Genomic DNA, 72,089 nt, shown 5'->3' with positions numbered 1-72,089 from the left:
CTTATGCATGTTGTTATACTTTCTTGAAGATTCATTAGGTGTTTTCTGACATTTTGATCTCACAAATCAAACACTCTTTGATGGAAATCTATAATCAAAGAAAAAAAATACAAAGCACAAGTAACTAGTTCACTTATCTTATATGATATGTTTGTTTATTTAAAATTTCTTTATTTCTTTCTATTTCAGGTGCTTCAACTGAGATATAGAGATAGTAGAGAGATTTTGGTGCTTCAATTACAACAAATATAGAAGGAACTTATACCAAATATCAATATCAGGTTTGAACTCCCTATTATATTTTTTCACTATCCATTCAAATCAATTACTCAATAACAAGCATCATAGACATATCTATTTTTCTAAATTGAATTTTCTTTAAAAGAAAGTGAGTTAAATATGTATAGTTTTATTTCACTCTATCATCATGAATATGTAAATTGCAAATATTACTAATAGTGCACTAGCTAGTCAATACACTAGTAAATTATCACAATTATAGTCAAATAGTATACAAAAATCATTCAAACTTTATTTCTTAAATTTGTACGTGTTGAGCATATATGTTTATAAATATATATATAATAAAATGTCAATTATTACTGCTAGGTAGTCTCTATGAACATATATGCCTTAAAGGTGAAGACACTTCTATGGGTTTCTTAGTTCTCTATGATTAGAACAGATCAGAAAAAAAAAATTAAAACCAAAATCTAGCCTACCCAAGAACAGAACAAGAAAAAAAAAACCAAGCTTTACCTGTGTGAAGCCGTCGTTGGGGCTCATCATGAAGCTGTGTTGCTGGGGCTCATCAGAGGGTGAAAAGCATAGTCACTGAGCACTGGTTCGTGGTTGTGGTTGAAGAGGACATTGCTGGACTTGAGATTTCCATGGGGGAGGTCGTAGTTTGAGAACTTTGTATAGAGGAATCCAAATCCCCTGTCGATTCCTTGGATTATCTTTAGATGAGTATATTAATAAATTAATGATTATGTGAAAGAATATGATTTTATGTTTGTGTGTGTATATGTGGATATTTCTCTTATCGTGCATAAAAGCTGCTTTTAGAAATGTACTCGTAGACTAACAGTTTCTCCTCTCTCCACAGAACCGCCTCATCTCGACGTCAAATGCCACAGACAGCCCAAATGACATGACGACCTTATACGCTGACCCTAACCCGCCATTACCAAGCACCTCCGCCGCAACCTTCATCAAATCCGACAGCCCGAAAGTACCCTTTTCATCTCACCATTATCAAATCAGTCATGGACCCACTCTTCCCATCTTGCGAACCTCCACCACCACCTTTCTTGGAATCACTACCCTTTCGGCTGGATGATTCTGAGTTCCTTCGGTTAGAACTGGGTACGTGAACTTCGAATGAGAGAGATAGAGAGAGCTAGAGTGAGAGGGAGACAAGAATACGAGAGAGAGGGGAAAAATAATGGGGTCTGGGGTTTAATTTCAAATAAGAGAGAGAGAGAGAGAGATTAGAGTGAGAGGGAGCTAGGGATTTGTGAGTATAGGGGAACATGAAGAAGAAAATGAAATGGGGCTTTTCTTTTCATGTTTACTATATTTTTTTCTTTTTTCCTAAAACTATTTATTGGCTATTGAAGCCATGAGAAAGGGTGAGAGAGAGGGATTACGGAGAAGAATAAACAAACCAAATAATATTAAATTAAAATTTTAAAAAAATTCAGGCATCGAGAATGCACCCACTCGATAGTGGGATGGGTACCATCATTTAAAAAAAAAAGAATCCCGGATTTCCAGGGAAAAAATTGGCAGCTACCCAAAAAGGCAATGTTTTTCGGGATTCGTGCATTTAAACCCTAAAACAAAAAATCTATTTCTTAAGCTACACGAAACCTTTGACCAAAAAACCCCCCTTACTAGAAAAACTCCATTTTTACAATAATTTTTTCAGTCTAAATCGTGATTTTAAGCATGTCAAAACTATTCAAATCAGAAAACTTGCCTAATGCAAGAAAGGAGCCATAAAAATTTGGCAAAAAACCAGAGGTATCCTCACAGATAGAAGAAACACGTAAAATAGCCATATATATATATAACAAAGAGACCAAGAGATTACATTCTCCTCTTCCCTTGTTAATTCCAAGAGAAGTGTGAAATAAATGGTTATGTGATACCTACAACAACGAGGACCTTAGTTAATGTATGGGCAATTGGAAGAGACCCTAATTATTGGACTGAAGCTGAGTCTTTTATACCAGAAAGATTCATTGATAGCTCTATTGACTCTAAGGGCAATTAATTTTGAGTATATCCCATTTGGTGCTGAAGAGAAGAATATGTGCAGGCATGGCATTTGGACTCATAAATGTTGAATATCCCCTTGCTTTGTTGCTGTATCATTTTGATTGGAAACTCCCTAATGGAATGAGACATAAAGATTTGGACATGAATGAATCTTTTGGTGCAACACTCAAAAGGTGCAAAAGCCAGTATACTATGTCAGAAAAAGGTTACTGGGGGCAGAATCGAGATACCCTTTAATGGAGAAGTTGGCTCTCAGCCTAATCCACTCATCTCGAAAGCTCCGACCTTTCTTCCAAGCGCACCCCATCCATGTGCTGACCAACCGACCACTACGACATGTACTATCCAAGCCAGAAGCCTCGAGCCGATAACTAAAATGGGCTGTTGAGCTCGGGAAATTTGAGATCACTTATCATCTGAGGACAACCATAAGAGGACAGGCCTAGAAGACTTCATAGTGGAATGCACTGGAGTGACCGACGACGAGGTTATAGCCCCAGCCCGCAAGCTGTGGAAACTTTATGTCGATGTGTCTTCCAACGAAAATGGACCGGGGGTAGGAATAATACTGAGCACCCTAACTGGGAGTCGATTTCACTCCGCTTTGAGATTTGACTTCGAAGCGTCAAATAACAAGGCTGAATACGAAGCTCTACTGGCAGGACTTTGAATAGCCAAAGAACTCAAGGCTGAGGCGACATTGTTGCAGTGACTCTCAGTTGGTGGTCAACCAAATCATAGGGGAACATTAGGCTCATGGGACAAGAATGGCTGCATATCTAGAAAAAGCAAAAGCAGCAGTCGAACATTTCAAATTTTACACGATAGAGCAGGTTCCCCGAGAGCAAAATTCGAATGCAGAAGCCCTAGCCAGACTCGCCACATCCACCGAGGTCGACGAGTTGAATGTTGTGCCAATAAAACATCTATTGACACCCAATATCAGCGAGCCTGAGCAGGAGGATGTCTGCATGATTAACTCCGAGCCAACCTGGATGACCCCGATAGTTGAGTATCTTGAAACTGACATTCTCCCAGCAGATCGGACAAAGGCTCGGAAACTGATGTATCAGATTCTCATGTACACTATTGTGGAAGGAAGGCTATATTGAAGAGGATACTCTATGCCATTACTCTAGTGTGTGACTCCACCCGAGGCTAAGAAGATCATAGAAGAGATTCATGAAGGATTCTGTGGGGACCACACTGGGGGGCATACCCTATCTAAGAAAATTATACGGCAAGGGTACTTCTGGCCTTCCATCAAAGCAGACTCATTTGATTACGTCAAAAGGTGCGATAAGTGTCAATGGTTTGCCACAATCCCTTGAGCTCCACCGTCCGAACTAACTATGATGGTCTCCCCATGGCCATTTGCGATCTAGGGAATCGACCTCTTAGGCTCGTTGCCAACTGGAAAGGGCGGAGTAAAGTACGTGATAGTCGTGGTAGATTACTTTACGAAGTGGACTGAGGCCGAACCTCTAGCAACAATTACCTCGAAGTCTTGGACTTCATGGTAAAAAACATCATTTGCCGATATAGGATGCCAAGGAAGATAGTGTCCAATATCGGTACTCAATTTGACAGTGACCAGTTTACCAACTTTTGTGAGAAAAATGGGATAATAAAAAGTTTCTCCTCTGTGGCCCATCCCCAAGCGAATGGCCAAGTCGAGGCTGTGAATAAAACCCTGAAGAGTTCTATGAAGAAAAAACTAGAAGAAGCTAAGGGAAAATAGCTCGAAGAATTGCCCCAAGTCTTGTGGGCATATCGAACCACAGCTCGTGCTTCAACAGGACATATCCCTTTTTCTCTAGCATATGGATGCGAGGATATGCTGCCAATCGAGGTAGAAATACCCACCATTCGTACCCACGCTTATGATCAAGCCTCGAACCAATCCCAGCTCGAAGTAAGTCTGGACCTGATTGAAGAAAACAGGATGCGGCTCTACTAAACAATGATGCGTACCAACAGCAAACCACCTCGTATTTCAATAAAAGGGTTTGAGACAGAAAATTCGGTTTGGGAGATTTGGTGCTAAGGCGTGTGTTGTTGGCTACACAGGACCTGGCTGCTGGGGTGCTCAGGCCTAATTGGGAAGGACCTTATATGATTGAATCGGTTATCCGACCTGGCGTCTACAAATTGGCAAGATTGAACGGGGATTTGGTACCATGAGCATGGAATGGCAAACATCTGCGACCTTACTATCAATAGTGTAGGAATGATGTCACCTGTAACCGTGCTTGTTTATCTTTACTATGCTTCTGTAAATAAATTGTTCAACCCCGACTAAAATCATTTTCGTTTCAATATGTTGTATTTTTTGCAAACTCTCTTAATATAATAACCTATGGTCACACTCATAGGATATTAAGGGGGCATTAGTGGAATATATACCGTCAGCTTGAAAAAATAAAATAGCATATACGAAGAGAATAAAAAGTGTTTGGATATAACCAAATACGTGAGCTAAGATAGGTTGGACATAACCAAATTATTAAATAATAAGTGTTTGGATATAACCAGATACGTGATCTAAGAATAAAAGTGTTTGGATATAACCCAATACGCGAGCTATGATAGTTTGGACATAACCAAGTTATTAAGTGTTATCCAGATTTCCGGATAGCGTTTAGATTGATGTCCTCGGGGAAGCAGAATTACCAATGTCTTTCACGGTAGGTGACTAGAGCTCGCGGATGGACAGAAAGGCTTCGCCTCTCCCGTTTAGTGTCCGGGTTACTCTTTCAAGCAAACACGACACGGAGGCTCGTCGACCCTCTCGGACTCCCGAAGGGGTATCCTTCAGGGAAGCTCCTTCCAGGAGAAGCTCTTCAAGTAGTCTTCGCGGAAACAGTTCCGTGCCTCGCACGGAACTAAATCAAGCGGTCGAGTCATGGAGGAGGCATATTTGGAATGATATCCACCTGACACAGGATCCCGCCTGACACGCCCGACAGGTCAAAGCCGCACACATCCCAGCACGCCTAAGGGTACCTTTTCGCCTACTGTTCCGCTGACAACTTGGAAAAGACGGCTGACTTTGTGTGTTCCCCATACTTTCATGTAAATATACCCACATAGAGTTTTGTAGCCATGCTACTACAGTAATTGTATTCCCTATTTATGGCTGGAGTAATTAAGACTCATGGACGTAGAGAAAAACCCTAATCCAAAACCCTAGCTATAAAGACCCCTTCATTTTACAAGAAGAGGGACGACCAACAGATCACATAGCAAAAAACTCTACAAAAATCTCTCTAGCTTCATCTTCTTCAAGAGAACCCGAGAGAAACACTGTGAGTGTGTGAAGTTCTTGTACACCAGCCATCTTACTGTAGTCCTTTCCAAGTATAATAACATCGACTCGTGGACTAGGGCTTGTTAACGCCTGAACCACGTAAAAACACTGTTTGTTTAGTTACATTTCAGCACTTCTACAGTTCTTATCTTTTTATTATTCTGTTTGTATTCGTTTCCGAAAAACTCGGTAAACATTTTGGTGCTTTCATTGAGAGCTGTAGGAAGTTGTTAGTCAGCTCTTTTTCTGTGTACGTTTTTTGTATTCACTTCGTGCTAAAGAGATGGTGACTACGAGAAAATCCGCGGTTGACAAAAATGCTAGGGTCAACCCCGATACTGTGATGGAAGATGCGGTGCAAAACGAACCCTTGGACTACCAAGGTGAAGACCCGACATCTCGCCAGGATCGGGTCAGTACCGAAGATACGACATACTTAGAAGACGAAGAAGAGTATGTCCAAGACGGTTATTACAAGGACGGCTGCTACTATGAGAAGGACCCAGAGCTGGTCCAAGTAGCCGAAGAACTGGAGGTCACCAAAGCCAAGCTTGCTGAGCAGGAGCGCCTCTCCGAAAAAATGCAGCGCATGATGGAGCGCCTCCAAAGCAAGTTCGGAGACTTAGGCGACTCGGACGAGGACGCCTCGGTTTTAGGTGGTGCTGATGCCGCTATGCCGGATCCAGCCGCTGCTGGACCATCCAAAGCCGCCCCTACCAAGGGCAAAGAAAAAGTTGGAGAGCCTGTACGCGCTGACGCCCCTGCACCTCCTAAAGGCGTGAATCACCAGGCCGACTGCCCCCCCCCCCCCCCCCGCGCGCAGAAGGTCTCTGGCGCTCCTAAGCCCAGACGTCCTTCAGCCCCAAGGGGGCACTCCGTGCCTAAAGGGCCCGGTGCTAAGGCACCCAGGCCTAGGGGAAGGAACAACCGCCCCAGTGATTCCGTCAACCAGGACGGTCGGGCTGCGAACTCGCACTCCGAAGATAGTTGGTCCACGGTGGACCTAAGAATAAGGTTGGAGGCCAAGTATGAAAAGGACAAAGGAGAAAAGGCCCGGCCTCGCGGAGATGACCTCCGAAATCATATTAATGACAAGCTCCGGGGACGTGACCTCCCGGAGAGTGATAGGAAGAGGCTCGAGGAACAGATTGCTGCCTTGACCAAGCTGGTTCGGAAGCAAAGTGGGGCCCTGTCAGACTCTGAGGAGGAAGACCCGGAACCATGTATTCGGAGGATCGCGGAAACGTCCCTCCCGGATAACTTCAAGATGCCTCACATAGAATTATATGATGGGAGAACAGACCCGCGTACCCACCTAGCTAAATACAACAAAATGATGCAAGTGGCGCGTGTCAGTGAGGACGCCAAATGCATGTGCTTCTCACTCACCCTTACCAAGTCCGCGGAGGACTGGTGGAAAAGATTAGCTCCCGGATCAATCCACAGTTGGAAGGAGCTACAGTCCGCATTCAGGAGGCAGTTCATTGCTGCCCGCGACCACGACATGGAGGTTGGTTCCTTAACCAACATCAGGCAGCAACCCAATGAGAACCTCAAAGCTTTCATTCAGAGAATGATGGAAGCTGCTGCAAAGACCAAGGTCAGCGATGACATGAAGCTGATCGCCCTTCAATCGGGCCTTACTGTCGGCTCCCTGCTATGGGGGGAAATGCAAAGGAGACGGGCAGAAACGTTGTCCGAATTCATGTCAAAAGCTCAGGGAATCATCAACCTTGAGGATGCCTACCAACAGGCCTTTGGAGTTCCCCCGGCTCCAACGCCTTCCGTGACTGCGCTGAGCTTGGCTTCGCAAGCTCCCGCACCAACCCTCACGCTTCCAGGAGCCCAATTCACTCCAAGTGTGTATGGGCCTTCCGCGTCTGCTCGGACGCCGAGTCAAACCCATTTCTCTGGGTACGGAGCTGTACAAACAGGATGTAGTATCGCTCCTGGCATGCCGCAGCCGCAAGCGGAAGGCCCAGAACGAAATTTGAGCCAATCGCGGAGCAAACGAAGCGAAAGAAACTCCAACCGGGGAGACCATTCAAAGAAACCCCGGAAGGATTATGAGCCCAAGTTCACGGAATATACCAGTTTGATAGACTCGCGAGAGAATGTCTATCGGGCGACCTGTTATATGGTCAACTACAGGAAGCCCCCGAAAGTATCTTACGGAGGAAGGCGTCCGCGAGACTCCAATAAGAGGTGTGAGTTCCACGGAGACGTGGGGCACACCACGAACTAGTGCCTTCAGCTGAAGGATGAGATCGAGTCCCTGGCAAGAGCGGGACACCTTGGTCAGTGGGTGAGGATACCCATTATCTATCCCGGACAGGGGGTAGTTCACGGAGCTGCATATTCCCCGGGACAGAGGGGGACCGCTAGCGCTCCTGGAGCCGGTCACCCCCAAGCTCCTGGGTCTCAGTTCCCAGCGCTTCCTGCTCCAACCGCTCCGGCACCCATTGCCTTGTTGGCTCCAGGACCAGGCAACCCATATCCGCCCGGCCTTGCTCCGCCACCCGTTGACGGACACGTAGCCACCATTTCCGGAGGACCGCACCTTGCCGGAAGCACCCGCAACTCCCAGAAGAGGTACTTGAGGGAGTTAGAACACACTGGGGAGATGTGCGCCTTGGTTCAATCACCTGCTCAACGTCCCCGAATGATGGACCTTCCCATCACCTTCACGGAGGACGATGCTCGACATGTGCACTTCCCCCACAACGATCCCCTCGTGGTGGAAGCCCAAATTGCCAATAAGAAGGTCTCACGGATCTTGGTCGACAACGGAAGCTCCGTAAACATCTTCTTCAAAGCGGCCTTCCATGCGATCGGATTAACCGAGACAGACCTGACCCCATGCCCCATCCAGCTTCAAGGGTTCAATGGGGATGCACTCATGCCATTAGGCAAAATTCAACTTCCAGTCACCCTCAGGGGAGAAAGCGACGCTTGTGCCTTCAAGCACAGTACATTCGTGGTGGTCGACTGCCCCACGGCGTATAATGCCATCCTAGGCCGACCGGTCCTAATAGATTGTGGGGCCATAACCTCGATACGCCACTTATGCTTGAAGTTTCCATGCGACGATGGGTGTATCGGCACTCTTCGAGGAGACCAGCGAAGTGCACGAAGCTGTTATAACGTCTCCGTCCGATCCGTCTACACGGTCCAGGAGACGGTTGCTGCCATTCCTTTGGCGGAAGAATTGCCAGAAACTGGGGGTGCTCAAGAGGCATACTTTGATGAACTCGACCCAAGAGTGGGAATCGAGAAAGCAATAGAGCCGATGGAGGAAGTCGAAGAAGTGATCCTCAACCCGGGAGATCCCACCAAAGTCATTCAGGTAGGGAAAAACCTGCCGTCGGCCATTCGAGATAAGATCGTGGCCACTGAGAAGAATAATTAGGATATCCTGGCATGGTGCCACGCTGATATGACAGGGATTAATCCTAATTTTGCGTGCCACGCACTCAACATAGACCCATCTGCAACTCCAATTCGCCAAAAGAGGAGGTCGTTAGACCCAGTGAGGGCCGAAGCCGTCAAAGCTGAGGTGGACAAGCTGATGTCCATAGGCTTTCTCCAGGAGTCACACTATCCCGTGTGGTTGGCCAACCCAGTTCTGGTCCCGAAACCCGATGGGTCCTGGAGAATGTGCATTGACTTCACGGACCTAAACAAAGCCTGCCCGAAAGATTGTTTCCCTCTTCCGCGAATCGATCAGATGGTAGACGCTACTTCCGGGTACGAACTCTTATCCTTCATGGATGCGTACTCCGGATACAACCAGATCAAGATACATGTCGCGGACCAAGAACACACCTGCTTCCTCACGGACAAGGGTGTCTACTGTTACGTGGTCATGCCTTTCGGTTTGAAGAATGCTGGGGCGACGTACCAGCGTCTAGTAAACAGGATGTTCAAGGAACAACTGGGGAGGAACATGGAGGTGTACGTGGACGACATGTTGGTAAAATCCAAGACCTCCGGGGACCACAGTGACGACCTTGAGGAAGCTTTCGCCGTGATCCGAAAGTACGGAATGAAACTGAATCCAAAGAAATGTACTTTCGGGGTCTCGTCTGGGAAGTTCCTCGGTTTCATTGTCAGCTCCCGCGGAGTGGAAGCCAACCCTGAGAAAATAAAGGCGTTCATAGATATGCCTTCCCCCCGGAAGCATAAGGATGTCCAGAGCGTTACCGGAAGGATAGCTGCTCTTAGCCGCTTCGTATCCAAGGCCACTGACAAGTGTATCCCCTTCTTCAATGTGTTGCGAGGAAACAAGAAGTTCGAGTGGACCCCCGAATGCGAAGCAGCCTTCCAACACCTCAAAGAACATTTAACCCGGGCTCCCATTCTGTCCAAACCTGTCGAAGGAGAGGCATTGTTCTTATACTTAGCTGTGACAGAGCACGCAGTGAGTGCCGCTCTTGTCCGGGAAGATGGCCGTATCCAGCTCCCTGTGTATTACGTAAGCAAGAGGTTACTGGACGCCGAGTCCAGGTATTCAATGATCAAAAAACTCTCCCTCTGCTTGCTAATTGCTTCGCGGAAGCTAAGGCCATATTTCCAGGCGCACACCATCAAAGTACTCACCAACCACCCTCTCCGACAAGTCTTGCAGAAGCCCGAGTCTTCTGGCAGATTGCTTAAGTGGGCCATGGAACTGAGCCAGTTCGACGTCCACTACCAACCACGTGTTTCCATAAAAGGTCAAGCTCTTGCGGACTTTATTGTGGAATGCTCGGGAATGAATGACCTCCCGGAAGATCCTGTCCCGGAACTTCCCACATGGAAGGTCTATGTAGACGGAGCCTCAAATGAAAAAGGAGCTGGAGCAGGGGTCATCCTAATATCTCCCCAAGGGCATCAGCTCCAGAGCGCCATTCGTTTCGCGTTCCCAGCATCCAACAACGAGGCAGAACACGAAGCCATGTTAGCTGGATTACGACTGGCCAGAGAAGTCGGAGCCCAAAAAATCGAAGTATACAGCGACTCCCTACTTGTGGTAAACCAAATATCCGGGGAATACCAGACGAAAGGCGAAAGAATGGCTGCCTACGTGTCTCTCTCCCGCGACCTACTGCAGCATTTCAAAGGCTACCAAATCCGCCAGGTCCCCCGGGACCAGAACTCACTCGCGGACACGCTGGCCAAGCTTGCAACGGACCCGGAGATTGAACAGTATGGCCTAGTCCCCATCGGGCACTTAGAAGCCCCCAGTACTGAGACACGAAGGATAAACGCCATCATCGACCATTCCCACTCCTGGATAGGACCCATCCTCAGATTTCTCACCACCGGAGAGCTCCCCACTGATAAAGCTGACGCAAGGAAGCTCCAATATCAAGCTCCCCGATACGTGGTTATGGATGGAAAGCTTTACCGCAGGGGGTTGTCCATACCCTTCCTTAGGTGTGTCGCCGGAACCAAAGTCAGCGCCATCATCCATGAGGTTCACAGAGGCTTCTGTGGCGATCATACCTCCGGGCTGAGCCTCTCCAAAAAGATCCTTCGACAAGGATACTTCTGGCCCACCATGAAGAAGGATTGTGTGCATTATGTCAGGAAATGTGAGCAGTGCCAGAGGTACGCCAAGGTTCCGCGAGCGCCGCCTACAGAAATTACCTTAATGACCAGCCCCTGGCCGTTCGCCGTTTGGGGCATTGACCTAGTGGGTTCCCTCCCAACTGGAAAGGGTGGAGTGAAGTATGCCATAGTCGCGGTAGACTACTTCACCAAATGGGCTGAAGCTGAACCTATGAACACGGTCACATCTAAAAAAGCACTGGACTTTTTCATCAGGAATATAGTGTGTCGTTTTGGGCTTCCACGAAAAATTGTGTCCGACAACGGGAAGCAATTTGACAGTGAACACTTCACGAACTTCTGTGCTTCGCATGGAATTATCAAAAGCTTTTCCGCAGTCGCCAGACCCCAGGCTAATGGGCAAGTGGAGGCTGTAAACAAAATATTAAAGACCACGTTGAAGAAAAAACTCCAAGCCTGCAAGGCTCACTGGCCGGAAGAACTTCCGCGAGTACTTTGGGCCTATCACACAACAGAGAGAACTTCGACGGGGCACACGCCTTATTCCATGACCTTCGGTTGCGAGGCCGTCCTCCCAGTAGAAACTATGATCCCCTCTCACAGGCAGGACACCTACGACCCTACCCGGAACCACGCCCTTCTCCAGGAGTCCCTGGACATGATCGAAGAGCTCCGGGAGCAGTCGCAGGTCCAACTAAAAATGTACCAAGGCAAGATAGCCCGACACTTTAACACGAGAGTCAAGAGCCGTACATTCGAAGTTGGGGATCTTGTCCTACGGAGAGTATTTCCTGCTACGCAGGATCCGGGAGTGGGAGTCCTCGGACCCAACTGGGAAGGCCCCTATGAAGTCCAAGAAAAAGTGGGTCATGGGACGTATCACTTAAAGAGACTCGACGGATCTAAAGTCCCGCGCGCCTGGAACGCGGAGCACCTCCGCCGTTACTACCAGTAGGCCCCGGACCATCTAGTCGGAAGTCCTTGGTGAAATTAGCAAAAGTGAAAAATGTGGAAATAATCCTCCCTGTTGTAAAACACACGCCTAGCAGGCTAATTTAATGAAACATGGAGAGATTCACTCCGCTTTTACTGCACTTTTTATCCCTGTGTTCAAAGCTGCGTTTTAACAAGTGACCACGCGGTCCGGAGACGTCCGGACCCCACGCTCACTTGGGGGGTATACATGGCTAAGGCATAGCCATACGCCCCTTGAACAAAACGTACACAGAACACCACTTATGTGCTAGCATTGTGTTTGAAAATTTTAAATTGTTTGAAATGTTTAAATTGTTAAGCTTAGGTTTATTTGTTGCCATGAACATGCTTGCATTACGTGTCATATGTGCATTATGTGCTTATGTGAAAATTTCCATTGAAATGCCTGCCATTATATATCATGAAAATTATCTCCTGTGTAGCCCAGCGATGAACAGGACTGGGGGTTGAGGCATGTTCATAGAGCTACGCTGAAACACCCCCAACTCCCTGACAAGTCCTTTGCAGAATGCTCCGCGATCGCTGTAGAGTTTTGCTTCGCAAGATCCAACTCCGGGTCCCGCAAGGCGAAAGATGGCAAGATCCGCGATCGCTGTAGAGCTTTGCTTCGCAAGCTCCAGCTCCGGGTCCCACAAGGCGAAAGATGGCAAGATCCGCGACCGTTGTAAGCCTTGCTTCGCAGGCTCCAGCTCCGGATCTCACAAAATAATGCATGGCGAGCTCCTCGACCATTGCAAGTTTCAGCTCCAGGAGCAGACATGGTCGATCCCCCCCTCACAGCAGGCCTTGCTTCGCAAAGCCCCTGCTCCGGGATCACACCTGGTGGGCGTGGCGATTTCCCCGACAGCAACGAGCCTTGCCTCGCAGGGCTGCATGCCAGGTCCCTGAAGTCAGCCACCATGAGGTTCGCAACAACAGTTAGTTTTACTTCGCAAAGATCTAACCTTAAGTCTAGCGACGCTCACCAAAAGAACTCCCGTTCCAAGCCATGGAACGGCTCACCTTAGCAATCCCAGCGAACAGTATAACTACAAGTCCCGGGATTGGCTATTTGCCTTAGGAAAGCTAAAATACGGTGAAAGGAGTCTGGCCGTTGGAACCAGGAAACCTTCGTAACCTAGAAACTACGTGGGAAAAGACATCAGCCGTTAGAGCCCCAAGTGGGATGTACATAGGTTCTGGCCGTTGGAACCAAAACCTCATGCGCCCCTACAACAGTTTCTACCGTATAAAAGTCTACCCTAAACGCAAAGTTAAATAAAGAACTCGGCAGAAAAGAAAGGAAAATGCTATAAGTATGGCAAATATGTCTGCAATGAAAAACTCAAATGAAAAATAATTAAAGATAAAACCCCTTCAAGCATTGGGGGTAGCTGCAGCTTCCACGACCGCGGCCTCAGGGGCATCGGCTTCAACTGAGGCTGGCGGAGTCGGCTCATTGGAAGGCAGAACTTTGTCACGGGAAGGTTCAGAGGTCCCCGCCTCTCCGGGATCTCCCGCCTCAGGGGCTCCAACACGTTTGTCAATGTTGTAAGTTTGGACGTACGCCTCTGGGCCTTGATCCCACACGAGTAGCTTCTCCCTCATGGCATCGACATCCTCTCCTAGATAGCCTAGTACCTCCGGGTTCACTTTCCAGAGTTGATGCATGAGGACCACATGCGATATATTAATCGTCCTGTTCAGTATCACCTCAGCATCCTCCTTCTCCTTCAAGCGCTCCGCCTCGGAGGTTGCCAGCTGTGCCTCCGCGACAGCTAATTGAGCCCTTACTTTGTCCATCTCGGCCTTGGAGGCATCCCGCTCCCCCTTAAGAGAATCAATCTCCTTGCGCTGCTCCCTATTTTGGTTCAGCACGGATTGCTTCTCGGTCACATGCCCCCTGGCAGTGAATTGCAAGGCCCCGATCTCTTTATCCTTCTCGGCGAGCCCCAACTGCAGCATAGACACGAGATCCCTGCTCCTCTTATGGAGTTGCTCCTCCTCGTGCAGCTTACTCTGAAGAGTGGAATATTCCTATTGTTGCTTAAGGAGAAGATCATTTTTTGATTGCAAGCGGGCTTCCAAGGTATCCTTCTCCACCTTGGCTTGGGATAGCTCTTCCCGGAGCTTGGAGTTTTCGGCCTTCATCCCATCCGACCGCTGTCTAAACTCATTCTCTGCCTTGGCCCGATACTCTTGATATTTGGCAAGATATTTCTTGTCCGCCTCTTCCTCAGCCGTGCGCCGGGCCTGATCAATCTTCTCCGAAGCCTCCAAGGCCTGTTGGGTCAGTTTCTGCTTCTCCGCCTCCAAGGCCTGGCGAGCCAGCTGGCTCTCCTCCAGCTGAACCAGAACTGCACCCACCTCCCGGAATGAGCGTTCCGTGATCATAGAGGCCTGCAAGGAAAGACAACAGAATGAGTTAAGCCGGACCAAAAGACAGACGATCCCAAAACACAACAACTGACGGCTTACCCCGGACAATTGCTGCTTCACGGCATGTGTCAGCAACATCGGATCCTTACTGCTACTGATGGCCCATTTCTCAGAATTGAGCTCGCACAAGCTCAGGGCCATGTCCTCCATCATCTCCACTCCGAACGACGCCAATGCACGTCCAAGCCTAGGCACCAGCCTCTTCTCCAAGGCTGGGCCATCCAAAACCGCTCCAGCCGGGTGAAGAGACCTCACCCCCTCGGCCAACTCAGCTCTCTTCACGGTAGACAAGTTGTCTGCCCTTCCCTGGGTAATGGCCTTCTCAGCCTCCAACCGTCTCTTCAAAAAATTATCGGCCCGTCTTACACCCTCCAGGAGGGCAGCGGGGAAACGGGTTGGTTTCTGCGGGAAGTGGAACTTTAGGCCAGGCAGAGGAAGGTTTGTTGGCTGAGAAGAAGGAGACCCCGAAACGGTAGACTCCCTTTGGGCTGGAGGAGGAGGCAGATGGGGTATTAAGGCCCCGGTCTGTTGCTTTTGCTGCTGCGGCAGCGGAAGTAATTGCCCTTGTTGCTGCTGCTGGTTTGGATGTTGTTGTTGCTGCCGCTGTGGCGTTGGTGATTGTCTCTGTTGTTCTTGTTGCTGCTGTTGTTGTAGTTGTGGTTACTGTCGTTGCTGTTGTTGTTGCCTTCGACCAGGAGAAGAGTGTCTAAGGCGTTTCTTCTTAGCGCCCTCAGCATCTTCTCCGGGACGCTTGCTCACCCCAGTTGTCTTCACGGGGAACACAAGCCCTTCCCCGTCGCTGCTGCTACTCGAGACCATCATAGTCTCGGAAGGCCCGTCGGCAGGGGACTTCTCTACCCTCGGAGACGCTTGCGCCTCGCCACTTGTCTTCTTGGGGGAGGCAGCTTTACCTCCCCTACCAGCCTTGGTCTTCCGTCCTTTCCCCGTGGACGGGTCTTGGCTGGTGGCAGCCTTCTTAATGAGCAAAGTAACCCTCCCCAACATCTTGGCTTCTGGATACTCTGCAAGAAACGTACAAAGCAAGGTTAACGAACCAACAATCAATGAGAAAGAAGATAAGCGGAAGACAAGACAATCAACAACATAAAAGCACAAGCAAGCCCGCCAGCAGGGAACAAGAAACAAGAAAAAGAAAAGTTTGAAAGGGACGACCATGCACGAGAAACGTGGATGGCCTTCCCCGAGTAAAACAAAACACCGCTTCCTGTTCCAGGAAGCTCCCGTACTCCTTGAAGTTCGGGAATGACATGCTGAGGGAAGAAGGGTCAACCATGATGACACCTTCTGGCAGACTACCGTCACTCAGACACCCGAGGAGCTCATCTACCCTATCGCAATATCTGTCAAAGGGTATCCTACGCGGATCTAGCCTAAGGAAGCGGGGATCGAACCCCATCTGAGAGGTCCGGGAAACCTCAGACAGGCTGGGGGTGTGGATCAATCGAAAACTAGTCTTACCTCTCCCGGAGGTACTAGCCCCCGGAGCCCCTTCGTTAGGGTAAGCCGCGGCGTTGCGGGCCTCGATCTCCTCTTCCTCCGGCTGGAGGTCGGGGAACCTCTCCGCCCAACTAGGAGATAAAGTATTCTCGTCCCGGGCTGCTTGGTTGATCACCTTGGACAGCTCCAGGGCAATCTGCTCCCGGATGTCGGCAGACACTTGACTTTGCCCCCTGCCACTCACTGGCTCGATGTTTTGGAAAGAGGCGAGTAGCCCATACTCCCTCAAAGATTTGAAGGTCACAAGTCCCTCCACTTTCAACTCTTCCTCAGAAAGCCCTTCGTAGAACTTGGACCTCCTTATCATCTCCGCACAGCGAGGTGTCCGCAGAACGACTTCTGCAAAATTCAAATACAAGCATTAGAGATCCTCCCAAAGGGCAAATCAAACGCAAAGAAACAAAGTTGAAAAGGAGAGGAAGGAGCACTTACCAGGGATTTTGAAGTCCAAAGATAGGGCTGGCACCCTCTTCAGCGGGAAGCCAGTCATAAGGAACCAGTACTCCCGGAGGTCTGGAACCCTCGCGGTATGACAGGTGGGGCACATCACGTCCGGGTGCCTCTCCAGCTTGTAAAACCCCACCTTGTCTGAATGACCCCTCATAGGCTGAGACTTCAACCCGTAGAAGTACAGCACCTCCTCGGGGGTAGGAGCTTCCAATTTCCGGGACTTGCAAAAGATGAACCACCCCGCTAGGAGCTTGTAGCTGGGAGGAATCAACAGGAAGGGGGCAATCCCCGCCTTCACACAGAAATTGGCAAAGTAACTTCTTAGGGGCAAGTGCGCCCCACACACTATGTGTGCCCAGCTCCAGGCACCAAAGCCCTCGTGACTCTGGCTAGCCGACTCGCCCAGCACCGACAGACGGTGCCACATCAGACCTGGGATGTTCTTCAGGCCTGCCTCGGAGGAATACAGCTCCAGCATGCCATAATTCCTGAAAAGGTTCGGCTTCTGGTCCATCTCCCAGATTGATCTATTGGAAGTCGGTGGGCTGGCCACGACCACTTTTGCCTTTCCTTTCCCCTTTGCGCCAGCGACAGGGGAACCCTTCTCTTGGGCAGAATCAGCCTCCACGACAGCGAGGAGTTGTTCCTTTGAGATGTTCGTCACTGGACAAAAGAAAGAAAGAAGAAAACACTCTAAGCAGTCAGCACCCTTGTCATACCCTAGTGGTATCAAAGGCGTCGGGGAGACCCTCCCCGAAAACTGCTTGGAGAGGCTCCCACCGAGCTTGCCGAGGGGTTGGCACCATGCCACCCGAAGGGCAGCAAGGAACCAGACTCAGACTCCGAGCCTAAGCCCACAAAAAGAAGTATTTTTCCAGAGAAAGACACCCTAAAGGCGTTCATGCTTATGCCCTAAAACAGCAAACCAGAACAACGCGAGCAAAACAAGGAACGACTTTCCAAACGCAAATCGTCAAAGCATGCAAAAAAGGCTACTTATCGACTCACATCAATCACATGCCTACCAAAGCCCTATTCACGCATGCACATAAGCGATAATGGCAGAAACCCCAACTCTAACAACTACCAACAACCTAAGGTTTGGGAGGAAAGAGCAAAGTAGAAATACTTACTGATATTCGGGTAGTTGGAGGTTGAAGGAGTAACCGGATCACTGCACAGCACAATCGCGAGAAGTAAAAGCTGCAAAGACGAACGGCGATTCAAACCCTGAACTTCGGCGAATAAGCCCACTGCCAAACCAAAAGAAAAGTTTCTAGATCCCTTACCAAAAGAGGTGGCAAGGAATGAAAGCTTGGAAGCCTGAGAGTTCGAAGGTTTGAAAATCTGAAAATCCGAAAGATAGAGAATTTGAAAGCGTAAAGAGGAAGAAAGGTCCGTTCCCTCGTTTTTATAGCAGGGAAGAAGTCGTTTCGAATTCCTCAAATGGACGGTCCCGATCTTCCCATTCCGTGTGCATCAGATCCAACGGCTGGAGATGAAGCGACGATCCTATTGATGACTCCTCGGATGGGAATAAAGTATTTATTTCCCATCATTATACCACCTCGGGCCCGGAGTACCATTAAAAACCGTCAAATCATTACTCAGATGACTGACGCACGCATACTCAACCAGTCGCCTCACGCACACGTCTTGGTCGCAGAACCATTCCCAGCATGACGCGTGGTCCTTGCCGCACTTGAGTACTTGAGTTCAAACAGAAGAAATTCCCTTTCTTTTTCATACTAACACTCAGGCGGGAAAAAGGAACCCTTCTGGGAACACAGAAGGTAGCCCCTCGCCTAATCTAAGAAACCGAAATACCCGGAGGACTGTACAAGCTCCCGGATCTCTCAAAGCTCCGTGACCTTGGGGGGTAAATGTTATCCAGATTTCCGGATAGCGTTTAGATTGATGTCCTCGGGGAAGCAGAATTACCAATGTCTTTCACGGTAGGTGACCAGAGCTCGCGGATGGACAGAAAGGCTTCGCCTCTCCCGTTTAGTGTCCGGGTTACTCTTTCAAGCAAACACGACACGGAGGCTCGTCGAACCTCTCGGACTCCCGAAGGGGTATCCTTCAGGGAAGCTCCTTCCAGGAGAAGCTCTTCAAGTAGTCTTCGCGGAAACAGTTCCGTGCCTCTCACAGAACTAAATCAAGCGGTCGAGTCATGGAGGAGGCATATTTGGAATGATATCCACCTGACACAGGATCCCGCCTGACACGCCCGACAGGTCAAATCCGCACACATCCCAGCACGCCTAAGGGTACCTTTTCGCCTACTGTTCCGCTGACAACTTGGAAAAGACGGCTGACTTTGTGTGTTCCCCATACTTTCATGTAAATATACCCACATAGAGTTTTGTAGCCATGCTACTACAGTAATTGTATTCCCTATTTATGGCTGGAGTAATTAAGACTCATGGACGTAGAGAAAAACCCTAATCCAAAACCCTAGCTATAAAGACCCCTTCATTTTACAAGAAGAGGGACGGCCAACAGATCACATAGCAAAAAACTCTACAAAAATCTCTCTAGCTTCATCTTCTTCAAGAGAACCCGAGAGAAACACTGTGAGTGTGTGAAGTTCTTGTACACCAGCCATCTTACTGTAGTCCTTTCCAAGTATAATAACATCGACTCGTGGACTAGGGCTTGTTAACGCCTGAACCACGTAAAAACACTGTTTGTTTAGTTACATTTCAGCACTTCTACAGTTCTTATCTTTTTATTATTCTGTTTGTATTCGTTTCGAAAAACTCGGTAAACATTAAGAATAAAAGTGTTTGGATACAAACAAATACGCGAGCTAAGATAGTTTGGACATAACCAAGTTATTAAGCATAAAAGTGTTTGCATATAACCAAATACGCGAACTAAAATAGTTTGGACATAACCAAGTTATTAAGAATGAAAATGTTTGGATATAACCAAATGCACGAGGCAAAGTAATTTGAATAGATCAAAAATATTTGTGTGGATTACAAACTAAAAACACGACCTAAATAGTTTTGGAACGAACCAGCTAAAACTAATCGACAGAAAGTTGGAATATAAATAAACCTACTTCAAGTTAAGTTGAGATCAAGGCTGGAGTATCTTGTAAAAAGATAATTTCAATCTCATAACTTTGGGGGGCTACCCGAGGACGAGGAAAAGTAACTAGAAAAGCAGGATATAACTAAACCACCTATATTACACGCCATATAAGTACTTTCGAGTGCATGGTAAAAGTAAGTTCCGACCTTGACAAGTAACGAGATCGGACACGGATACGTCGAGTAAACTGTGCATGAATGCATTGAAGCTTGAGCTCAAAATCCACCACGTGTTTGTATGAATAAATAGACATAAGGACACTTTAATATAAATTGCTTGAAATATTTCAACTCAAGAAATATAAAGCAAAAATATTAAGGTAAACTCAAATTCGGTATTATAAACATCATAAAACACAAAATAGCTCTTTCACGAGCTATAAATTGTCTTAGCCCCAGGGGCATAAAAACAAAAGATAAAAAATGATTACAAAAGGTTCAAAGGGACACAGCTCCAGGTCAAGATTTAGGAGGAAGGAGCACCCTCCTTAGCCTTCTCAGCATCCTCCTTAGCCCTCTCTACCTCATCCCGAGCAGCCTCCTCCGCTTCGAGCTGAGCCTGCCATTTGGACACGAGTCCATCTTCAAAAAAGCCTAGGAAGCTGGTATCGAGATCGGCATTACTGGCCCAGATCCTGTACATGGCCAGGTCGACTGCCTGATCCTTCTACTCCTTGAACTCCGCAAGAAGATGAGCCTTTTCACCTTCCATTATCTCGAAGGTGGCCTTTTTCTCCTCCTCAAGCTTGGCATTGATCTTCTCAAGCTCCTCAAGCCTGACGTTCACCTTCTCGAGCTCGGCTATCCTGGCCTTCTTCTGCTCGGCTTTAGCCTCGATCTTTGCCTTTGCGGCCTTGAACTCGTCAGCAAGCTTAAGTTGAAGATTCTTCGACTCTTGGGCATAAGACATGCTCGAGTGGACCTCATAGTTCAACTTATAGTTAAGCTGAGAAACGGTAGCAAGAGACTGAAACACAAACAAATCTAGTTAGAACACATGCTAAGCATAATTACAACAAATGGTAAAGTGAGAGAAATTACCGCAGCAGCGAGCTCGATAGTCTTGTCATAAAGGGTGTTGCAGTCACGAGCATTGTTCAAAAATTGCCACTGCGGAGCCTCGAAGCTGTTGATGCTCTGGCCTACCCGAGACAAGATGTCCCAGCCAAGTGTAGCTCAATGAGTCCCAACGGCGTTGTTGACGACATACTCATCAACATGAGTAGAAATCGACAACAGGCGCTCTTTCGACACTGGTTTCTTCGGAGGAGGGCCGAGCGTTGGGCGGACCATGATAATAGGAGGCACAGGGGGGACATCTATGGTGGAAGCTTCGACCTGGGAAACAGGATCCATGGCCGAGTTCGTAACAGTGGGAGCTGGAGGAGGAGTAGTAGTTTTCTCAATCTACTTAAGGACCTTGGCGAGCCAATCTGACTTCCGCGCGAGCCTCTCGGGCGCTTACTCCTCTGAGCCCCCTCGCCACTAGAGAGCACGGTGTCAAGATCAGAGTCTATAGCACCTGCACAATTGCTCCACATTATAAGAAATTCCCAAACACAAAAAAGTTAGCACAATGCAGACAAGCAAGGAATAAAAGGCAAGTAAAGAGGAACCTAACTGGAACTCTCCCCCGAGCTTGTGCTCGGTGACCACTTAATTCCTCCATCTTCAGAAGAGGCAGGGGGAGTCCCTTCCCTATATGTGGAAGTCAACCTCAAAAGGGCCCTATAATCATTTGTCCCGTATTGAATGACTATTCTGTCCCATACCTCGTTCAAACTATACATAGTATCATATTTTCCTATCCAACTATCGAACCTATGTACTCTCTCATCTACCCAGGACCATACATAAAAGTGGTCCTTATCATGTTCACACAAGACTAATCTGTCGGGCTTATGCTTAAGTAGCGAGGGAGACCATAAGTCCGAGCTAAGGATGACTGTACCTCTGTCACTCGAGCTCGAGGCCTCGTCATTGGCCTTGTTCCCTGATTGTGGACTCATGCGATGTCAAGCTGGGGATCGATTGTGGCTTAGAACTGTGCCTCGGAGGAAGGCTGCCAGTTGGGAGAAGCACAAACTCCCACTTGGTATATTTCTTGATGGTCCAATTGTTTGTGGACTGCTCCTTTTCTAGGAGACCACAAGCTCGAAGCCTATCTTCATGAATAAGATAGGAAAGGGAATGCCTACCGTAAGGGAATTGGAGCAAGGCTTCCTTGTGCTCCTTCGTCTTATCGGTGGGAGTAGGTCAACGATAATTGGTTGAAGAAATAAACGTATCATGAGTCATTCGAGCCTAGGCAAAAAATTCGAGCACAAAAATAAGAGATTTTTTATACTTACGGATTCGTCTAAACAGATAGTATCTGGAAGGAGCCAAGCCTTCTGTCCAAAAGAAAGCTTTCCTGAAATCGGGGGGATGGTTGGGTAAATCCTCAAAGATTTTCTTCTCCTTGGGATAGCTCGAAAGGTAGTAGAAGTCGTCCCCTCCCCAAGCTCGGGAGGGATTACTTTTCAAGAAAAAGACATACAGAATCTCCTTTGGTGAAGGTCCTTCCCACTTTAGCTCGTCGTAAAGCGACCTCAGGGCTGAAAAAACCCTAAAAGAGTTGGTGTTGAGATGGAAAGGAGAAAGTCCGACAAAATCTAAGAAGTCCTTGAAAAAGGACTTTAAGGGCAATAAGGCCCCTGCCTTCATGTGCTCCTGGCTCTAAGCCGCATATTTCAAATTTTTGTCGGGATTACCATCTCCTGAGGCGCGGCAGCTTTGCTCGTGAGAGGTCGGGGCTCGACACTTCAGCGAGCCCAATAGTCCAATATTGTGGAGGGCCAAGATATCAGAGATTTTCCCCAGTGAAGAAATAGAGCTCCAGCAGTGCTCGACCACAAAAAATTCCCTCTTAGAGGTGGGAATGGAGGTTGGCTGTGAGGTAGAAGGGGGATTTGATGGTTCTCCCATCAGTGAAAATTAGAGATCGCCTGGCTTGAAGGAGACTATCACTTTAAGAGTGGTATCAATGGGGATTGGTCTAGGCTCGGGGTCTGGATCTGGATAGATGGACACCCTAAGTCTCTTCCTTTTTCTTTCTTCGACCTCGTCGATTTGACGTCAAAAGTTAGCTCGAGTGTCCTCTTGCTCACGCCTTAGTTCGTACTCCTGAATCAAGCGCTGATTCCGAGTAAAAGGTGACTCTGGGCTCGGTGTTGCCAGTGAGTAAGGAATCGCAAGTTTTGACCCCCACCTCTTTTCCAAATTCTGCGACATCTAGCAAGAGAGAAAAAGGGTGAGGGTCAGACGGACAAGAAGATTAATAGCAAAAATCAAGATAGCCTGAGCTCAAATGCTCGAGACTATGGAACGAGCTCGGTCATAAGAGCGAGATTAGGCTCAGAGCGTGTATTCCACGTAAAGGAGAAAATTGGATTTATTTTTTAGAATCCCTGATTTTCAGGGAAAAATGTTGGCGGTTACCCAAAAAGTGAAATTTTTGGGAAACGTGCAACTTGAAAACCCTAATCTTGTACCCAGTTTCTTGGTCTACACGATATGATAGTTGGAAATCAAGATAACCCAATGAAATGCAATAAACTGGGCTTGAAAAATCGTAACATAAAAGCCTAAAAACTCCACGGTATTGATTGAAGCATTCTAGTATAAGACTGGTAAATGTGCCTAAATGCTACTGCAACAAAAAACATGCATGGAAAAACAAAGCATATACATGAACATATGGGGATAAAAAAATAAACACTTACACAATGAAGATGGTGGAAACAGAGAAGTGGACGACTGGAGGAGCGGTTGCAAGAATGATCTCACGGAGTCGAAAAGGCCAAGGTTGTTTTGTCTTCTTGGTTTAGAGAACATGCAAAGAGGAAAAAAAAAGATTTTTTCGGCTTTAGTTTTTTCTCTCTCTAAAACTTGAAACATAAAAATGAAGAGGAAGGGGATGACACAGTATATATGCGTCTCAAGAGAAGGTTAAGGGTCGAGCTAATCTGGGCCTTTGGCTGGATTTGGTATTTGATCCAATGGTTAGGTGCGAATGTAGCAGTGGCGGCAAAGGCTGACGGGAAAGGACGAGGTGTGTTGAAAGCATACTCAAGTACTTTGATCTTCCAATACCCACCTGACGCGTGTCCACACTTGAGTACAAAGGATGGCATAGTTTCCAAGGAGGGCAGTTCAAATGTTTCCTTCTCATGGGATTCGAATTGATACTTTTGAGGGGGCAAAATGTTACACCCAGATTTCGAGATAAGGAGTCATGACCTACAAAAGTTGGGCTCGTCAGGTGTGAGCTCGAAGTATGCATGGTCATCATATGATCTTTCAGTTAGACCGCTCCGCTGTAATTACCAACCTCGAAAGCTCGAGGGTGTTTAGCCTCGGATATGCTTTGAGCTCGTAATGGCATGACAGTTGAATATATTTTTCACCAATTTCCATCAGGCGGTACAGCTCGAGCTCAGGAAATACAAGCTCGGATGTGGCAGCTTCGTCGGCATCCATTTGTCCTGAGCATAGCACGAAGTTGGGTGGCGAGCTCGTGATTAACCCATGATCTTGACAGACTCAATGCTAATTGTCGATCTCGATGATTTGATGATTCATCTTAAATAACCCATTACGTGTGAATGTGTTTATTGTTATGCAATCTCCTAATATAAGGGATACCATTTAATATGTTATCCATTCCCGATCTTCATGGGACGTTTTAGTGTATGTAGGAGATAATGCATTTAATATCATTATTTTAATTGATATTCAGAATATCTTCCCGAAATATGTGAGAATGAATTCTAAATCCTTCTCTATAAATAGAGAAGGAATCACCACTTGTAAAGGATGAATTTCTGATTTCTAAAGGAGAAGCTCTAGGCAATTCATCTTTGAAAGAATTTCCAGAAACTCCAAGTCTTAATTACATAGACTCGTGGACTAGGCAGAATTAACTGTTGAACCACGTAAAAATTCTCTTGTTTCTCTTCATAATTCATTTGCTTCATTGTTTAACTATTTAATTGCTCTACGATTTAAATTGACGAAAAATGGCGTCAACAATTTATTTAATGCATAATCTAAGTTCTTATCTTCAAATATACGATTTTCTCCTCCTTTCTCTCCAACTATAGGAGCTCTCTTCAAATCCAAATTAGGACAAAGACCATTCAGGACTATCCACCGTTCTCTTGACTGCAACTATAGCACCGAAGCTGATGCCATTTTCGTCATTGCCCAATGTTCTCAACAAGCTTAGCAAGATTATGTTTTTACACAATACTAAGGAGCCTAGCACTGATGCACAATACAAAGGGCCTCCTTCACTTCACTTTCTCAGTCAATATTGTTGTGAGCTTTTCATCTCTTTCAAATTTCAACTTTTATTTTCTTTAAGGGTGCCATAGTTTTTCATTTTGGGTATCTAGTCATCTATTTTTTTAGTCTACAATATGTTGCTGTTAAGTTGCTCACATCTTTGCAAACATCTCCATTATACAATTGAGTTTATATTTTTTAAGACTCTGACAGTATATGAGGATTTGGATGTGTATTCTATTATACTTAACTAAGTTTAACTATTGATACGAGATATTCATTAGTTTTTTTTCCTGAAAAAGAAATTTTCAATGGTTTGGATTATATATGAAACTTGTTTTGGATTATAAAAGGATCCCACAACATTTTTAAAGCACGTGTCTCTATATTATCTATAAAATTAATATATGAGTTTTCAAGTTGTCATGAGTTGCATTGGGTTGCTTTAGGCTAGATAGGATTGCATCGGACTTGCATTCAAGGTTATATGAGGTTGCATTCGGTTGCATGGCTTGCATTTGAAGTTGCAATAGGTTTCTTGTATCTACGGTTTTTATGGGTTGCATGAGGATGAAATTATCATATGAGTTTTTAATGTTGTTTTTGGTTGCATAGTGTTGCACTGGGCTTGCGTTTAAGGTTGCATGTGTTTGTATCTGAGGTTGTAGCGGGTTCCATTGAGCTTGAATTTGAGGTTGCAGTGGGTTGCATAAAGATGAAATTCGCAATTAATTTTTTAAATTTTGATATAGTTTTCATCGAGTTGCAATTGAGGTCGTAATGAGTTGCATAAGGATGAAATTAGCATATGTGTTTTTTTAAGTTGTCATGAGTTGCATGTGATTGCATATGAATTCTCGAATTGGGAATACTAGGTTATATAGGGTTGCATTGTGGTTGCATGGGCTTGTTGAAATGTACGCAACCTCTTCAACAAATGTTGCAACCACTATTGAAAATTTTACAACATCTGCAGAACCTATGAAACATGAGGTGTAACATTTGAAACATCAAGTGCAATCTCTTTGGAAATTTGTAAATGGGGTTGCATTGACTAGCATTTAAGGTTTCATTTGGGTTGCATGGGCTTGCATGTGTTGCAATGTTGTTCTTTGGGTTGCATGAGATTGCAGTATTGCATAAGAATGAAATTAAAGTGTAGTTTTTATGTTACCATGTGTTGCATAGGGTTGTAGTGAGTTGCATAACTTGTGTTTGAAGTTGCAGTGAGTTTCATTAGGCTGACATGTAAGGTTGTAGTGAGTTGCATTTGAAATATCATTTGGGTTGCTCTAGATTGCATTTGAAATTGCATTGGACTTACATTTAAAGTTGTAGTGGGTTGCATTTGAAATTGCATTGGGTTGCATGTGTTGCTTTATAGGTTCTATGGGGTTACAATGAGTGACATTTGAGATTGTGGTGAGCTTCATTGTATTACATGATCCCTTACATTGGACATTGCAATGGGTTGTTTTAGATTACAATAGATTACAGGCTTGCATCTGAGGTTGGAGTGAATTACATGAGTAACATAAGAATGAAATTTGCAAATTAGTTTTTTTTAAATTGCTTTAGCTGACATTTAAGGTTGCAGTGAATTGCATAAGTGTCATAAGAATGAAATTTGCAAATTAGTCACTAAAAAAATGCAAATTACTTTTTAAAGTTTCTACAATACCAAATGAATAAATATCTCTAATTATCACATCTTTATTATTATTCTAACACCTAATTGCACGGCAATATTGAGATATTAATTAATACTCATTTCTTACAAAAGTACAAACCATAAATAATATATGTATCTCTTTGGTTATATAAAACCAATCCTTATGTTCAATACTTATTAAGATGTAAACTTTGTGCACTTTATTATAATTGGCATCAAGAATTTGAGAGATTTTAAAGTTATCCAATTCATTATAATACAAATTCTTCTTTTTTGCTTTGTTTTAATACTATTATGATTATTATTATATTAATTTATATATAATTTTACTAAGATAAAAACAACCACTCAAATCTGATGACTCGTCTCTTTAAGCTTAATTAATTTAGTATAACAACTACACTTTTCCTCTTTAGTTCACTTGAGTTTGTGTCTATCTTGAAAGAATATTAAATAAATAAGTAAAAGTTAAGATAACAACATAATATAGTCTGACTCAAATATCTTTATGTGGAAGAATATAGAAAAAAAAAATTAATAGATTACATAGTAAAAAATTTGAAAGAGATAAAAAAAATGAGCTAAATTCATTGTACACTTGCGGGAAAGAATATTAAATAAATAGGTAAAAGTTAAGATAACAAAATAATAATCTGACTCAAATACCTGTATGAGGAAGAATATAGAAAAAAAATTAATAGATTACATAGTAAAAAATTTGAAAGAGATAAAAAAAAAATGAGTTAAACATGTATTCATTGTACACCCATTTAACAAAATTAATATTTTACCATGCTGGAGAGAAAAATAAAAGAAGAAATCGTAAAAATAAAATTAACAAATATATAAACCGTACTTTTAAATAAATTTTATTAAAAATGAAAAGAAAAAAAAGGTTAATGTAATAATGAAAAGAAAGTGTAAATTATGGTATATACGGTAAATTTTCTATTATTTATCATGTAAATGGGATAAAAAAATCATTTATTATATTGAATGTACTCTTTATAGTTTTTTTTTTAATGATACACATATAGAATGAAAATAGACAAATAAAAAAAACATAATTTTCCACACAATTTTTTTTATTAAGTTTGTCTGCTTTTATTTATTTTTTTGTCAAATTATAGGAAAAATTATATTTTATTAATTAAAATTTTAAAACCACAATACTTACTTTTATATATTAAATTAAAAAAATATATATCTAAAAATAATTTATAAAAAAACATATATAAAATTAAAGTTGTCAATACTACAAAAGGACCTTTAAAAAAACCTGGAACGAGCCATAACTAAATAATTTTGTCTAAATATAACTAATAATAATAGTTCCTGAAGAATATGTCGTGAATGAGGGCTCCAAGAATACAAAAAAGAAAAGAGAACAACTTCAAAAAAAAAAAAAAAAAAAACTTCCAACACAAAGCAGTCTTAATTTAGACAAAGTTATTTAGTTATGCATGCTATAATTTTTTTTAAAAGGGTTTACAACTTTAATTTTATATATGTTGACAAATTTTATTTTATGTATCTTTTTTCATTCTATAAGTTTATTACTAAATAATATATATAAAGAGCATATATTCAATAAATGATTATTTATTTTTACCACATTTACATAATAAATAATGTATTTAGTATTTGGTATATAAACAAGTGGGAATCACTTTTTGTATATTATGGGATTTTTGTGATATTTTACAATAATAATTATTTAAAAATAGTAAATTAAATTAAATTAAATGTAAATTCACTTTTAGAATAATTTAAATTAATTATATAATATAATTTACTGTTAATTAACAACAAATTTTTTTTTTTATAAAAACTAGCAAGAAACATAAATTTAAAATTCAGGTATAATATTAAATATATAATATATAATCTATTGTTGTCACTTTTAAATTCAAAACATAAAACAAACATAAATTTAAACAAAAATAAATAAATTATTTATTTAAAATTTATATGATATTAATATAAATTTAATAAAAAATAATTAATAAATTTTATAAATAAAAGTAACCAAACATACATATTACACATTGTTTATATCTAGTTTATATATATTCATTATTATTTGATAAGAAGTCCAAGCCCCTGAGAAAGAACTATTTTTTATTTATTAATTTTTAATGACATACACAACACTACGTACTTATTTTGACCACAAACTTGAGTTGGACAAATTAATAATGTAAGCAAAATAATTAATTAAAAATATGACATGATGCATGGTGTACATGACACATATTATTGGAGAAGTTTCTTTATTACAGAGTACATAGACACAACTACTCCTTAGTGATTAATAATAGTATTTTGTGAGTCCAATTATAAGTTTAATATTTAGTTAAAACTCGTCGACGATATTCTCCTATAGCCCATATTGGAAAGATATTACGATATGATGCGAAGTTTAACACCCCATTCTTCATATATATTCCAGTTACTTCCTGCAATCAAATATGATTTATAATATATTTACCAAATTAAACATACTACCGAATACAGCTTACTTGAAAAATCACTTTGTGAGGTAACTAAATATAGGATAATTCTGTGTGATTTTTTTTTATGACTGTGTATATTGTAGATATTTAGAGCATTCTGCAAATTTTCAGAAAATTCCGAATAGTTTACAGTACCAAAAATTAGGTTCAAACATATTATTTTCCACACACATAAAAAAAAATAGTCACGCGTGCAATAATATGTTTGAACTTAGTTTTCGGTACTGTAAACTATTCGGAATTTTCTGAAAATTTGCAGATGCTCTAAATAGCTACAATATACACGATCATAAAAAAAAATCGCGCCGAAAACTTTCATAGGTCAAGAATACTGAGAGCCCCACCGGTAGAGCTTAAAGTAAAGCCCCTACAGGAGAATTCCCCAATAAATATATAGGGAGAAACAACTATAAGAACTTCAAAAAGAGCCTTATCCTAGGTGGGCGCTTGTGTATTTCCGACCAGTGAATAATTTTCGATTTAATTTTTTTTTATGACCGTATATTTTTTAGTTATTTAGCACATTTTTAGAAAATTTCAAATAATTTACAGTACCGAAAATTAAGTTCAAAACAAGTTATTCCAAACTTAACTAAATTTTTATGGTTCTAGAAAACAATATATTTGAAGCTAATTTTCATCACTGTAAATTATTCGAAATTTTCTGAAAATTTTCTAAGTGTTTTAAATAACTACAAAATATACGGTTATAAAACAATTGTGCCAAAAATTATTCACAAGTTAGAAATACAGAAAACTCCCACTGGTGGAGCTCTTTTGGCTGAATCCCCTACAATAAAATTTGTCTATATATTTATACAATTTATGAGAGTTATACATGTATATGTACACATATTGTGTACATAATTAATGTCATATATACCTGTTGAGGAAAGTCACCATCTTCAGTTTGTTCATTGATCAATAATCTTATTGCTCGATGTATGGGTGTTGGATCAATATCAGCCTGAATTGAATAAAACGTTGCGTGGACTATGTGGCTTAAAACATTGAGGAAACTTTTGATAAAGAATTTTAATTCGACTTTTTAACATTTTAATTTCATAATACATATATCTTTTCAGTTAATTTTTTTTAGATTTTATTCTTTTTTTTGTTTGTTTGATATTATTTGATTTGTTTTTATAATTTTTACTTTTATTTTTAAGATTTAAAATTAAAAATAAGAAGGTTGAGCAATCTGCTAATAAAAGAAAATATTGTACAAAATATTTCATATAGCATGTGCCAACTTTATTGTATAATAATAAATAATAATTTTGTATTATTTATATATCTATATACATCAATTTGCATATTAAATGAAAAAGAAAGATAGAAAATTGATATTCAATGAATCAATGATAGTTTATTTATATATCTATATACATCAATTTGCATGTTAAAGCAAATTTGCTTTGTCCAATATAATAGTTTTACAATTTTTGTGCCAAATTTAACACAATTTAGAAGTTGTACTATTAGAAGTGGTCTAACAATCTATGTTTGTATTGGAAATATAATATACATTAGTTTTCACTATATATATATATATATATATATATATATATAAATACCTGTCCAGCCACAATGAGAGCTAACAATGCCCATGCAGTTTGGACCACATTTGATCGATCTCCTTCTATGTTGGTATACACCTATTTAATTCACAATTTGAAGACGAATTATCATCATAATATATATGTATATATATATTCTCATATTAATTTTGAGAATAACATTTTAAGATTAGTTAGATTATGACCTCGTTTACGCTTGAAAGGTAACTTTCTCCCCAACCACCATCAGATAGTTGCTTGGACAAGAGATATTCACATGCCTTTTGTAAGTTAGGGCAATTGGTATAAGTTTTACCACAAGCTACCAACGCCTCTACGCCAAACCATGCACCGTACGTGTAGCAAAGTCCCCATCGTCCATACCTGAGAGTTTTATATGAATATTAAAGTACAACACTGGTGTCCAACAACACAAAGATGTGTAATACTGCTATTGATACAATTCTATATTGGGTATCGCATACATTTTAATTTAATAGCCATTTATTATGATATTTGTGTGCTTTCTATATATTCAAACTAATAATAAAAATTCATGAAATATTTATTATTACCATGAACCATCAAGGTTTTGTGTATTGATAATGTAGCGCTCTCCCTTTGTAATGCATTTGTCTATTTCATCTCTTCGGTATGTTGGATATAGTTTCCTAAAGAGTACCAAACTTTGGATAACTGAAGAAGAGCACTCTACATAGCTGAAATTCATCACATTATATTTATTAGAAGAAAACTAATCAGCCACATCTTTCTATATATATATATATATATATATATCAAATAAAATATAACATATTCTTACTCTCTCTCAACCACAGCGTCTGCAAGGAACTCTACGGGATTTAAGTACTGCAAGATAAGAGAGCTAAAATTACAAAATAATTAAGTTTTTTCTTCAATAATCACTTGTTACAAAATAAATGTATATATATATATATATATAATGCTGAAAATACCTCCAACCAATGATATCCTCTTTTGGGTTCCCAAGCAGAGAAACCGCCATCATTACTCTGTACGTAGTAGGCATATAGTAAAAATGACAAAAATCTATAAAATATAAGAAAAGTAGGATAAACATAATTAATGACTAATTGAGATTCTAATTAAGTACACGTACTTGATATGTGATCAAAAGATTTACTGAATCATAGAAGCACTCTATGTCCATTTTCTCTCCAACTAGACTTGGTGAGATTTGAGAGAGCATTAGTGTGGCCTGTAAATTAATCAAACATATGAAAAATAAAGTTAAGATGTAGAGAATTTCATTTTGGAACCTTAATTTGTTTTCCTTTAAGAATACTATTGCTATGGGATACCCTATCATGCATAACACCATACACTACAAAAAACAGGGCCTATACCGAGAACAAATGTCCTCGGTATAACCTCTACCGAGACAATGTCGTCGGTAGAAAGTTATCGGTACATCCGCGTCGGTAAAACAAAACTTCTACCGACGACATTAAAAATGTTCTCGGTATAGGTTTTACCGAGGACAATGTCCTCGGTAGAAAGTGACGAAAGTCCTCGGTACAACCATCCCCAATTTGTCATCATACTGGTATATATCGACATCTTAGTGGTATATACCGAGGACAATGTCCTCGGTATAGACTTTTCCCCAATTTTTTTTTTATATTTGTTATTCCCTTATTTATTTATTTATTTATTTTGAATTAAATATAAAAAAATAGAATAAAATTAAAACACTTATATTAAACATATAAATAAAAACATAAGAGTATGTTCGCTGAATCAAAATAAAGAATTGTCTTAAACATGATAATGTAATAGTCAATTGTAATAAAATTCATACATAAGTCCTACTGAGTCGGTGCTCCAACATCGGGATCATCGGGTGGTGGTGGGGCACATTGAGATCCCGGGGTGATACAATGAGTCCGGACATGCTCCTCTAACTGTCGAAGACGCTCTCTCATCTCAGACAACTCTTCATCTCTAGTTTGTGAAGGACGAAAATCAAATGGAGTTCGGCCCCTTATGTTAAGGATATGTCCATATCCTTTCTGGTGGCCCCGTCGTTTTCCGAAGACAGTTTGTACCAAAGATATGTCTTCATCTTCAGGCGCACTCGAAACTGGTGTGGAACTCTCAGTATCAGTTGCCTGTGTCTGCTGTGTGTCGCGGTATGCACGCAATTCCTCCTGTGATACAATGTATATGTAATTAAAATTTTGAAACAATTAAAAATTTGAAAAATGTTTAAAAAAACTTAAAGTACCAAAGTATTTTTTGCTGTCTCTGTCACCCACCCTGTGCCTGATTTATGGTGAGTATCCATCCAGCTATCCGGGATGGACTCAAGTTGCCCAGTCTCTAAATTGCGCTGTCACGTACATATATTTTTATAAAATTAATAATTAAACGTAAATAAGAAAAATAAACTAAAAAATAATTAATTAACTAACCTTTTTATAGTGTAGGGCTGGGATTGACTGAGAACCTCCATAGCTAAGCTCTTTCAGTTTCCTTCTATTTTCCTTGTTGATCACAGAACGTTTCTGCAAAAAGTTATCGTTAGTAATATATTTAATTAAGATAGTTAATTTTAGCAAGAAATTAATACCGTAATTTCTGGGCGTCGGAAAATACATAAACTACTTACTTCCAAATGTGCAAGTATTCTTTCTTTCGAGACATTTGGTACTTTTGACCATTGAGGACAGTCCGGATCTGTGTACTGTCGAACAAGTAATCCGAGCTCTCTTGAGAAATTTGAGCTGTACTCTTCGATCTCTTTATATGTTCTCCCCTGCACATCCCACTCGAGAGGGAGAGGACGCCCCAACTGTTCCCTCTTTTCCCGCGTGTTCAATCCTTTATGGCGTCCACGTTTATTTGGAGGCGCTATTGTATGCAAATTCAATATTTTAAAATTAATATGGATTAATTGTTAAATTTTAAGGAGTATATCAATGTGTAAAGTATTACCTCGTTCACAATCAGCTGAGATATCTGACGGTCAAATTAATCCACATGTGTGTCCTAATTCAGAGAGAGGCAAATGTAAGAGTCTTCAATGACTCACCCTCTCTAAACGGGTCTAAGGCTTCTTGTGATGAACACTAAAAAAATATAATATTATCACTAGGTGATAATAACACTATTATATCTTTGGTAATAATTTCTTATTACCAAAGAAAAAAACAAATAAAATTAAATATGTTTTTTTTAATGTCTTATGCTCTTTGAAGTTAATTATATTGTTTTATGATATATAACTATAATATATTTCAGTATAAATATTATTAAAATTATTTAAATTTGACATATTAATTTGGTATTTATTAAATTACATATTTTACTTATGCTTTATTGAATTGTTTTATTAATTAAAACAAAATTTCTAAGATTTGTTTAAATTTTATTTATTTACTTTAGGATTTAATTATTACTTAAATTATTTAATTAATGTTTATTTTTATTAAAATTTAGTTGCATAATGTTAATGTTAATTTTTTTTAATGTTAATTTTAAAATATATTATTTATATAAAAAAACATAAATTACTCAAAAATTGAAAAAAAAAAATTAAAAAAAATACAGAAAAATTAAAAACAACTAACAAATATTATTAAAAACATATTTTTTTAATTTTAATTTTAATAATGATTAAAACTAACAAATATTAAATTTAATTTTTTTAATTTTAATAATGGTTTTCTAATAATATATTTGTTAATTTTATTTAATGAGAACTAACAAATATTATTTTTTTACATATTAATTTAGTATTTATTAAATTACATATTTTACTTATGCTTTATTGAATAGTTTTATTAATTTAAACAAAATTTCTAAGATTTGTTTAAATTTTATTTATTTACTTTAGGATTTAATTATTACTTAAATTATTTAATTAATGTTTATTTTTATTAAAATTTAGTTGCATAATGTTAATGTTAATTTTTTTTAATCTTAATTTTAAAATATATTATTTTACTTATCAATTCACTATTTATTAAATTAGAAATTTTATTGAGTACTTCTACTAATATTCACAATATCTCTAAATTTTACAATTCTATAAAAAATTCGGCAGCATAACGACTATATTTTCATCTATCCCAAAATTTAAAATCCTGCAAATAAGACATAAAAAATATCCAGACCCAGATCATGCAGAGAGCATTACAAATACATTTTAAACGACTATATAATTTATAATTATTAGTCTAAAGTTTATTAATTATTCAATTTTCTAACCAAAATATTAAAATTCTACTAAAAATTAACAACAACAAATTAATCATCAATATTCATAAAATTTGAATTTTTACTACTAACATAACCAAAAAAAATTAAAATTGACAACAACAACATACTAACATTACCACCAAAATTTTCAAATTAACACTCAAATATTTAATATATTTAGTAATATGTTTAACACACATAAAATTCACCAAAACAACATAGAATTTATTTAAAAAAAATACTAATTACTCATATAACAATTTTCTAATTCCTAATATCATTTTTACTAATACTTATTTTGAAAACCTAAAAATAAATACATTCTATCTAATATAATAATTTCAGATTTTTATTAAAATTAATATTATATTATTTATATAAAAAAACATAAATTATTCAAAAATTGAAAAAAATACAGAAAAATTAAAAAAAAACTTACCAATGCCTTCAATATCTTGCTAGCAATCTCTTTAGTCCAACAAAAACCGAATACCCAACCTTCAAACAAAAACTACAAAATATCATTATACAATTTCATAAATATATATATATATAAAAAAAATGAATAAATAAACCATACCTTCAACAAATACACAGAAATCCCTTCATCCTTGGCAATTTTGAGGCTTAAAACCGAGCTTTTTGGGAGGAAAACGGAGGAGGGAGGCAGACGGCTCGGAGAAAACCGAGAGAAACCAGAGAGGAAGGAGAAGGGGCTTCGCGGCTGTGGGGTATATTTATAAACCTTCTACCGAGAACATGTTCTCGGTATAGGTTCTCGGTATAACAACTAAACCTATTCAAAACCGCGAAAATGTCCCGCGCATATGAAATGTCTATACCGAGGACATGTTGTCGGTATAGTGTTCTCGGTATAGAACCTTTTTTTTGTAGTGATACATACTCGTGTAATTTATTATCAGATCTCATATATTTAAAATTAAATTTAAATATATAAGATATTATGTTAATTACACCAATGTTCATATATGTGGTATTAAGAACCAAGGTGCCCCATCAAAGTAAATTTCATGACTTTCTTATCCACATAGAACAATTCTCATTGTTTATGAAATTTATGTTCTCTATTTATTCTTCAGCTGTTCTCAAAGTTAGGATTTAAGAATTAGAGCAAACACGTACAGTTCTCTAATGTTTATTTTGGAATAAATAATATTTTTATCACCTGAAATTTTCACACTATCGCATTGTAACTAAATTAAATGAAAGAGTAAAGATGATATATATATATATATATATATATATAATAGGACCAAAACAAACACAAGTCCATACCAAGTGATAGAGGTCCAATTGGTAATGAACACGTGGCAACGACTAAATGAGCACTGAAAGTATATCAATAATATATTCGAGAAGGGAGAAAAAATCGTAGGAAAATAGTTGGAAATTGTAACATTTTATTACAAACTATATTGTATGTACCTATTTGAACACAATTCACACTAACAATATTACACATTATTGGAACATTTAATATTAATATATAACTAGAATTTAAGCCAAAAGTTAACTTGTGGCATAGATTTTGCCCAAAATTAAATGCATGCATAGTTATGAGAATTAGATATATAAATATATTGTATGTTTACCTTTAATGCTTCGGCAGCACAATCAGAGACTACCCAACCTTGGTCAGCAGTATTAAAGGTCCATCCACCTTTAGACATATGTCTATACATTTGAGTATAGTTTCCAGGAGGATTTTTACGAATCTGCATATATTTATATATATATATATAACAACTTTGCTTAATAAGAACATGATTTATATACACATAAATATATAATTATATAAATATATATATTTATTTATGTGAGAGATCAAACCTGTGAAGCCTTTAAGAACTCATGGGCTTTTCGAAGAGTATGGCAATACTCTTCATTTAGATTACATGATATAATAGCTTGAACAGCAAGAGCTCCATCCCATGATTGAGAACCAACAGCCTGAATATATAAATACACACAAAAGAGTTTAATTATAATTGGATTATAATCTATTCATTATTTGGCTCCATCTTCAGCAATCCAAAACTTTTAAACCTGACACTTGGCTCCATCTTCAGCAATCCAAAAATAATCTGGAAGTCTAGCTATGTGACACTTAAAAGCTTCTGAATTTGGATCTTCAACCCAACGAGCAAGCATAGTTACTATCTGTATATACCACAAGTGATTTTATAAGTTTTCATAGGAATACTTGAGTAATATATAGCATCTAATTAGCAATATTACATCTGAACTGAACTCTTTATATTTATATATCTATCTATCTTTCTATATATATATATATACTAGATAGATACTGTTAGAGATTGTATATAGTTAGGCTGTTAGAATTCTGTTGTGAGTTTTATAGAGTTTGTTAGCCTTTCGAATTAGTTTGTACAGCTGTGTATTTACTTAGCTTAGACTATTATACTGTTTTGTACAGAACTTTTCCAATTAATGAAAATCATTTTTCATCACACTCAGATTATTATTATTATGGTATCAAAGTCACTCCACTGAGAGTTTCTCTGTTTGTGTTTCCTCATTCTGATTGTTCTTCGTTCTTGGTTTTTCTTCTCCGATTGTATTCCTCGGCAATGGCTACTACTCCGGCCGCCATTGTTTCATCTTCTTCTGGTTCTTCCTTGTTTACTCTGGTCACGTTTTCTCATAAGATCTCATTTAAGCTGGATCTGAATAATTTCTTGCTCTGCCAACCACAAATTTTGTCTGCGATCAAAGGCCACCAGCTTCAGGATTACATCTCTGAAGATGCGTCTCCACTACCGAAATTTATTTCTGAAGCAGATCAGATTGCCAAGAACATTAATCTTGCCTTCGTTCAGTGGGATTAGCAGGATAATCTTCTCTACTCTTGGCTTCTCTCCTCTATGACGAAAGGGATGCTCACTCGAGTTGTTGGATCAGATACCTCGGCAAAAGTTTGGAAAGTTTTGGAGGGATGCTCTTCTTGGTATTCTGCTATGCAAGATGAGTTTCAGGCCCTTATAAACAATGGTACATGGTCCCTCGTCTCATTACCTTCAGGCAGAAAACCAGTAAGTTGTAAGTGAGTCTTTAAGCTAAGGAAAATCCTGATGGATCAATTCAAAAACACAAGGCTAGACTTGTTGCTAAAGGTTTTCACTAACAATATGGGACTGACTTCACTGAAACTTTTAGCCCTATTGTGAAACCAACTACGGTAAAGGTAATACTTACTCTTGCTCTTTCCAAAGGCTGGCTTGTTAAACAATTGGATGTAAATAATATCTTCCTTAATGGCACACTCACTAAGAAGGTTTATATGATTCAACCACCTGGTTTTGAAGATATCACTGCTCCTAATATGGTTTGCAAACTTCATAAAGCACTTTATGGGTTAAAGCAAGCTCCAAGAGTTTGGTTTGAAAAGCTAAAGGCTGCCTTAATCTCTTTTGGTTTTACTTGTGCCAAATCTGACTATTATTTGTTCATTTGAATTACACATCATCATACTACTATTATTATAGTCTATGTTGATGACATTTTTGTAACAGGGAATACTCCTTCAATTATTGATGTTTTAGTTTCAGATTTGCACAAAGCTTTTCCTTTTAAAGACCTTGGAGACTTGAGCTATTTTCTCGGATTGCAGGTAACCAGAACCTCTACTGGTTTACATTTATCTCAGAAAAAATATATTACTGACATCTTATGTCGAGCTAAGCTACAGTTTGCAAACTCCCTGCCTTCACCAATGACTGGTGGTGAGAAACTCTTAGCGTCTGGGAGCGATCCTGTCCTTCATCCTCATGAGTATCGAAGTTTAGTCAGTGCATTACAGTATGCTACAATCACTAGACTGGAGATCACTTATGCAGTCAATAGAGTCTCAATTTATGCAGAAACCTCTTCAATCCCACTGGAAGATAGTCAAAAGGATTTTGTGTTACCTCAAAGGGACTCTAGATTTTGTTTTGCATATGAGGCAGGGTGAAGATTTGAGGTTGAGAGGTTATTGTGATGCTGACTGGGCATCCCACCCTGATGATAGGAGGTCTACCTTTGGGTTTTGTGTTTACCTTGGTCCCAGTCTGATTTCTTGGTCATCTAAAAAGCAAAGAACGGTGTCAAGGTCAAGCACTGAGGCTGAGTACAGAAGCCTTGCTGGGGTAACTGCAGAGATAACTTGGATTCAGTCCTTGTTGTCTGAAATTCAGCTCAAATCGTCTCAGCCTACTATGTGGTGTGATAACCTTAGCACAATCCTAATGTCAGCAAATCCAGATCTTCATGCTAGGACAATGCATATTGAATTGAATCTCTATTTTGTTCGTGAGAAGGTAATCAATGAGCAGCTGATTGTTAAGCATACACCTGCTCATGATCAAATTGTTGATGTTCTAACTAAAGCCCTCTCAAGTTCTCAGTTTCTTATGCTTAGAGACAAACTTAGACTTGCTTCTCTATCTAATCTAAGTTTGAGGGGGAATGTTAGAGATTGTATATAGTTAGGCTGCTAGAATTCTGTTATGAGTTTTATAGAGTTTGTTAGCCTTTCTGATTAGTTTGTACCGCTGTGTATTTACTTACTTAGCTTAGACTATTTATATTGTTTTGTACAGAACTTTTCCAATTAATGAAAATCATTTTTCATCGCACTCAGATTCTTATTAGATACAAACCACAACGTTATTAGTTTTATTTATAAAATTTGTTAATTATGTTATTAAATATATATTATTATCATATAAATTTTAAATAGATAAATAATATTATATCTAAAAAATTACATAAACATATTAAACAAAAACATTGTCTTTTTAAAAAAAAAATATAATATGTTAACTTTTTTAAATATAAATGATAATTCTTTTTTATAAAAATTAACATGATGTATTATATATTATTATGATGATATTTTATTATATTTAAATTTATATTAATATAAATATTAAATATCTAGTCTTGTATTAAATATTATTATAATAATAATATTTTATAACATTTGAATTTATATTAATATAATTATTAAATATATAGTCTTGTATTACATATTATTATAATTATAATATTTTACAATATTTGAATTTGAATTTAAACTTATATTAATATAATTAATAAATATCTATTTCTATTAGTTTAAATTGTATATTCCGTTAAAATTAACAAAAACAAACTGTTAAAACCAATAATATTTCCATTATTTACATATTTTTTATATAGAAGTAGAATGTGGTGCATGGTAAGAAGTATGAGATTCATCCCATGCTTGTAATATTTGTTTTCTCGAAATGGTCATTTTGTAATTTTGCCACTGAGAGTATTTTGTCATTTTACATATTTATGGGTTTAGATATGTATGGATTCCAATGATAACAAAGATTCTTGATTTCTTATGTTTGAGAACCTGGAATGAGATTTAAATCTCGGCATGTGCATAATGCCGAATAAATAATTAATTACGTGGGTTAATTTAATTATTTATTTATGTTCTGAATGTTATTATTATTATGAGCATAATAATATTAATAACATGATATGAATTCATTATGTTGTATTATACAGTTTATTGCATTATTATTTAAATGGATTAAATAATGGTAATTGCATGTAATTATGAAATGACCATAATGTCCCTGTTGACGCCGTTTTTCGTCAACAGATAAAAGAAGAGAGCAAGTAAACAATTAAGACAATGGCTAAAAGAAACAAATGAATCAGACACACGGTTTTTACGTGGTTCAGCAGTTAAATCAGCCTAGTCCACGAGTCTCTGTTATTAAACTCAAGATTATCTCTGAAAATTCTTTCAGCATGAATTCTTCAGAGTTTTCTCTCAAGGATCGGAATTTTCGGCCCTTTACAATGGTGCATGCCTTCTCTATTTATAGAGAAGGATGTAGAATACTATCCCACATATTTTGGGTAATTACTCTTTTGTGAATAAAAATAAATGGCCTTAAATGCCAATAATCAGATATAAAAGGAAACGTTCCCCAAAGATCAGGAAACGCATAACTGACTAAATAATATCCCACGATTCTTGGGGATTTACATCAATAAATGAGGATTACATCCCATATTTACAATACTTGTAGATATTCAAGGTGATCATAGCGTATCTCCAAGGCTTCAGCATCCCAGGTTTCACGTCATTGTGCGAGCCACTGACATCTCCCGAGCTAACATTGCTTTCGAGATAGCATATCGAGCTCGAGATCCCTGCTCCGAAGTTCCTGAAGATGAGGGGCTCTCAGAGCTATCTTTCGAGATCGAGATCATTTCGAGGTCACTACACTCGAGGTCATGTATCATACTTTGCAGGCTCGACTTACAATCGTAGAACGTACCCTAACCCTCACGAGACCATTTAATGCGAACTCAGCTTTCGAGGTCATATTTACTATGGCTCGAAATCTGGGTATAACATTTTGCCCCCTCAAAAGTATTTGTTCGAGTCCTAAGAGAAGGAAACTTTTGAACTACTCTTTCTGGGAACCATACCGTCACACTCTTAAAAACAGACACGTGCCAGATAGGTATTGCTCACTTTAGGTACTTGAGTACCTTGGGAACATGCCCACGATCGTTCGTCTGACAGCTTTTCGGCGCCATCTTATCACCGACCCCCCTCCATTCGATCTGTTGAGGATTTTAATCAACGCTCCTGATTAATTCAGTTTTCCCACCTATTTATACAAGACCCCCTCTTCGTCTTCTTCACATTTGTTCATCACAGACCAGAAAAAAGAAAAACACTCCCTAAACCTCTTACCACAGTTTATACTCATTGCATGTTTTCTAGGCCGAAGAAACAAAAGAATCCTGGTTTGTACGAGTCAGTGAGTTCTTTCTTGCAACCTCTTCTCCACTCGACGATTTCGCTGCAATCACCATCACTGTGTAAGTACGCCATTTTTGTTGTTCTTTTTATACTGTGCTTGCTGTGTATGTTAGTTTACGTTCTTAGCATGATGCGATAGGAGGGTTTGAACCGATAGGTTTTTAGGCTTTCTGGATTTTCACTCTGGAAGTTCGTCTCTGGTTTATACCCAGTTTCGACGTTTGAATGTGGTTCCCATTTTCTGGGTTTTGAAATTCTTAGGCAGCGTTTCTTGTACATTAAGCTTTCGGATAAAAATATGGGCTTTGACAAATACACGAGACCCAAAAACGCTTTTCCTGGCTAACCGCCACTCTCCTTTCCCTTGAATTTCAGGACTTTCAAAAAAAATCATCCACGCTCCTTTTCCTTTCCTGTGGAACACGCGCTCTGACCCCTTAGTGAGGGTCTAAATTCTTAGTTTCTTGTCCTTAAATCTCCGAGCTCATTCTGTCGAGCTCGTGATTCTTGTATGCATGGCCCTCACCATTTTTTCTTTCTCGTTAGATGTCACAGAATCCGGAAAGACGGTGGGGGTCACGACGAGCAATTCCTTACGAGCCCAAATCTCCGAGCCCGGAATCGATCTTTGCCCGGAACCAGCGTCGGATTAAAGAATACGAGATCGCACGGGAGCAAGAAGACATTCGAGCCCACTATCGTCGCCAGATAGACGAGGTCATCGAAAAGAAGAGAAGGGTTCTTCGAGAAGCCATCTATCCGGAGCCTAACCCAGGACCTAGGCCAGTTCCCCTCGACCCTGCGTTAAAAGTCACAGTAGCATACCACCCGGGGGAACTCCAGTTTTCCTTAATGGCGGAGCCTTCGTCTTCGCAGCCTAGGAGGGAGATGTTTGAAGCCGAATTCTACCAGAGCTCGGTTACCACCTCCGACCAGATAACTGACATCCTGGCCATTCATGGCCTTAGCTCGCTAGACACACTGAAGTGTCGAGCTCCGACAAGGCATGAACGGAGCTGCTTCGCTCCTGGGGGCCGCGATTCCAGTGTGAAATACGCGGCCTGGAGCCAGGAACACCTAAAGGCAGGAGCTTTGCTGCCCCTGAAGTCCTTTTTCAGATATTTCACCGATTTCGTTGGGTTGGCTCCATTCCAACTCAACACCAACTCATACAGGGTGCTGTCTGCCCTGAGGTCCTTATTCCATGAGCTGGGGTGGATAGGACCTTCACCCCAAGAGATTTTATATATCTTTTGTTTGAAGAGTAATCCCTCCCGAGCTCGGGGAGGAGATGGTTTCTACTATCTTTCGAGCTACCCCAAAGAGACAAAAATCTTTGAAGACCTTCCGAACCATCCCCCTGACTTCAAGAGGGCTTTTTTCTGGACAGACGGTATGTTCCCGTCTCGACATCGTTCGTTTAGGCGAATTCGTAAGTATTCTCGATATTTTCTATTTTTGAGCTCGAATCTTTAGCCCTTGAATCCATGTTTAGTTGAAGTGTATCTCGCCTTTCAGCTAACTTTCAGCGTCCCACCCCTGATGAGACAATGAAGGAGCACAGAGAGAGCCTGCTCCGACTCCCTTATGGCAGGAGGTCTCTCTCATTTCTGCTACATGAGGACAAGCTACGAGCTTGTGGGTTGTTGGGACAGGGCCAGTCAACCTCTGACTGGTCCAGTAACAAATATGAACGCTGGGAGGAAGTGCCTCTGCCCACAGGCATCCTTCCTCCGAGGAGGGAAAGGAAAGCATCTCTCCCAATTCGCTCGAGAAGTCCGCGGTCGGGGAACGAGGCCAATGATGAAGCCTCGAGTTCGGACTCTGATGGAGGTAAAACCCTTCCTACTTCGCGAATGTGGTCCCCCACTTTATTAAAACACAGGCCCAATAGACTAGTCTCGTGCCCACAGGATAGATACCACTTCTACATATGGAGTTGGGTAGATGACTGTGTCCATAGGTTTGATAGTGGGCTCGGGAAATACGACACTATGTATACCACGGACGAGATGTGGAATGGGATAGCTGTGCAGTATGGGACCAATGATTATAGGGACCTTTCGAGGTTATCACCAACTTATAGGGAAGGCCCTCCCCTCGCCTCTTCTGAAGACGGGGGAATTTCATGGTCCCCAAGCTCAAGCTCGGGGGAAAGTTCCAGTTAGGTTTTTTCTTCCACCACTCTATATATAGTGTTGAAGTAACTTGTATTTCTTTTACTGACTCACTGTGATGACTTGTGCAGGCGATATGGACTCCGACCTCGACCCCCTTATCGACAATGCGGGTGCCAAGAGGAGCAAACGCCCCAGGGCAGGGGGACTGAAAACCAGCCAGCCTGGGAAAAGCTCCAAGAGATCTAGGAAAACGACTCCTCCTCCCCCGCCGGCTTCGAGCTCTGCTGCTGCATCGACTGGCCAGACTAACGCCCCCACGACGATACCACCCTCGTAGGCCGTCGTCTCTGTGGTGGCGCCGGCCTCGCAGACTGGTATCGCTGCCGTGGTCGAATCCCAACCTCCTTTGGCGGGTCAAATGCCTTCTACCCAGCTCGCCAAAAGACCTTCTGCCTCCCGAGCTCAGAAGCTAACCATCTCCACCCATATGGATTCGTATGTGGTGGATAATGCTGCCGATCCTCACGGATCTACGCTGATCTCGGATGTAATGTCCCGGATCGGCCAGAGCTACGGCAATTTCGAGGCTCCTCAGTGGCAGTGTATAACTGGCACTCGGGACCGCACTGTCCTGTTCGAGAAGAGTATCGAGCACACTGCCGCGGTAAGTATCCTATATTCCCTTTGCTTACATTCATACTGTCTCGAGGCTAATGATGGTTTCTTCCTTTTTTCAGGCTCTTGCTTTCACTGCCCAGCTCAATTACGAGCTGAACAACGAGGTCCATTCGAGCAGGACCCTCGCCCAAGAGGAGAGGGACCTCCACCTCAGAGCGAATGATGACCTGAAGGCGGCGAACATTAAGCTCGAGGCAGTGGTTAAGGAGCGTGAGGAAATGGCCAAGGAGCTTGGGAAGCTGAAAAACGAACTCGAGAAGCAAAAGAGAGATAACATCCAGCTTCGGGAGACCAATAAGAAGCTCGAGGAAGACAAGGCCGTCACCCTCGACCTCATGGAGGATATCAAAACCCGCCTTACTGCCGAGTTCAAAGAAAAGAAGGAAACGACGGTCGATTCAGCCATGTACCGGATGTGGGCCTATAACGAAGAACTGGATACCAGTTTTCTGGGTCCCCTCGAGGCGTCCTTCCTCGAACGATGGAATGCTCGGCTCGAGAAGGAAGAGGCTGAGCAGCTCGAGAAGGATAAAGCTGCTCCGAGTACCGTTTCGGAGGGAGCTCAGGAGGATAGTCATGCTATTCGTCCTAAGGGGTCCGGTGCCGCTGAGAAGGCCAAGGAGGTTCCTCTTCATTGAGTCTGACCTCGGGGAGATTGGTCATCGGGGCTGTGTCCTCTTGTAATTGATGAATCCGTTTATGTTTATTGTGAATTACGCCCATGGGGCTGATACAATTTTTTTTTCTAATTTAATTTTTTACATGCTTTACATTTCTTTGCTCAAAATATTTCGCACATTCTTATAATTGATGAACTCGTTTATGCTTATTTATGCATACAAACATAGTTTGGATTTTAGGCTCGAAATTCGATGCATTCATGCATAGTTTATTCGGATTATCCGTTTCCGACCTCGTTATTTATCAAGGTCGGATATTACTCCAACCATGAACTTGAAAGTACTTATATGGTATGTAATATGAATGATTTGGTTATATCTTTTTTTTTTTTTTTTCTTAGTTTCTTTTCCTCATCCTCAGTATTTTAGCTCCGAGTTTAAGAGTTCGAAACTATATTTCTAAGATATTCCAGTCTCGACTTTGACTTATCTCGCAATAGGTTTAGGCTCCCATTTGTCGTCGATTGATAATTTGGCCGGTTTGTTCCAAACCTGTTGTGCCTACCCATCTGGTTAACTCCAGATATTTAGGTTTTGATGGTTCGGTTATATCCGAACTATCTTAGCTCGCGATGGTTCAGTTATATCCGAATTATCTTAGCTCGCGCATTTGGTCATGTCCAAATACTTTGTGTTCGGTTATGTCCGATCTATCTAATATCGCGTACTTGGTTATATCCAAGTACTTTATGTATATTTTTTTTTAAGCTGGTGGTATGTATACCAATGATGCCCCCTTAATATCCTATGAGTGTGATCATAGGTTATTAAATTAAGAGAGATTTGCAAAAAATAAAAATAAATTACATGTGAAACAAAGTAGACCCTTTATTTGAAATTCAAAAACAAACTAAGTACAGAAAATCATGGTTACGGGCGACACTTCCTATACTATTGATAATATGGTCTAAGGTGTTCGCCATTCCATGCTCGAGGTATCAGGCTCCCATCTAATCTCGCAAGTTTGTATACGCCCGGTCGGATGATTGACTCTATCTGGTATGGTCCTTCCCAATTCGGCCCGAGCACCCCAGCTGCTGGATCTCGGGTTGCTAAGAATACTCGTCTCAAAATCAGGTCTCCCACTCCGAACTTTCGGTCTCGAACCCTCTTATTGAAATATCTCGTGGTCCGTTGCTGGTAAGCAGCATTTTTCAGCTGCGCCTCTTCCCTTTTTTCTTTGATCAAGTCTAGGGTTTCTTCGAGCTGAGTATCATTGGAACTTTGGTCGTAAATCTGAGTTCGAATCGTCGAAAATTTCGACCTCAATGGGCAACATTGCCTCGCAACCGTATGCTAGAGAAAACGGGGTATGCCCAGTTGATGTCCGAGCTGTAGTTCTATATCCCCAAAGGACTTGGGGTAATTCCTCAGGCCATCGTCCCTTTGCTTCTTCCAACTTTTTCTTCAAGGAACTCTTGAGAGTTTTATTAACGGCTTCGACCTGACCGTTCGCCTAAGGGTGGGCCACTGACGAAAAGCTCTTTATTATACCGTTCTTGTTACAAAAGTTGGTAAATAAATCGCTGTCAAACTGGGTTCCGTTGTCAGACACAATCTTTCTTGGCACTCCATATCGGCATACGATGTTCTTTACCACGAAATCTAGGATCTTCTTTGAAGTTATGGTCGCCAATGGTTCAGCCTCCGTCCATTTTGTGAAGTAATCAACCGCGACCACAGCATATTTTACTCCTCCTTTGCCAGTTGGGAGTGAGCCTATGAGGTCGATGCCCCATACCGCAAAAGGCCATGGGGATGTCAACATGGTTAGTTCGGAAGGTGGAGCTCGGGGTATCGTGGCGAATCTCTGGCACTTGTCGCACTTTTTCACGAACTCGAAAGAATCCTTTTTAATGGTTGGCCAGAAATATCCTTGGTGTATAATTTTCTTGGATAGGCTATGCCCCCCGGTATGATCTCCGCAGAATCCTTCATGAATTTCTTCAATAATCTTCTTTGCCTCGGGGGGAGTCACACACCTGAGCAATGGCATGGAATACCCTCTTCTGTATAGCCTTCCGTCCAGGGTGGTGTAACGGGGAAGTTGATACATTAGTTTCCGAGCCTGATTTCGATCTTTCGGAAGAATTCCATTTTCGAGGTACTCAACTATCGGGCTCATCCACGTCGGCTCTGCCTCGATCATACTCACATCTTCCTCGTCAGGCTTAGTTATGCTGGGCATTGACAGGTGCTCTACGGGCACAACATTCAGCTCCTCATTTTCGGCGGAGGTGGCGAGGCGAGCTAAGGCATCTGCGTTTGAGTTTTGTTCTCGGGGAACCTGTTCGATTGCATAAAACTCAAAAAACTCCAATGCGTACTTTGCCTTCTCCAGATAAGCTGCCATTTTTGTGCCACGAGCCTGGTACTCTCCCAAGATTTGATTAACTACGAGCTGAGAGTCGCTGTAACAATGTATAGCTTTGGCCTTGAGTTCCTTTGCTATTCGTAGTCCCGCCAGTAAAGCCTCGTACTCAGCTTCATTATTAGATGCTTTAAAGCCGAACCTTAATGCAGAGTGAAATTTGCTCCCTGCAGGAGTGATCAAAATAACTCCTGCCCCCGCTCCATTTTCATTTGACGACCCGTCGACGTAAAGTTTCCACAGCTCGTGGGCCGTGGTTGTTACCTCGTCATCAGCGATGCCGGTGCACTCCACTATGAAATCCGCCAATGCTTGTGCCTTGATGGTCGTCCTCGGATGGTAGGTGACCTCGAATTGTCCGAGTTCAACAGCCCACTTTAGGAGTCGACCAGACGCCTCTGGTTTAGACAAGACTTGCCTTAGTGGTTGATCTGTTAATACATGGATAGGATGTGCCTGAAAGTAAGGGCGGAGCTTTCGAGATGAGTGGATCAGACTAAGGGCGAGCTTCTCCATCAGTGGATACCTTGACTCTGCCCCCAGTAATCTTTTACTGATATAGTAGACGGGTTTCTGTATTCTCTCTTCCTCTCGGACGAGCACCGCGCTTATCGCGTTTTCGGTAGTTGAGAGGTACAGGAACAGTACTTCTCCCGTCTCAGGCTTTGATAGGATGGGCGGTTCGGCTAGGTGCTTTTTGAGCTCCTGAAAGGCTAGCTCGCACTCATCTGTCCATTCGAACTTCTTACTTCCTTTCAATAAGTTGAAGAATGGGAGACCGCGGTCTGTTGACTTCGAGATGAACCTGCTCAGAGCTGCCATCCTGCCAGTCAGGCTTTGAACATCTTTATGCTTCCGAGGTGAAGGCATATCGATGAGGGCCTTTATCTTGTCGGGATTAGCCTCGATCCCACGAGAATTGACAATGAAACCCAGAAATTTTCCTGAAGACACCCCAAAAGTGCACTTCTGAGGATTCAACTTCATGTTGTACTTTCTGAGCACGCCAAAGCACTCTTCGAGGTCATCAACATGGTTCTTGTTAAGTTGAGACTTTACAAGCATGTCGTCAACATAAACTTCCATGTTGTTCCCTATTTGCTCTGAGAACATCATGTTTACGAGCCGCTGGTACGTGGCTCCGGCATTCTTGAGTCCGAATGGCATGACATTGTAGCAGTAGAGCCCTTTGTCTGTAATGAAGCTCGTATGCTCTTGGTCGGGGGCATGCATGGGAATCTGGTTATATCCAGAATAGGCATCCATGAACGACATCAGACCATGCCCTGCCGTGGCATCTACGAGCTGATCAATTCTCGGCAGGGGAAAACAGTCTTTCGGGCAGGCCTTGTTGAGGTCCGAGTAGTCGATGCACGTCCTCCATGTCCCATTGGGTTTCGGGACCAACACTGGATTGGCCACCCAATCAGGGTAAAAAGCGTCCCTTATAAAATTATTTGCTTTCAGCCTGTCCACCTCCTCCTTTAGTGCTTTCTTTCTGTCTTCATCCAGCTGCCTCCGCTTTTGCTGCTTCGGGGGAAAGCTTTTGTCTATATTCAATGCGTGGCTCGCTACATTAGGGCTTATTGCCACCATGTCAGAGTGTGACCACGTGAAGACATCCTGGTTTTTCTTCAGAAAGCAAATTAATTGCTATTTTGATTCGTCTTGGAGGTGTTTCCCGACCTTCACCTTCTTTGAGGGATCAGATTCATCGAGCTAAACCTCTTCGAGCTCCTCCAAAGGTTGGAGGTCAACCTTCTCTTCAATCCTTGGATCGATCTCCTCATCAATTTCTAAGACTGTCCCATCTTTATTCTGTATGACAACGAGTGCTTGCGCGTTTGTTTGTTTCTTTCCCCTTAAGGAAATGTTGTAGCACTCCCTTCCTGCCAATTGATCTCCCTTCAATGTTCCGACTCCACTTGGAGTTGGGAACTTAAGGGCTAGATGCCTTACAGATGAAACTGCCTCCAGCTCGACCAGGGCGGGTCTCCCGAGCAATACATTGTAGGCAGAAGGTAAATCTACTACCACGAACTCCATCATCTTGGTCACCGAGACTGGATAGTCTCCCAAGGTCACAGGGAGTTCAATGGACCCCATACAGGCGGTTCCTTCTCCAGAAAAGCCGTACAAAGTGGTTGCACAAGCCTTCAGGTCGCGAAGGGAGAGTCCCATTTTTTCTAGAGTTGCTTTATAAAGAATGTTAACTGAGCTCCCATTGTCTATGAGAACTCGGCGCACTCTTTTGTTGGCAAGCTGTAGGGTGATGACGAGTGGATCATGATGAGGGAACTGGACATGAGAGGCATCCTCCTCGGTGAAGGTTATAGGCTGAGTCTCAACCCTTTGGCTTTTTGGTGCCCTTGGTTCGGGTTCATATGGAGACCCGTCCCCTGTCTTCAGCTCATTCACATATCGTTTTTGAGCATTTCTGCCCCCTCCTGCGAGATGAGGACCTCCCGAGATGGTTATTACGTCCTCTCCATCTATCGGCGGAGGCCTGTCTTCATCCCGAGATCGGGAGTTATTATTCTGTGCTGCCGGAAGCACGGCTACTCTCTGGCTGGCAGTAGCCTGTCCAGTATTCTGGTTTTTGACATACTGCCGGAAATAACCTATCGAGATCAACCCTTCGATCTCGTCCTTCAGCTGTCGGCACTCATCAGTTGTGTGGCCGGTGTCCCTATGAAATCGACAATACTTGCTGGAGTCCCTCTTGGACTTTTGATTCCTCATAGGGTCTGGACGCCTGAAGGGGACCTGGTTTTCATTAGCCAGGTATATGTTTTCCCGAGACTCGTTGAGCTCGGTGTGCACTTTATATACGGAGAAATACCTTTCTCCTTTTTTCTTCTTTCCTCCATCAACCTCGGGATTATTTCCCTCGCTCTTTTTCCTCTTGGAGGGATTCTCCGAGGTAGGCTGTGTAGCTGCTGGGTCAACCGAGGTTGAGGCGGAGTTAATGTTTATCGTTGTAGTTTCGGTCTGCGAGGTCGCCTTGAGTGTTGACCTCGCCTCCTCTACATTGACAAATCTCTGCGCCCGTCTGTTAAACTCGGTTATCGACCTCACCGGTTTCCCTTGCATGTCATCCCAAAGGGCACTCCCGGGTAAAACACCAGCTCGGATGGCCATCAAATGCCCACTGTCATCCACGTCTCGAGCTCGGGCGACCTCTAGATTAAATCTTGTCAGGTAGCTCTTCAGTGTTTCGCCCGGTTGTTGTCGGACGTTAGTCAAAGTGGATGCTTCGGGTCTGACTCCCATCATAGCCCGGAACTGCTTCTTGAAGTCTCTAGACAATTGATCCCACGAAGTTATAGAATGTCTCTTGTACTTCTCGAACCAACTCTTGGCAGGTCCGGCCAATGATGTCGGAAACAACATACATCTGAGCTCGTAACCCACGTTACTAGCTCTCATGATAGTGTTGAATGTACTCAGATGGCTGCATGGGTCGGTTTTTCCTTCAAACGCTGGGACGTGAGGAATCCGGAACCCTTGGGGGAACTGAGTGTTAGAAATATTGGGAGCAAACGGCTCGAGCTCCTCATCAGAGTCCTCATATCGACCGTTCCCTCGTTCATTCTTCAAAAGCCTAAAGGCTTTTTCGAGCTGATCGATCCTTTCTTGTACTGGGTCCTTAGGCGGTGTTTGGAATTGATAGTCATTAATCGCGATCCCAGGCTCGCGTCTCCGTGAGGGATCTCTACGCCCATTCAGATGATTCCTAAGATCCGGATTTGTCTGATCTCCATTTCCCCTGCTCTGATTCAGATGATTGCGCAGGTCGGGATGGCTCTTGTGATTTCCAGTATTTTTACGACCCCGGTCGTGTTTACTGACAGACCTAGTTTCTCCAGACTCATCACTGGTGAAAGTCATCGATCGGTCATTTCGTGGTGGATCCTTTCTACATCGCCTTGTCTCTGCAGTGCGAGATCGGGACGTCTGACTTCTCTCGGATGGCGCGCCTTTCCGCCCCTGGAACGTCTCCTTGTCTTTCCCCTGTACGCCCTTGATCCTGATCTCAACCAGGTTGAGCGTTCCTACGGGGAGGTGAAGGATATCTTATGGGAGACGGAGGAAACCGTATAGGTGACGGTGGTTGCTGTCCTTGCCTCGGCCTGGAGGGTCCAGAATTTGCCCGAGATGGGCCAGTTGCGTTCGGTGCACTACCAGGAACCTGAGTCCGAGCCTCGGCAGGAGCTCGGTTATTCTCAGTTCCTGCAGGCACTTCCACAGGTGGATTAGGCGGGACCCGAGCTCGGGTACTCCTCTGAGGCCTAGAAGGAGCAGATGGCTCTGTTGGTGCTGGAGGTTGTGCTGGCCTCCTTGTGGTAGCATTTTTTTCGTGGACGCCCACGGGGCCTCCGGGGAGGAACGTGCACGTCCTTTGGAGGAGGGACTTGGTCTTCGCGCAGAAGCGGGGGCTGAGCCACCTGCGCCTCCGCGGCTATCCTAGTCAGCTCCTCGTTACGTTTGTTGGCATCTGCCAGCAGTTGTTTCAGCTGCCGATTCTCCAATTCTACAATAGGGACATAACGCTCAGGGTTATAATACATGTCCTCATCCCTTGGTTGTGGAGGTGGTCCCCGGGAATCAGAGGACCCACTCCTTTCTTCAGCGTCCGGGTTCTCCATTGGTTGTTTTCCAAGACGCCTTGGGTAATTTTCTTCAGGAGTGTTCTGATTGTTTGCAGCCATGAATCTCTCTGGGATGGATGCTTGAGGCTCTCAATGAAAGCACCAAACTGTTGACGCCGTTTTTCGTCAACAGATAAAAGAAGAGAGCACGTAAACAATTAAGACAATGGCTAAAAGAAACAAACGAATCAGACACACGGTTTTTACGTGGTTCAGCAGTTAAATCTGCCTAGTCCACGAGTCTCTGTTATTAAACTCAAGATTATCTTTGAAAATTCTTTCAGCATGAATTCTTCAGAGTTTTCTCTCAAGGATCGGGATTTTCGGCCCTTTACAATGGTGCATGCCTTCTCTATTTATAGAGAAGGATGTAGAATATTATCCCACATATTTTGGGTAGTTACTCTTTTGTGAATAAAAATAAATGGCCTTAAATGCCAATAATCAGATATAAAAGGAAACGTTCCCCAAAGATCAGGAAACGCATAACTGACTAAATAATATCCCACGATTCTTGGGGATTTACATCAATAAATGAGGATTACATCCCATATTTACAATACTTGTAGATATTCAAGGTGATCATAGCGTATCTCCAAGGCTTCAGCATCCCAGGTTTCACGTCATTGTGCGAGCCACTGACATCTCCCAAGCTAACATTGCTTTCGAGATAGCATATCGAGCTCGAGATCCCTGCTCTGAAGTTCCTGAAGATGAGGGGCTCTCAGAGCTATCTTTCGAGATCGAGATCATTTCGAGGTCACTACACTCGAGGTCATGTATCATACTTTGCAGGCTCGACTTACAATCGTAGAACGTACCCTAACCCTCACGAGACCATTTAATGCGAACTCAGCTTTCGAGGTCATATTTACTATGGCTCGAAATCTAGGTATAACAGTCCCTATGTTTGAATTTACTTGGGGGAATTTAAATGATATTAGAATATGATTTCAAATGCAATTTAACTGATTAAATTCTAAATTTAATTCAGTTATAATAAGATCACCATTTCTTTTATTTAATTTTAAAAGAAATTCCTTAAGCATAGGGTTAGAATCGATCAACAACAACCAAGTGGTTAAGCCTTCATTTCTTTTTGTTTAAGCACGATTTAGAGGGCTTCTCAACAGATCAAAATGGTGGGAAGAGAGGGAGAGTCACACTAGTGGAAGAAAATAGAGGTTCTTGAATTTTCTAGAGAGAGAAAGGGAAATTTCGGGTTTGAGAGCTCTAGGAAATTTCTGGGTGGTTTTGAGTGTTTGAAATATCTTTCCTATGATCTAAGGAACGTTTTTGACATGACAAAAGGGGCTAGAAAGTTTATTTTCAAAAATCACAAATTTTCACCATTAAAGTGGGTGTTCTTGAATAATTTCGGATATAAGAGAACATGGGAGGTTCTGAGTTTTTTTTTTTTTTTGAAGTGTTTAGAAAGCTTAGAGGGACCCTAAGAAGTGTTTTGGACATGAAGAAATGGATTAAAAAGCTCTAAAAAATTTGTATTTTGACCATCATTTTTGGCAGTACACCGGCGACGGGGAAGACAAGCACAATCCGGCCATCATGGGTCAGCTTTATTAAGATTCAAGGGTTATTTGAGGTGCTAGGATCTTTGGGAACTAATTCCAATCGGTTTGGAGTGTGAAAAACAAGTGGAAAGAGGAGTTAGAATCTTGCCAGCGACGGAGAAGAAGAAGATTCTGGCAAGGCTCCGGCGAACCCGATCTGGATATTTATGGAGGAGCCAACGGTCGTCAATGTGACACAGCAAGTGGTTCGGGACACGTCAGCGGACAATTCACTACTTAAGGTAAGAATAGTGGACATCTACGCACAGGGTGTACGTTATGCGTACAACCTTGTTTTCCTATTTATCTAATTATGTAATTATATTGTGACTTGAATTGTTGCATTAGGTTGACTAGCATGAGGATAGTGCTAGGGATTTTAGTTAGTAGACATGCTTAGATGATAGAGTAGGCGTGCTATTCTAGCTGCTTGTGTGAGAATAGCACTTGCAGGAATTATCTTGGGTGTGTATAACTCAAGATAATATGATGCCACCACGGAACTGCCGAGTGTGAGTACAGCACAGGCAGTGCAACGATGTCTCGAGGCAACAGCCGAGTATGAGTACAGCGCAGGCTATTCTAGGTGCCACCGTGGGAATGTCGAGTGTGAGTACAACGCAGGCAAGGCAGATTACATTTCATGTCCGATCAACATGACTTGTTAGTATTTATGTGTGTGAGTGTAACATACATTATGTTAGTGTGATATGGTGCTTATGTATCGCACGATGATTATTATGTTTATGATGTTTATTCTTTTATTGTTTTCTAGTTTGGGGAGTTATGTCCGACATAGCTCTTCTTACTGGGCGTTAACTCATTGGTACTTTGTGTGCAGGTAAAGGCAAAACAAAGCAGTGAGTGATGCGGGCTCGAGGCATGGACGGAACATGTTAGAGGCTGGGCTCCAGTTATTTTATGCTTTTAGAAATAAATATTATGTTTTAAATTTTAAGATTTGAACAGTTATTTTCTTTATGTTGTTATTAAATTTAGCGTTCAACATTTTTATTTTTAAATAATGAGATCTTATATTGTCTGTTTAAATTTTAAATAAATATTTTCTCTTAGTGTCTTAAAGTATTTATTGTTTATTATTTTTAAATGGACTCCCTAAGTAACGTCTCGGGAAATCGGGGCGTTACAATGCTATTATAAATTAATTGTTGAATATACCTACACACATTTTTCATATGGAATATTTTCTCTAACACACTTTACCTTCTCTTGACTCGCAATGGAAAGATAATTACTAATTTTATCCTCATAATGTATATGATCCATAGCAACTTGCATTGCCTTCTTTCTTAGCATAGAAAAAGGCCATCGTGTTAGCATTGGTTCTCCACAATTGTAAAGTAGTCCCCACACCATATCTTGCACCGAAGAATGAGGATAAAACAGATCCTCCTAAAATAAAATTACATCAAATATCGATCTTTAGAATTGCTTGAGGAACTTTTAACTATTTATTATATTTCTTGCTTATATAAAAATATATGTATATGTGTTTTGAACAAACCTTAGCAACAGTGTTTCGAGCTTTGTTCCAATTTATGTCATGATATGGTTCGGTATAGAGTTCTTGCCTTAGTGATTGAACCAACTCAGTGATTGGACCAACAAACCTCTTCCCATATAGGAATGACATAGGCAAATAAATCAAGCGAGACAAGGCAACCATTTTCCCTACATGATATCCAACCACACCAAGAAAACAAAACTTTTTTATTTCTACAAACTTGTATTGATTTAGTGTATCCAAAATAAAAAGATTATATATATATATATATTAATTCAACCTGGATGAAGGAAAAACACTCTCGGCAAAAGCCAAAGCTCTGGGGGCACTGGATTGCATCCTGACCAGTCATACACACCAAGCACCTAATAATATATATATATACCATGTATATTGATATATATATATATATATATATACGAGAAATTGGTAAAACTTATCTGAAATTTTGTGTTATAAATTACTTTTGATAATTTTTTACAAAATAACATCAATCTTGTACACCAATTTAATTTTTCGACTAACTGCGTAAATTATAAAGTTATTTTGCAAAAAATTATTAAAAGTATATATGTGATGTATACCGTTAGCCAAAACTTTCCCCAAGATGGAATCCCAACAGCACCACCATGATCAAGAATCCATTTTCTGCCTTTAGATATAGAATTTTCCTCACTATGGATAGGACCCTCTCCCAATAACCTCAACGTAACATAACTCTCTACCGAACCAAACATCGTGCTGGGTCCTTCTATGTATTGTCCCCAACCTCCATCTTCATTCTAATAATATATAGATATATATATTAATTATGTCTTATATAATAGCTTTAATTTAAATGATGTCAAAAAAATAATATATAATATATATACCTGGTGATTATAGATGTAGCGAATAAGTTCCTTTTTGTGTTCTGGTCCAAAAACAGTATTAAGTGATCCAGTAATATATAACACTATTACCTGCAAATTGTTACGATTGAGTTGGTTTTAATATAAACTCAAATATATATATAAATATTTGTGTAGAGTTAATTTTTGTAACTTAAGTCAGCCTTCTTTAATCGATTCACTTAGCTAAACAATTAAGATTATGAAGTATCTGTTAAAAGTCATTACCGTATCTAGAATGCTCTAGAATTCTAAAATGTTCTAGAATATACTAGGAAGAACATAGAACATTCTAGAAAGTTCTTGAATAGCTTAGAATTAATTAGACAATATAGAAAGTTCTAGAAACATTTAGAAAAATGAAGGAAGTAGTTAAATAAATTATAAAGTTAGAAAAGTCTAGAAAGATGTAGATGTTTCCTTGGTAGCCTATAAATACAAATGTAATGTGTGTCCAAGGTACTAGAAAAGTGAGTGTCCCAAAAGTGAGTCAAAGAGTGAGTACACAAAGTGCATCTAAGAGTGTTCCAAAGAGTGTAGCTAGAGTGTTTAGTGTGTGGTCAAGAATTGTAATCAAGTATTGGTGTAATTACTTCTGTATCAATAAAGTAATTACGTTTTCACGTGTTGTGGCGTCCAACAAGTGGTATCAGAGCCGGATCAGGGTCGTACCGAAAGAGTCCTTTGTGAGTTTCTTAGAGTGATCGTGTGTGGTTTAGTACTACAGAGTTTGCACGATGGGTGACCTTCAAGTGGTCGGCGGAATTAAGAAACTTAACAACCAAAATTACAACACGTGGTCGATGCACATGGAGGCATATCTCCAAGGCCAAGACTTGTGGGAGATCGTTGGTGGCAATGAAGTCACACAACCGGAAGATGCAACCGCTTTGAAGAAATTGAAGATTAAAGCGGGCAAAGCCATGTTTGCGATTCAGACCACAGTGGAAGATGAAATGTTGGAGCACATCAGGCCGGCGAAGACACCGAAGGAAGCGTGGGATACTTTCACATCATTGTTCACCTAGAAGAATGATACGAGATTGCAGCTTTTGGAGAATGAGCTTCTCTCAATCAGGCAGCGTGACATGACGATCAACCAATACTTCACCAAGGTAAAATCTCTTTGTCGCGAAATCTCTGCATTAGACTCTGCTGCTGGCATGTCGGATGCTAGAATTAGAAGAATTATTATTCATGGATTAAGGCCAGAATTTAGAACTTTTATTGCTGCAATACAAGGTTGGCCAACCCAACCTTCTCTTGTTGAATTGGAAAACTTGCTAGCTGACCAAGAAGCGTTAGCTAAGCAAACATCTGGAATCTCATTAAAGAGTGACGAAGAAGCACTCTTTAGTGGTGATAAGAAAGGTCGATCTCGACCAAATGCTAGCAAAAATTTTAATAAAAATGATGACAAGGATAGTCATCATGGAAGCTCCCAAACAGGGGGAGCTCAAAAGAAAGACAACCGACGTGGCCAGTCAAAGAATAACAATAAATTTGATGGGAAATGCTACAACTGTGGAAAGTATGGCCACATGGCTAAAAGTTGCTGGTTCAAGAAGAAAACTGAAGAAGGTAATGCAGCCACGTCAAATGCAGAAAAGACAAGCGATGAAGAATGGGACGCAGAAGCATCTTTCGCTGTGGAGGAAGAAGAATTAGCTCTAGCAGCTACTGTTCCAAGAAAGATCGACTACAATAATGATTGGATAATCGACTCTGGCTGTTCAAATCATATGACAGGAGACGAAGAGAAGCTGCAGAACATAACAGAATATAAAGGTGGTCGTGTAGTGGTAACAACCAACAACTCAAGATTACCGATTGCTCACATCGGTAAAACAACAATCATGCCGAGATTCAGCTCAAAAGAAGTTTCACTCCAGGATGTCTACCATGTACCTGGGATGAAGAAAAATTTATTATCAGTAGCGCAACTTACGGCATCGGGCCACCATGTCGTATTCGGTCCTCAAGATGTCAAGATCTACCAAGATCTTGAAATCTCTGGAACACCGATGATGAGAGGACAACGTTTAGAGTCAGTCTATGTAATGTCAGCAGAATCGGCTTATGTAGACAAGACTCGAAAGAACGAAACAACAGATTCGTGGCATGCAAGGCTAGGACATATCAGCTATCATAAACTCAAGGTGATGATGAAGAAATCTATGCTGAAGGGTCTTCCTCAAATTGAAGTTAGAACAGTGATTATATGTGCTGGCTGCCAATACGGTAAGGCACATCAATTACCGTATGAAGACTCAAAGTTCAAAGCCAAAGCACCATTGGAGCTAGTTCATTCTGACGTATTCGGGCGAGTCAAGAAACCATCGATCAACGGCATGCGGTACATGGTTACATTCATTGACGACTTCTCACGGTACGTATGGGTGTTCTTTATAAAAGAAAAGTCCGAAACTTTTTCAAAATTTAAAGAATTCAAAGAAATAGTCGAAGGAGAAGTTGGCAAGAAAATTCAATGTCTGCGAACAGACAATGGCGGTGAATACACATCAGATGAATTTTCTCAGTGCCTACGAGAGTGCCGCATACGCCATCAATTCACATGTGCCAATACACCACAACAGAATGGAGTAGCTGAGAGGAAGAATCGACACCTTGCAGAGACATGTCGAAGCACGCTACATGCGAAGAATGTTCCAGGAAGATTTTGGGCAGAAGGTATGAAAACAGCAGCTCATGTGATCAATAGACTTCCTCAAGCAAAGTTAGGGTTCGTCTCACCCTTTGAGAAACTGTGGGGCTATAAACCTACAGTAAGTCACTTTCGAGTGTTTGGCTGTGTGTGCTACGTGTTTGTGCCAAGTCATCTACGTAGCAAATTTGATAAGAAGGCAATACGGTGTATCTTCATTGGATACGACAGCCAAAGAAAAGGGTGGAAATGTTGCGACCCAACAACAGGAAAATGCTATACGTCGAGAAATGTGGTGTTCGATGAAGCTTCTTCATGGTGGTCACTGCAAAAGGAAGAGTTACCAGATTCTAAGGAAATAGAAGACAATTTGCAGAAGAAGATGGGGGAGCAAATTGTTGAGTTACCTTCAACTCCAGAAACAGATGAAGAAGAACAAAGTGAAGAAGACAACGAAGACACAGCACAGAGTCCATGGAAAACAGGAGTGCATCAAAGAATAGAAGATGATGCAAACAATGGCCAACCAGAACTTCGGAGATCAACAAGAGCGCGGAAGCCAAATCCCAAATACGCCAATGCTGCTGTAGCTGAAGAAGAGAAGTTCAGAGAGCCGGAGTCATATGAAGAAGCATACCAGAACTCCAAGTGGCTTGAAGCAATGAAAGAAGAGATAACTACTTTAGAGAAGAATCAGACTTGGGAGATGGTGCCAAAGCCAAAGGAAGCAAACCCCATTTCGTGCAAATGGGTCTATAAGGTAAAAACTCGTCCTGACGGTTCAATTGAAAGATACAAGGCTCGGTTAGTAGCTCGTGGATTCTCTCAACAGTATGGGCTAGATTATGATGAGACGTTCAGCCCAGTTGCCAAGATTACAACAGTACAAGTCCTGCTGGCGCTTGCAGCATGTAAAGACTGGAGACTATGGCAGATGGATGTGAAGAGCGCCTTTCTACATGGAGAACTAGATCGAGAAATATACATGGTCCAACCAAGAGGATTTGAGGTTAAAGTTCATCCTGAGTATGTCTGTAAACTGAAAAAGGCGCTCTATGGATTGAAGCAAGCTCCACGAGCATGGTATGGCAAGATTGCTGAGTTCTTAGTAAAGAGCGGTTATACCATGGCGCATGCAGATTCAAGCTTATTCGTCAAAGTAAGGGATGCAAAGATCGCAGTTGTCCTAGTATATGTCGATGATCTCATCATTACTGGTGATGATGAAGCAGAGATTCGTCAAACAAAAGAGAACTTATCAGTTCGCTTTCAAATGAAGGAGCTTGGAGAATTGAAACACTTTCTTGGATTACAAGTTGACCGAACTAAGGAAGGTTTATTTCTCTGTCAGCAAAAGAATGCTAAAGAATTGCTACAAAGGTTTGGAATGCTCGAGTGCAAGCCCATCTCAACACCTATGGAGACTAATGCCAAGTTATGCGCGCATGAAGGGCAGGACTTGCAAGACAGAGCAATGTACCGACAGCTGGTTGGTAGTCTAATTTATCTAACATTGACTCGACCAGATATCTTGTATGTAGTTGGTGTAGCAAGTCGGTATATGCAACACCCAAAAAAACCTCATTTGGAAGCAGTGCGACGAATGTTGAGGTATGTCAAAGATACCATTAACTATGGTCTCTTATATAAGAAAGGGGAAGAGGTTAAGATAGTTGGATACTGTGATGTTGATTATGCTGGAGATCATGATACCCATCGATCGACTACTGGGTATGTATTCAAGCTTGGATCTGGAGCTATATCTTGGTGTAGCAAAAGGCAATCGACGGTGTCCTTGTCAACCACTGAAGCAGAATATAGAGCAGTAGCAATGGCAGCTCAGGAAAGTATGTGGTTAATGCAACTGATAAAGGATCTACACCAATCTACAGACAATGCAATGCCGCTTTATTGTGATAATCAGTCTGCTATTCGCTTAGCAGAAAATCCAGTTTTTCATGCAAGGACAAAGCACGTGGAAGTGCATTATCATTTTCTAAGAGAAAAAGTGCTTCAAGAAGAAATAGAGATGCAACAAATCAACACAGATGATCAAGTTGCTAACATATTCACCAAAGGACTAAGCACAATCAAGTTTTCGAAATTCAGAACTCAACTAAACCTCATCAAACGAGAAGAAGCTTAGAGATTCGGTAATGAGGGGGAGTGTTAAAAGTCATTACCGTATCTAGAATGCTCTAGAATTCTAGAATGTTCTAGAATATACTAGGAAGAACATAGAACATTCTAGAAAGTTCTTGAATAGCTTAGAACTAATTAGACAATATAGAAAGTTCTAGAAACATTTAGAAAAATGAAGGAAGTAGTTAAATAAATTATAAAGTTAGAAAAGTCTAGAAAGATGTAGATGTTTCCTTGGTAGCCTATAAATAAAAATGTAATGTGTGTCCAAGGTACTAGAAAAGTGAGTGTCCCAAAAGTGAGTCAAAGAGTGAGTACACAAAGTGCATCTAAAAGTGTTCCAAAGAGTGTAAGCTAGAGTGTTTAGTGTGTGGTCAAGAATTGTAATCAAGTCTTGGTGTAATTACTTCTGTATCAATAAAGTAATTACGTTTTCACGTGTTGTGGCGTCCAACAGTATCGATTAGGTAGAGTGGAATTTTTTTAATATACTATTTTTTATAAATACAATATATGGTAACTTTCAATATAACTCTTTAAAAAGATTTCTATTTTTATAAATAAATTTTATAATATGAGGTTATTTTGAAATGAGATCATAGATATCATTGGGTGTGAAAATTGTATACAATTTAAGTGTGTTCGAATCATTATAACTTAGGAAAAATATAAATATAAATATATATATTATTAATTAATTGCTACCAATGGAGGAAGGAGAGTTAATCCAGCAGCACATTCAGCAGGCCAATGGCCATCGTGGGCTTGAATTGAAGAAAAGTAAGTAAGAGCCCTTCTTAATGTCACTGTTACTGCTTCCTCTGTTATCCTATCACTTTCCTTCATTTTCACAGCTGCTGGAATAATTCTCTTACTTTAACTTTCCTTTGTAAGCTGCAATTGTTTTTCATTAATTTGATCACAACAATTATAAATATAAATATATGTTATAAAGGTAGGATTTATCAAAATTATTATAACTATATGGTTTAGCTCCAATTTTAATTTACATAATGAGTAATGATATATTATGTGTGCACTTAAAATATGCATTTAAATATTATATGCAGTAATATGATACTGCTTTTTATGGGTTCAAATTTAGAAAAATGTGATTGGTATAAAAAGTATCATATCAATTTGTATAATATTTGAGTGCACTTATCACTACTATTTACATAATAGTGTCATCACGTGCAATTTGGACGGGGCCACTCTCACCAAATTATATTATTTATTTTTTAAAATATATCACTAAAACTTTACTTTTTTTATATTATATCAAAATTTTACATTATGTCATACAATAACTGCTTTATATTTTCTCTATATTATTTAAATAATATATTTTTTTACTATATATATAATGCAAAATAATAAAATATCAATCAAATATATAAATAAAAAGTAATTAAAATCCTTTTGAGTCATGGATAGTGTTTTCTCTAAATTTAAAGAAACCCTGTTCCATTCTTTATATCCTTCTCTAAATTAAATACATTATCTGATGTAGTGCTATTTTTCTACCTTTTTGTGCGCTTCCCTTCCTACTCTAAAATAAAATAAAATAAAAAATATTCTTTTAAAGAGGATATTGTGAGTTCTCTTAATTTATTTAATCGGCAAAATTTAATTTACGGCGTCTCTATTTTTTTGTTAAAATCAACAAAAAGTAAAGAAATATATTAATAATAAATTTAAGATAACAACAAATAAAATAAACGCAATTCAAATAAATATAATATTATTATTTTATGAGTTTAATTTTATATTAGTATTTAAATATAATATGTCTTGCATTTTCAACCATATCCTTTTATAGGATAATAATAATAATAATAAATATTTATTTAGTACTATGTATTTTATTGAAATACATATTTAATATTTTATATTTTTAATAATTCATCTGTTGCTTTATAATTTAAAATTGAATATATTTGGTACTTTAAATTTAAATTTTATCAATATGACAAAACTATCTTCAATTATATAAGTTTTAAATTTAAATTTAATTATATATAACTGATAGCAATTTGAGCATATTAATAAAATTTTATTATTTAAATTTGAGTACAAGGTATAAAATATATATAATTTCAAATTATAAAGTATCAAATTAATATTATTGAAAATATAAAATATCAAATGATAAAACACAAAATACCCAAACTATTATATTCCCTAATAATATTAAAAAAATAACTCTCAATTTTGTTTATTTCCTCCTTTTTGGGTTGATAATGGAAGTTACTATTAGGTCTCTTTTCTTCATGAACAGTAACAAATTATAAGAATATTTGACTCTCCTTGATTTTTTGTTTTCTCATTTTGTACTTTTTTTTATAAAAAAGTTATTACATTAAGTTCGCTATATTTAAGCACGTCTTTCTTTTTTGTTTTTAATTTATTAAATAAATAAGTAGCAATTTGACAAAACTTAAAAACAAATAATAATAAATTGATTCATTGACCTGCCTTATTAGGCCTCTGCCTGTCTTTTCCGTTTGACTTATTTGCTTAAAAACAAACAAAGCATTTGAATGTTGATTATGAGCACGCTTTTATTCAATGTGAAAATTTTATTTTATTTCAACATGCATGTATCTTGCTCATATTTCATCTCTTCTCAAGTTACTCTATATAATTTATTTATATGATTAGTTTATAAAATCATGTTAGTACCTAATAATGTTAGTAACATCATATTTTATTACTAGGAGCAACTTATAACTTAATAGAGTGATATATATGAGTAATGATATGTGCATTTAAAATATACACTCAGATATTATACACATTAATATGACAGTTTAATCTAACTAATCACATTTATAAAATCAAGGACTCATGGTTTTAAGAAGCAGTGACACGTCATTGTGTGTAATATTTGAGTGCATATTTTAGATACACATATCATTACTATATATATATATATACCTGCATTCTCATAAGTAGATCAGAACTTTGTTTTCTGTGAAAGCGATTTTTCTTGAATTGTTCACGAGCTTGCTCAACTTGAGCAAGTTCTTGAGGTGTACCGGCATTGTGATCGAATTCCCAACATTGTCGGCCGACATGGTTATTTTCAGATTTTAGCCACGGCTCTCCCTCGGCTATCTTCAACTTCCACATGTATAATCCCTTGTTTGCCCTAGCTCGATCTCAAATCTATACATGATGATGATATCACACATAAAATTATTATATCTAGTTTAGTTAATATTATCGTAGGAATAAAATAGTTGCTAAGGGGTACTATTGGTACCTAACACTACAAAAAGGTGGTGTACTATTATTAGTGCAATTTAATATTGATTTTTCCACATTTGAATTTAACAAATATTATACTAATCAACTATAGAGTAATACCTCATATGATGTTGAGCACCTCAAATAATAGCACTCTAGAAATAATGATGTGGTAGAGTCATTGTGGTATATATTTAAGAAAGATTGGATTATTATGAGACGAATTACATATATGTGGAAATAGAAGAGATTATTTTTATGTTTAAGAATTGGTTTAGTTCATATACATAGGTAAAAAATATATATATATAATTATTCATAACAACATAAAATGAAAAATTCAAATATATATAGGATGATATGAAAAGAAAATGAAAATAATTTAGTATGGAGACATATGTATACATACCTATTTTTCGTGTGAATTTAGTATTGCAAGATGTAGAAAATTAAGTACTTTATTAGAATATAAGAAAGAAAACGATTGATATGATAAATATTGACAACATATATATTGAATTTTGAATCTCCCTTATATACTACTAAAATATATAAATAATATAGCTCTCATGCTTGCCAACTAACTCATTAATAATTACGAAACTAAATAGTTATAGATTCATGGCCCTGCCAAATTAATTAAATGGTGAAATACGACTTTTGTAATAAACTTTATTTATTTTTTTAAATGTAAATTTTAACGTAACAATTTTTATAGTTAACAGTAATTTATAAATACTTAAATTTAAATCAAATCAAATAAATAATTAAAAAAATTAAAATAGGATATTTTTTAGATATTTTACAATTATAATTATTTAAAAATAATAAATAATTAAACAAATTAAAATAGGATAATTTTTAGATATTTTACAATGGTAATTATTATAAAATAATAAATAATTAAACAAATTAAAATATTATATTTTTGAGATATTTTACAATGATAATTATTTAAAAATAATAAAATCATACATTTTATAACTTAAATAAAATTTAATTAAACTTAAACTCACTTATTAGAATAATATCATATTAAACATATAATATAATCTATTGTAAATTAACAGCAAATTGCTTTTAAAAAAATCTAGCAAGAAACTTAAATTTAAAATCCACGTATAATATTTAATATTACACTAAATAAATAATATATAATATCTTGTTGTCACTCTAAAATTCAAAAATTAGAACAAACACAAATTTAAACAAAAATAAATAAATTATTTAATTAAAATAGAATATTTATTTCAAACTTTATATAACAATAATATAAATTTAATAAAAATAATTAATAAATTCTATAAATAAAATTAAGTAAACATACATATTGTACATTCTTTGTATCTAATATATATATATATATATATTTGCCAAATGTCACTAAATTATGCTGCATTATTATTTTTAAATGTCATACACTTATGGGTTTTCTTTTCTTGTGGCTAGCTAGTTTCTCTTCTATATAATAAGTGTGTAGATAATGGAAATTCTTGGTTTTAACAGTTTTTTATTTTTTTAGTATTAACTTTAACGGAATATTATTATATTTGATAGTATATTCTTATATTTAACTGTAGTTTGCAAATACTTAAACTTAAATAGAATAAAATTAATAAATAAAATTAAAATAGGATATTTTTGAGATATTTTACAATGATAATTATTTTAAAATAATAAATAATTAAACAAATTAAAATATGATATTTTTGAGATATTTTACAATGATAATTATTTAAAAATAATAAATAATTAAATAAATTAAAATATGATATTTTTGAGATATTTTATAATAATAATTATTTAAAATAATAAAATCACACGTTTTATAACTTAAATAAAACTTAATTAAACTAAACTTACTTATTAGAATAATATCATATTAAATATATAATATAATTTACTGTCAAGTTGATATTCTCCATGATTAAACAAAAGGTTTGGAAAAAGCTTCGTGGCTGGAAAGCTAGTTTATTTTCTCAACCGGGTAGAGAAGTCCTCATTAAAGCAGTGGTGCAAACTCTTCCTTGTTATATAATGAGTTGCTTTCGACTGCTTTATACTCATATTAGAGAACTTCATGCTATGAATGCTCCTTTCTGGTGGTGTTCTTCTCAGGAGAAAATAAGTATCCATTTGTGTCATTGGGAAACTCTCTGTTTATCGAAAGCTAGATGTGGTTTGGGCTTCAGAAGCCTTGAGGGCTTTAATCGGGCCCTCCTTTCCAGACAAGGTTTGAAGATTCTTTCCAATCCTTCTTCTTTATTATCTAGGGTCCTGAAAGCTTGTTATTTTGACAGTTGCACCTTTATGAAAGCCAAAAAAAGGTTCCTATAGCTCAACTATTTAGAGAAGTCTTCTTTGGGGGAAAGAGGTTTTGGATAAAGGAATTTGTTGGCGAACTTGGATTGGGCAAGATGTTCATATTAATGAAGATAAATGGGTACCTCGTCCTCATTGCTTTTCTCTTCGGACCCTGCTTTAGTTCCTAAAGCAATGGGGGTTCAACCTTTGAGGCATTCTGATGGTTCTTGGAAGAGGCAGCTCATTGAGCAAGCTTTTCATCCCAAGTATATTTCGTGGATATTGGGGCTGCATCCTGGCAATTTGAACAAAGCTGATGATATGTGCTGGGGGTTTGAAACGAACGACACTTATACTTTGAAGAGTGGTTACAAAACTTTTTGGTTTAAGAAGGAGAGTGTTGAATCCTTTAATGGCCAGGTGGTTATGCGCTGGTGGACTAAGTTTTGGAAGATGACTCTCTCATCGAAAGTCAAATTGTTTCTATGAAAGGTTTGTCATAATTGGATTCCTGTGTTTTCTAATCTGAAGTCTCGGGGTATGACAATAGATGAGGTTTGCTTGGTGTTCCATAGAGGGTCGGAGGATGTAGTGCATGCGCTGTGGCATTATAAGGGAGTAAAGCAGATTTGGAGGCTTGCTAATTTTCTAGACAGAATTCCCCGTGGGTTCCATGATCATTTCCAACTTATTCTGCAAATGACAGAGGTACTTACTACTGATGAGTTTCAATGTTTCTGTATTTTATCCTAGGGTATTTGGAATAGAAGAAACAAGCAAGTCCACTTTCTGCCTATTCCTTGTGATAGTGATCTTGTCCAGTGGTATCTTAGTGAGTTTGAAGATAAGAGTATTCTGTCAGAGTCAACTCCTTCTTCTAAACCGCTTCCTCAGTGGCAAGCTCCAGTTCCTGGAACTATTTTATTGAATTGTGATGCTACTCTTAGTAGCAATCCATGTGGTGGTGGGGTGGGATCTCTAGTTCAAGATGCTTCTGGTAAGGTGCTGGCTGCTAGATCCAAGTTTCTACGTGGTATTTTCTCTGTTGAGATGGTTGTGACGTTGGCTGTCAAATTGGGTCTGGAGCTCGCTAATCAATTGGAGTTATCTTCTTTCTCCCTCACGTCTGATAGTGTTGTGATTATTTGTGCTATCAACAACAAGTTTGATTGTTATACTGATTGGGTGTTAGTGATTGAGGATATTTGAGAGCTTTCTAGTTTTGATAGTGTGAATAATTTTTCCATTCTTTTCATACCATGAATGGTGCGGCTCATTCTTTAGCTTCTTTTTCTTATAAAGTCCTGAAGGATTCTGTGTGGTTTTGTTCCACCCCTCCATGTATTTCTTCTCTTGTTTTTGTTGAGAAGTCGTAGGGGTGTTGGTTAATAAAAGTTTTCCTTAAAAGAAAAACCTACTCTTGCATGATTTTCCGAAGCTAGTTGAGAATGTATATTATTTACAATAAATAGGATTTTGTCCTCAAACTATTACCACTATCATATCTCGCCCCCAAAATTTTCACATTATTTTAAGCTCGCTCGAAGTATTCTTGATATTGAGTTGTCAAACTTCTATTAAATATTATTTAATTTTCTTAACAGAACGATGATTTGACATTCTTAGGGTGAGGTGGCATAATCTGACATGACTGATTGAAAAATTAATACCCTTGAACCTAATTTATTATAAAAAAAATTAAAAAAAATCTCTATATATTTGTTTCGTTATATATTAAGCAGTATTGATTTTGGGCCATAAGTTTAAATTTCTTTCTTCTTCTTCTTCTTCTTCATTATTCATCCCTCAAAGTGCACCCGATTAGTGTCCCACATTTGTCTTTGAAAGGAGGCGTAATGTCATATTCAAGCAAGCAATGTTTCTGTCAATATATAGTAGTAGTAAGATGGATGAAATGGAGTAGACCCAAGTGTGTACACACAAACACACACACACCCCAACAAACACACCATACTACCTTTCAACATTTACAAACCCAACTAACCTATAAATATTCTTGAACACTTTGACTATGCTACCTCATGCCCTCTAATTCCAAAATGACACTATAATCTACCCTCCACAAAATGACCAAAAAAATCTTTTTTGGCGTGTATAAATAAATAAATGAATGAATGCTACAAATGCCTTATCCCTCCAAAAATCGAACGATGTAGAAATTCACACCAAGTTTCAATCGCACAATTAAATCGTTAATCACAATTCTCCCTAATCGCCCGACAAAACCCTAATTTCCCCCAAATTAATCTTAAATGCAAGACCTTCAAAAACCGAACCTAAATTTTCCCTCCTAATAAAGTACCAAACTATTATTTTAATATCAAAGGATTTTGCCATCACATCCCCCAAAAGACCTCCTCGGCTGCAAATATGCCACCACAACTACAACCATGCCACATCAACTAAAAATAAACAAAACCTAATAGTCCCAAAACTCAAGTGCAGAAATAATTCATGAGGAATTTATAATAACATGAAAAATTCAAGAGTCACGATCTGGCAGTGGTAATAGTTCATGAGACAAAAATTATGTTTATTCTATTATTTACATACTGACTAATCTTTATTATATATGAATCTTAATATTGGAGGGATAGGGGTGAATGAAAGTCCAAAAGGAGACTAGTATATAGTTTTGAGTTTGTACACAAACCATGTACCATCTAATTGACGAGTATACACATTCTCATTAACTTCTATTGGGACCTTTCTAATTACACTCTTGATTAAGAAAAAATCACACCTTTCATAATTTTCGTTTGGTATAAAAGTACAATTTTATATAGAAATAAAAAAAAAATCTTATTAAACCCAGAAGTTATTAAAACAATAAAAAGACTGATACATCATCATATTAGAAAATAAAATTAATTGCAAATTTTAAATTTTAAGTAATAATTTGTGCAGGCAAAATAGACATTGAAACATTATAACTAGTGATATGACACTGTTTTATAAAATTGTGGGTCTCATTTTAATCAAATATGATTGGTTGAAATGCATTGCTACGTCATCGGTCATTGAGTGTAATATTTTGGTATATATATTTTGCATGCACATATCATTATTCTTAATTTAACAAAATTATTAAGAACAAATATTATTAAGATTTTTTTAAAAAAACTTGCCTTATAAAAAAAATTACATTATGTTAAACTTTTATGTATCTAACAAAATTAAAATATATAAAATATTTTTTTAACATTTATAATTTATTTTATACTTGTTATTTAGTTTAATGTATTAAAAGTGTGTGTAAAGAAATATAATTTGTTGAATATAAATAACTAGTAAAGATATTTTTATTAATTTATAACACATATATTTAGAAATAATTAAATAATTAAGAGGAGTATCAAGAGAAATACAAGAGTGTGATCTCAAGCACCCTAAATAAAAAATTGACTAATTAAGTACACATTTACTCATTAATTAACTAGTAATATTACATGTATACACCAAATTGTATGTTATTCTATTTATCAAAATAACTTAGATTTAAATGGTACATCTAAGTATTAAATAATAAATTAATATGATGGGTCAGTGCAACCACGTAGATTTGGAATTATCAACGCAATACAAATTTCTTAAATTGTAGGTCTGCTAAGTACAAAATAGGACTTAATTACAATATCTACATATTCTAACTTATTTTTACTTAGATCATGGAAACTAAAATGCATTACAACATCATCAAATGGAAACGCATTAAATCTATATGTAAGGTTATTTAGAACTAGCTAGAGCCTAGACCTTCCTACAAGAAAAATCGATAATCCTTTTGGCAATAATGTCTTACCTAACATACAATGACTAAGATATATAGGTTAAAACTAGTAGCAACGTGGTTTTAAATTTTTAAGGGGTGGTTTGATATGGAGTAAAGTAAATGTGGGAATGAGAATTAAAATCTAAAATTATTCTTATGTTTGGTTCAAATTTTAAGGTGGTAAAGTTAATAATTTGTATGGGCCCTACATGTATTTTAAAGGTAAGGTGAACATTTTTGTACACAAGAGTTTAATATTACATTCATCTTAAATCTCTCTACACTTTCCAAGGCAACTCAACTGCTTAAAACAAACACCCCTAAGAGTTTATACTTTTTTGGAAAATGTATTTTGTCTTATTATCTGTTTGGATCTTATGTTTTGACAAATTATTTTTTGGACCCTATGTTTTGTAAAATTTTACAAATATAACCGTAAACTCGATTTTCTTCAAAATTTTCTTAACTAAAATTATAAATAATTCACCAAACTAACAGTTCAAAACAAAAATAAAATCATTCTTCTTAAAACTTGTCTTGTTATATTCAATTTTTTTCTTTATCAAAATTAAGTTTAAAGATTTATTTGAAACATTTTACAAAATATAAAGTCCAAAAATAAATTTTTTTAAACACAAAGTTCAAAGAGACAGTAAAAAAAAATACAAAGCACGCAAAACTTATAAACCCAATTTTTAATTGTTAATATATTACTTTATATAAAAAAAAGTTACTTTTGTTTTTTACACTATTCACATTTGGTTATTATACTTTGTTTTGTAATTATTTAATTTTTATATTTTAAAAACTTGTGCTTTTGGTAAAAAAATACTTTATTTAAAAGAGTCATTTGTGTTTTTGATACTATTCATATTTTGGTTAAATATTCTGTCTAATAGTCATTTACTTTATATATCTTTAAAACACATTAATTAATTACTGTTGACAAAAGAAATTGATTAATAAGTTTTTATTGCATACCCTGCATCAATTCTCAATTGTTTATATTTTGACTTGAGTTCATTTACTTTATATAATTTTAAAACTTATTAATTAATTGATGTTCATAGAAAACAACAATTAATTAATTACTATTTCATACTTCATATCTCTTTTTTTTTTTAACATGTACATACTCCTTATAAGTCTCCCTTCAATTTTTCATTTTCTATTTAAGGTTTGAACTAGGAGTGGCAATTTGGATCACGACACGATGACACGACACGACACGACACGACACGATTAAGGTAAACACGAACACGACACGTTTAATAATCGTGTCGTGTTCGTGTTTGAGTTTTTGACACGTTTAATAATCGTGTCTTGTTCGTGTTTACCTTAATCGTGTCGTGTCATAATTGTGTCGACAAATTTAATAATCGTGTCGTGTCATAATCGTGTCAGACACAATAACACGAATAATTTACATAGGTTTTCTGATTTTTTTCGTATAATTATGATTAATCGTGTCATAATCGTGTTATTGTGCTCGTGTCGTGTTGACCCGTTTAATAATCGTGTCGTGTTCGTGTTTACCTTAATCGTGTCGTGTCATAATCGTGTCGACACGAATCTGACACGTTTACACGAATTGCCACCCCTAGTTTGAACTAATTGTTCTTGTAGTGGAAAACATATTTTTATAATTGT

At 39.2% G+C, this 72,089-nt stretch overlaps 1 protein-coding gene and 1 long non-coding RNA gene across 2 annotated transcripts; both read right to left on the bottom strand.

Annotated features, from left to right (window-relative positions):
• Positions 1 to 28,818: 28,818 nt before the first annotated feature.
• Positions 28,819 to 64,830, bottom strand: LOC133783232 (lupeol synthase-like). The gene is made up of 19 exons (XM_062222778.1): positions 64,752 to 64,830; positions 64,031 to 64,261; positions 61,796 to 61,984; positions 56,266 to 56,355; positions 55,978 to 56,175; positions 55,674 to 55,758; positions 55,394 to 55,560; positions 55,093 to 55,281; positions 37,020 to 37,133; positions 36,804 to 36,923; positions 36,566 to 36,688; positions 31,849 to 31,947; positions 31,685 to 31,741; positions 31,531 to 31,577; positions 31,283 to 31,426; positions 30,914 to 31,091; positions 30,726 to 30,806; positions 30,032 to 30,115; positions 28,819 to 29,091 (listed from the first exon to the last, which is right to left on the bottom strand). Exons 3-19 carry the CDS (start codon positions 61,934 to 61,936, stop codon positions 28,978 to 28,980), a joined length of 2,031 nt encoding a protein of 676 aa, XP_062078762.1. The 5' UTR covers positions 61,937 to 61,984; positions 64,031 to 64,261; positions 64,752 to 64,830; the 3' UTR covers positions 28,819 to 28,977.
• On the bottom strand, positions 32,459 to 36,550 carry LOC133783240 (uncharacterized). The gene is made up of 7 exons (XR_009870842.1): positions 35,533 to 36,550; positions 35,392 to 35,450; positions 33,687 to 33,740; positions 33,361 to 33,602; positions 33,164 to 33,256; positions 32,977 to 33,081; positions 32,459 to 32,899 (listed from the first exon to the last, which is right to left on the bottom strand). It is a non-coding gene; the product is annotated as an uncharacterized LOC133783240 (long non-coding RNA).
• Positions 64,831 to 72,089: the final 7,259 nt, after the last annotated feature.

The sequence above is a fragment of the Humulus lupulus genome, chromosome 6 (genome assembly GCF_963169125.1).
Source record: "Humulus lupulus chromosome 6, drHumLupu1.1, whole genome shotgun sequence".
NCBI lineage: Eukaryota > Viridiplantae > Streptophyta > Magnoliopsida > Rosales > Cannabaceae > Humulus > Humulus lupulus.
This window is presented reverse-complemented; position numbering and strand designations above follow the sequence as displayed.

Coding starts and splice junctions, on each gene's coding strand:
- LOC133783232 (XM_062222778.1), bottom strand. CDS start 61,936: ATGAAGGAAAGTGATAGGATAACAGAGGAAGCAGTAACAGTGACATTA. Junction 56,176..56,265: donor GCTACATCTATAATCACCAG/GTATATATATTA, acceptor ATATATTATTAG/AATGAAGATGGAGGTTGGGG. Junction 31,742..31,848: donor ATCTTTTGATCACATATCAA/GTACGTGTACTT, acceptor TACTACGTACAG/AGTAATGATGGCGGTTTCTC.